The following is a 72,089-nucleotide window of genomic DNA, read 5'->3' as shown; positions in this document are numbered from 1 at the left end:
AAATACAGTCAATCATAAAGAGCCACCACTGAAATCCTGGGAACGCCGGAATATAACGATGATTCACCTATACACAAGACCTAAGTGTGTTTCTGGAAAAAGCCTTCTAGATTTTTCTTTCAGGTAATCCACACTAAACCCGAGATCTTGCATATTGGAATGGTAAGTCCTTAGGTTCAGGAAGTCCGAATGGAGGGCCGCTTCCTCCAGTTTGGTGATTAGGGCTTGAAGTTCGGTGTTCAGGTTCTGCAGAGCTTCATTTTCATTATGCAGAATGTTCTTCTCTTTGATGGCAAGGTCCCGTTCCCATCTCGCTAAAGTTATCTTCTCCTCAAGTTCGTGCAATCTGTAAATGCACAATTATATTGACAGCTATAATACATTGATATTAATGCAATTGCTGAAATGTTAGCTGAAGGGATTTTTTATGAAAGCATCATCTGATATGTCAATCAAACAGGTCATACGGTTCACATCAATGTCCTCCTCAGTTACTAGAAAGAACACCAGAACGTAGTTATAGGAACCCATAAAGTTTCCATACGTGTTGTCCAGGTTTGTGAGTAGCTACTTTGTCTGCTTTACAAAAAGAACCATTGATGATGATATATATATTTCCTTGGTTGTCCTTACAGGGCATAGTCATTTATAGAGCCTTGGGATCCTGACTCATACTGATGCATATCTGTGGGTCTGGAGGATGGTTGTCTCACCTGGAACACTGGTGGCATATACCTCTTGGACCCGCACTTATCTTTAGAATGAAGCTCCCAAATAGCCACTCAGCTATACCTGACATTCCCATAAACAGTCAGGTCCATAAATATTGGGACATCGACACAATTCTAACATTTTTGGCTCTATACACCACCACAATGGATTTGAAATGAAACGAACAAGATGTGCTTTAACTGCAGACTGTCAGCTTTAATTTGAGGGTATTTACATCCAAATCAGGTGAACGGTGTAGGAATTACAACAGTTTGCATATGTGCCTCCCACTTGTTAAGGGACCAAAAGTAATGGGACAGAATAATAATTAATATAAATCAAACTTTCATTTTTTAATACTTGGTTGCAAATCCTTTGCAGTCAATTACAGCCTGAAGTCTGGAACGCATAGACATCACCAGACGCTGGGTTTCATTCCTGGTGATGCTCTGCCAGGCCTCTACTGCAACTGTCTTCAGTTCCTGCTTGTTCTTGGGGCATTTTCCCTTCAGTTTTGTCTTCAGCAAGTGAAATGCATGCTCAATTGGATTCAGGTCAGGTGATTGACTTGGCCATTGCATAACATTCCACTTCTTTCCCTTAAAAAACTCTTTGGTTGCTATTGCAGTATGCTTTGGGTCATTGTCCATCTGCACTGTGAAGCGCCGTCCAATGAGTTCTGAAGCATTTGGCTGAATATGAGCAGATAATATTGCCCGAAACACTTCAGAATTCATCCTGCTGCTTTTGACAGCAGTCATATCATCAATAAATACAAGAGAACCAGTTCCATTGGCAGCCATACATGCCCACGTCATGACACTACCACCACCATGCTTCACTGATGAGGTGGTATGCTTAGGATCATGAGCAGTTCCTTTCCTTCTCCATACTTTTCTCTTCCCATCACTCTGCTACAAGTTGTTCTTGGTCTCATCTGTCCATAGGATGTTGTTCCAGAACTGTGAAGGCTTTTTTAGATGTCGTTTGGCAAACTCTAATCTGACCTTCCTGTTTTTGAGGCTCACCAATGGTTTACATCTTGTGGTGAACTCTCTGTATTCACTCTGGTGAAGTCTTCTCTTGATTGTTGACTTTGACACACATATACCTACCTCCTGGAGAGTGTTCTTGATCTGGCCAACTGTTGTGAAGGGTGTTTTCTTCACCAGGGAAAGAATTATTCGGTCATCCACCACAATTGTTTTCCGTGGTCTTCCGGGTCTTTTGGTGTTGCTGAGCTCACCGATGCGTTCCTTCTTTTTAAGAATGTTCCAAACAGTTGTTTTGGCCACGCCCAATGTTTTTGCTATCTCTCTGATGGGTTTGTTTTGTTTTTCAGCCTAATGATGGCTTTCTTCACTGATAGTGAACGCTCTTTGGATCTCATCTTGAGAGTTGACAGCAACAGATTCCAAATGCAAATATCACACTTGAAATGAACTCTGGACCTTTTATCTGCTCATTGTAATTGGGATAATGAGGGAATAAAACACACCTGGCCATGGAACAGCTGAGAAGCCAATTGTCCCATTACTTTTGGTTCCTTAATAAGTGGGAGGCACATATGCAAACTGTTGTAATTCATTTCAAATCCATTGTGGTGGTGTATAGAGCCAAAAATGTTACAATTGTGTCCATGTCTCAATATTTATGGACCTGACTGTAAATGAATGGAGGGCGTCCATGCCTGCGAGGTGCACTCTCTTAAACTTTGTGTAGTGTCCCACTTATATGTGTATGGGCCACTCCAAATTGTTATATGCCGTTTCATGTCATATTGCACTAATCATTGTATTTTTTGTTGTCAATGCTGCTAAATTCATACTACAGGCTCGTCAAATGCATTACACACTACCAACACTAGAGGTCACTATTACACCATTTATATAGGTAGGACACAGGAAGTTAGAGCAGTTAGATTAGGAATTAGGAGGAGAGGAGACAGACCTGTCTCTGTTCTCCTGGGCCTTGCCCAGGAGGTAAGCTACTTGAACTTTTGGAAACCAGAAGCAGGATTTAGTAATCCTACATTGGAGAGTCCAGGCCAAGCACTACTTGGACTATAATTCAGACAACCTTTTCAAAGAATGGAGTAGAGAGTTTGCCTGCCATGAGGGAGACCACCCTTGGCTTGTATACTATTAGTACCAGAGGATCCATATTATTGCAAGACTGAATAGCCAGAGCAAGGTCAGGAACCAACTAAAGCATCATCATCACTCCTACATAAGTTAACCTGGAACCTATATGCATCACCTCACAGAGCCTGCTAATTGGGATTTGCAGCTTTATCATCTTTACCAACTTCATGTAAGACAAAGTACTTCTATCGAATGCTACCTATTGAAAGACTACAACTAACCAGTAAAGTTCCTGTTTGGTTCAACTACTGCCTCTCTCATCATTCTACTCCATCTCCTTTTTGCACCTCACGGTGCTGGCGTCATGAACACAGTGGTCCAGCCACCAAAGCACCCTAAGCCTACCCATTACCATCAAGGGCACCTCAACATCCATCTGGCTGGTGTTCCCTGCAATAGACAGTGCCCCGGAGTATTTTGTGCTGTCTTCCCCTCTACTGCAGGCCGGCCCAGGGGAAAACTGAACTGTGAGTACTACTACCCTTACTCGGCACACCATCACTCTCACCATGCACTCACTACACCCCTGTGACCCGGTCGTCGCAAGAATTGGCGTCACGAACAGGATTAAAATCCTCTGCGATTTATGAGAACAGTATGCGAACAGGATTTCAAAACGCCTCTGTGCCTTTAAATGAACTGTACAACATGTATTGAAAATATCAATTGGAGAGAATCTTTAAAGTGCCTTTAATCAACTGAAAAGTAGCCGGTTTGAATCATAAAGTACATGAGGACATTCTACAAAACCTTCATTATTGATTCGCATGGTCAAAAGTGAGAAAACTGAAGATTTTTGTGTCAATAGAACTGATTGCTGTCACTGAATGGACTTTCTTGTGTACCTTAAATGGCCGCCTGAAGCTTCTTTATTAGTTGTACTGCGCCTTCACTTTGTAGAACTCCCTGTTTGGCAGGAAAATTGGGTGCCACCCCTTTTGAAAGTGCGGGAAAGGAATTACTGCTGCTCCACTATAGACATTGTATCATGCCTCCCGGTCTTGGTCCTGCCCCCTCTATGCCAGTGAACCTGGGGGGCAGACTGGAAGGAGGAGTCTGCGCCAGCCCAATTGAGAGGGAGGACATGCGCATCTGTGGAGAAGCCATCGACGACACTCAAGTCGATTCAAACATGGCACACCCTGAGCGGCCCCAATGAAGAATTGGACTGCCACCGGCAGCCTCCGAAAGAGTGTCACCAGTAAGCTCCGCACCGGCTGGTGCGGCAGAGGTGGCCGCAACCTATACTTCGCTGCCCAGCAGGAGAAACGGAATAGTCTTCCAACCAGTAGACCCGTGGCTGACGATACGCCTGCGCCTGATAAGGGAAGTGTGGCCCATCCAGCTCAGCGCAACCGCGCAGCTCGTCCCATGGGGTTCAACTACCCGACTGACTCAGTTGAGAGCCCGGTACCTGAATCCCTGGCTGAAGAGCCGACGGTGAACCAGAGCAAGGGAGAGGGCCTGGTTCGCAGCGCCCAAGTGAGACCGGGAAGTCTGACCCTGGCCCCTTGGATATACAGGAAGGATATCCACCAGGAGTACATGTCGCGTCATTATTCTTATTGGCCCCAGACTTCACCCACGATCCTGGAGGAGACTCTTGCCGACCGGAATCGCGTTGCGGAAGATCAAGTGGTGCCCATCCCAGCAGGAGCATCTGGAGAAGGTCCAATGGATCAGAACCCATCTCTGTAGGAAACTGGTCGTGGTCAAGCCCCGAATCACCTATGGGAGCGAGGAAGATTCCGGACCATCAGGAAGAAAAATCCCGGATCCCTACTCACATTCAGCGCGGGGTGGGGTGGTCACCGACAAGCAGACCCGTCTGTCCACAGACTCCGTGGATAGACTGACGTTCATCAAAATGAATGAGTCCTGGGTTGGCGGCGACTTCTTGGCCCCCGCCGTCGGTTCAGGGCGTTGAAGAGTCCCTTGTCAATCCCTCTCCTTGGCTCTCCCTCCCTCTCCGATGAATTTATTTATTTATCGATGAATTTATTTATATATTTCTCTATCGATTAAATTATTTATGTATTTATTTGGCGATTAATTTATTTATCTATTTCTCTATCAATGAATTTATTGATCTATTTCTCTATCGATGAATTTATTTGTGTATTTATTTATCGATAAATTAATTATTTTATTTATTTATCCATGAGTTTATCAATTTTTTCATTAATTTATTGAACTTCTTATTTATTCATTCAATTAACATATTATTGATATACAGTATATATATATATATATATATATATATATATATTTGTACAAATTTATTGTGAGCTTAAAAAATTATCAAAGGAAAATATAGCATTTTGTATGCATGGGAGCATATTCCTGCTATAGACAAAGAACCTGCTGCTGTCAGAGGTGTCATAGTCTGGCGGAGACCCATTCCTGGGAACACATTCCTGCTGCAAACAAAGAACCAGCTGCTGTCTGTTCTGGCTGAGCTATGTGTAGGCCCTATACTACACCGTGACCATTTACCTGCTGCTGTCTGTACTGATCCTGATGAGTTTGGCCAAGCTATGTGTAGGCCTTATACTTCTGCATTACCATTTATCTGCTGCTGCCTGTCCTGATCCTGCTAAGTTTGGCAAGTGCTATGTGCAGGCCTTATACTATCCCATTACCATTTACCTGCTGCTGTATGTCCTGATCCTACTGAGGAGAACCAGCATGGACCACTTTTTCACCCTTATACTTTGTCAACTATCGAGTACTTGATTTCTCTTAAACTGGTGTTCATGTTTCGCTATTGCGCATGTGCTCTCTTCATCATAGATTGTCAATATTGATATATATACCGGTATATAAAGAATCGTTTGAATAAAATACAATCATGGGGTGTTGCGCTTCATTCACAAAAAAAACGTTTTTTTTCTTTATATAATGTTATATGTTATAATTTTGCTTTTCTTGGGTTTTGGGCAGCCTTGGTGTGGTTCTTACTAAAGTCTTGTGCAGTTAACATTGTACAGGACTGATTGAGGAACCTAATTACATTTTATTATTATTTTTGTTTGTTTTATTCAGGATTTAGGTTCAAACATGGTGTTGTCTGTCGTCCTAAACAGGATGCTTGACTTCCATGTTGACCTCTCTACATGGTTGGGTGTGACTGGCGTTATGCTGATCCGTGTGGTAATCCGGTTTTGGAATGTAGCGTATTTGCCACATGTATATATCTATACATACACATTTATATCTTATATTACTTCTTGACAACTATGTAATGATAAGTTGCACATGCTATTTTTATATATAATCACATCTTTTCACTTTGCAATATAAACTGTTAAATATATAATGTTCTTGAAGCCAGGTCACCAGTTTGCGAGTTGGTCTATTCATTTCTATGGTTGCGATCATTTGACCGCATAGACATGAGGCGCTTGCGGCTCAGCGTGCGTTCCATTTCAGGTGCTAACACATGATCTGTTAACATGTGACCGCCCTGTCTATGGATGCTCGCGGCCTGTGTCCGTTCGTCCTTCGATGCGATCATGTGAGTGCATCACATGTTTCTTAATATAATGTGGAAGCTATGCTCCAACATGCGCAGTTAACCAAATGGGACGCTATATCGGATCCATGCTGGTTAGTTCTTGGCCCCCTCCATTATGTTTTTAATCGGTACACCAGATTTTTTTATGACACAATTGGTTTTGGACATATTTTTTTAATATGGAATTATGATAAATTAAGCACATATTATGAATTCACATAGTTTAATTGAAGTTATTAATCTCTTCACAGTATGGATACTTGTATATTATGTCTTTTTTTTTCTAAACAATATATATATATTTTTTTAGACACATTACTAAGGCTACTTTTACACTTGCGTTTGGGGTTCCGCTTGTGAGATCCGTTTGAGGGCTCTCACAAGCGGCCCCGAACGGATCCGTTCATCCCCAATGCATTCTGAATGGATAAGGATCCGTTCAGAATGCATCAGTTTGGCTCCGTTCCGCCTCCATTCCGCTCTGGAGGCGGAGACCAAACGGATCCGTCCTGACTTACAATGCAAGTCAATGGGGACGGATCCGTTTGACGTTGACACAATATGGTGCAATTGCAAACGGATCCGTCCCCCATTGACTTTCAATGTAAAGTCAGGAGTCCCTATTAATATACCATCAAATCGGAGTTTTCTCCAATCCGATGGTATATTTTAACTTGAAGCGTCCCCATCACCATGGGAACGCCTCTATGTTAGAATATACCATCGGATTTGAGTTAGATCGTGAAAACTCAGATCCGACAGTATATTCTAACACAGAGGTGTTCCCATAGTGATGGGGACGCTTCAAGTTAGAATATACTAAGAACTGTGTACATAACTGCCCCCTGCTGCCTGGCAGCACCCGATCTCTTACAGGGGGCTGTGATCCGCACAATTAACCACTCAGGTGCCGCACCTAACAACCCCCCCCCCTCCCATCTTTAGTGGCAGCGGAGCGGCATTTCCGATCGGAGTCCCAGTTTAATCGCTGGGGCTCTGATCGGTTACCATGGCAGCCAGGAAGCTACCGCAGTCCTGGCTACCATGGTTACTTAGATGTGCTGTCTGTGGCCGGCCGGCGCTCCTCCTACTGGTAAGTGACAGGTCTGTGCGGCGCAGCGGGTGTATCAGATACGATTATATACAGTGAGCGGGGCCCGTGTAGTAGAATACAGTCACTGCACGGGCCCCGCTGTCACTATAAAAGCAGATGCCGGCCCCCAGCCCCTCCTCCCTCTCAGCTGATACACCCGCCGCGCAGCGTATCATTGAAAATTCTGCAAAATGCAGCATTTGCCCCATAAGACGCACTGCTATTTTCCCCCAATTTTGGGGGGGGGAAGTGCATCTTATAGGGCGAAAAATACAGTAATAACACACAAAGAATTAAATGTTACCATGTTTTTATTGAACACACCATGTAAACATTCACAGTGCAGGTGGAAAAAGTATGTGAACCCTTGGATTTGATAATTGGTTGAACCTCCTTTGGCAGCAATAACTTCAACCAAACGTTTCTGTAGTTGCAAATCAGACGTGCACAACGGTCAGGAGTAATTCTTGACCATTCCTCTTTACAGAACTGTTTCAGTTCATCAATATTCTTGGGATGTCTGGTGTGAATCGCTTTCTTGAGGTCATGCCACAGCATCTCAATCGGGTTGAGGTCAGGACTTTGACGGGGCCACTCCAGAAGGAGTATTTTCTGTTGTCATTCTGTTGTTGATTTACTTCTATGCTTTGGGTCGTTGTCCTGTTGCAACACCCATCTTCTGCCAGTACTGCTGTGGAACATCCAGGTGCTCTTGTGCAAACTGTAAACATGCAGAAATGGTTTTTTTTGGACAGCAGTGGCTTCCTCTGTGGTATTCTCCCATGAAATCCATTCTTGTTTACGGTTTTTACGTATCGTAGATGTTAGCATATGCCAGAGACTTTTGTAAGTCTTTAGCTGACACTCTAGGATTCTTCTTCACCTCATTGAGCAGTCTGTGCTGTGCTCTTGCAGTCATCTTTACAGGACGGCCACTCCTAGGGAGAGTAGCAGCAGTGCTGAACTTTCTCCATTTATAGACAATTTGTCTTACCGTGGACTGATGAACAGCAAGGCTTTTGGAGATACTTTTATAACCCTTTCCAGCTTTATGCAAATCAACAATTCTTAATCATAGGTCTTCTGAGAGTTATTTTGTGCGAAGCATCATTCACATCAGGCAATGCTTCTTGTGAAAAGCAAACCCAGAACTGGTGTTTTTTTTTAAAGGGCAGGGCAGCTGTAACCAACACCTCCAATCTCATCTCATTGATTGGACTCCAGTTGGCTGACACATCACTCCATTTAGCTCTTGGAGATGTCATTAGTCTAGGGGTTCACTTACATTTTCCACCTGCACTGTGAATGTTTACATGGTGTGTTCAATAAAAACATGGTAACATTTAATTCTTTGTGTGTTATTATTTTTAAGGGAACCTGTCACCGGGATTTTGTGTATAGAGCTGAGGACATGGGTTGCTAGATGGCCGCTAGCACATCCGCAATACCCAGTCCCCATAGCTCTGTGTGCTTTTATTGTGTAAAAAAAAGATTTGATACATATGCAAATTAACCTGAGACGAGTCCTGTATGTGAGATGAGTCAGGGACAGGACTCATCTCAGGTTAATTTGCATATGCATCAAATCAGGTTTTTTTACACAATAAAAGCACACAGAGCTATGGGGACTGGATATTGTGGATATGCTAGCGGCCATCTAGCAACCCATGGCCTCAGCTCTATACACAAAATCCCGATGACAGGTTCCCTTTAAGCAGACTGTGACTGTGATTGTCTATTGTTGTGACTTAGATGAAGATCAGATCACATTTTATGACCAATTTGTGCAGAAATCCATATAATTCCAAAGGTTTCACATACTTTTTCTTGCAACTGTACTAGGGCACTATATATGTGGCATTTTATACTGGTACATTATAGGGGGCACTAGGAAGAAGGGGGTAGAGGAGCACTATGGTTGCATTTACTGGGGGCACTATATAGGTGTATTTTATGCTGGTACATTATGGGGGCACTAAGGGGACATTTGCTCAACTGGGGGTATTAAAAGGGGTTATTTTTTGCACTGGCACATTATAAGGAGAATTATTACTACTGGGGGGCAATATGATGGGCTTTATTACTACTGGGGGTCTATGGGGAACATGATTACTAGTATGGGCACTATGGGAGCATTATTACTTCTTGGGCACACTAGGGACATGTTGGGGGCACTGTAGGAGCACTATTACTACCATGTGTGCTCTAGCAGAGAGTTATTTTAGGGCACTGTGTGCCAATAATTATTGAAGGGCACTATCTGTATGGTACTACTATTATCAGGGGGTTTATCTGTTTCTGCATTATAGTATTGGGGAGCAGAGCGGCACAGTATTGGGGGTGGTAGGATGATTTGTTAGCGGAAAATGATGATTTATTTTTTTTCTTACAAAGTCTCATATTCCACTAACTTGTGACAAAAAATAAAAACTTCCATGAACTCACTATGCCCATCACAAAATACCTTGGGGTGTCTTCTTTCCAAAATGGGGTCACTTGTGGGGTAGTTATACTGCCCTGGCATTTTAGGGGCCCTAATGCGTGAGAAGTAGTTTGAAATCCAAATGTGTTAAAAATGCCCTGTGAAATCCTAAAGGTGCTCTTTAGAATTTGGGCACCTTTGCCCACCTAGGCTGCAAAAAAGTGTCACACATGTGGTATTGCCGTACTCAGGAGAAGTAGGGCAATGTGTTTTGGGGTGTATTTTTACATATACCCATGCTGGGTGAGATAAATATCTCTGTCAAATGACAACTTTGTATAAAAAAATGGAAAAAGTTGTCTTTTAGAGAGATATTTCTCTCACCCAGCATGGGTATATGTAAAAAGACACCCCAAAACACATTGCCCTACTTCTCCTGAGTACAGCGATACCACAGGTGTGACACTTTTTTGCGGCCTAGGTGGGCAAAGGGGCCCAAATTCTAAAGAGCACCTTTAGGATTTCACTGGGCATTTTTAACACATTTGGATTCCAGACTTCTTCTCACGCATTAGGGCCTCTAAAATGCCAGGGCAGTATAAATACCCCACAAGTGACCCCATTTTGGAAAGAAGACACCCCAAGGTATTCCGTGATGAGCATGGTGAGTTCATGGAAGTTTTTATTTTTTGTCACAAGTTAGTGGAATATGAGACTTTGTAAGAAAAAATAAATAAATAAATAAATCATCATTTTCCGCTAACTTCTGCCAAAAAATAAAAAATTCTAGGAACTTGCCATACCCCTCACGGAATACCTTGGGGTGTCTTCTTTCAAAAATGGGGTCACTTGTGGGGTATTTATACTGCCCTGGCATTTTAGGGGCCCTAATGCATGAGAAGTAGTTTGAAATCCAAATGTGTTAAAAATGCCCTGTGAAATCCTAAAGGTGCTCTTTAGAATTTGGGCCCCTTTGCCCACCTAGGCTGCAAAAAAGTGTCACACATGTGGTATCTCCATACTCAGAAGAAGTAGGGCAATGTGTTTTGGGGTGTATTTTTACATATACCCATGCTGGGTGAGAGAAATATCTCTCTAAAAGTCAACTTTTCCCATTTTTTTATACAAAGATGTCATTTTAGAGAGATATTTCTCTCACCCAGCATGGGTATATGTAAAAATACACCCCAAAACACATTGCCCTACTTCTACTGATTACGGCGATACCACATGTGACACTTTTTTGCAGCCTAAGTAGGCAAAGGGGCCCAAATTCCTTTTAGGAGGGCATTTTTAGACATTTGGATTCCAGACTTCTTCTCACGCTTTAGGGCCCCTAAAATGCCAGTATAAATACCCCACATGTGACCACATTTTGGAAAGAAGACACCCCAAGGTATTCAATGAGGGGCATGGCGAGTGTTTAGAAGCTTTTCTTTTTTTGCACAAGTTAGCGGAAATTGATATTTTTTGTTTTTTTCTCCCAAAGTCTCCCTTTCCGCTAACTTGGGACAAAAATTTCAATCTTTCATGGACTCAATATGCCCCTCAGCGAATACCTTGGGGTGTCTTCTTTCCAAAATGGGGTCATTTGTGGGGTGTTTGTACTGCCCTGGCATTTGAGGGTCTCCGCAATCATTACATCTATGGCCAGCATTAGGAGTTTCTGCTATTCTCCTTATATTGAGCATACGGGTATTGAGATTTTTTTTCCGTTCAGCCTCTGGGCTGAAAGAAAAAATGAACGGCACAGATTTCTTCATTCGCATCGATCAATGTGGATGAAAAAATCTCTGCCAAAAAAAAAAAAGGAGGGGAAAGGCGTCTGCCAGGACATAGGAGCTCCGCCCAACATCCAAACCCACTTAGCTCGTATGCCCTGGCAAACCCGATTTCTGCATTCACATCAATCGATGTGGATGAATAAATCATTGCCGGGATTTTTTATTTTTTTATATACAAAGTGTTTGCCAAAGCATATGAACACCGCCCCTCAGCTCATATGCCTCGGCAAATGTATCTTTTTTACTGCAGAGGAGAAATCTCGTCTTGCAGCGCCGCATACACCGACTTTTGTGTAATCTGACAGCAGCGCAATGCTTCTGTCAGAATGCACATCAGTGCTGCAGCTCGTTCATCGGTTGGTCCACCTAGAAGGTAAAAAAAACAAAAAACAGGCCGCAACGCAATAAATTTATTAACATTAAGTTTATATAACATTTGAACGGAACATTAACTTTTATAAACTTTATTTAACTTTTTGAACAGAACATTAACTTTTTTGCTTACCGGTGATTTTTTTTTATTTTTTAACCTTTATAGGACAAACCTCTCCTTCCCCATGGGACAATGTGTAAAGCGCAAATTGCCCAGAGATGTGGCGAAGTACATTATGCACTTTGTCCCAGGTGAAAGGAGAGGTTTGCAGCAGCTGTGAGTGAAAGGGCCCTAACAGCCCTGTGTGCCTGTCCTGTGTAATGCAATCCCTATGCTAAGTGTACCTGTGTGTGGTACTTCCGGAAACACTCTCCAAAGCATAGGGCAGGGTGGTCAGGACAGTCAGGACAGAAATAGCGGGTGTCACGCCTTATTCCACTCCTGCTACAGACACGACATTTTTTTCGGGGTGGCGCTTGGGTTGAGGTACCAGAAACAACACTGGGGAAATGTCGCTCGTGTAGACGGCTCACTACACTGGTGGTTGGGGCCACGGAACCTCCTGGATACAGGAGGTTCTCGATGATCTCTTCCTGAAATTTGAGGAAGGATCCTGTTCTCCCAGCCTTACTGTAGAAAACAAAACTATTGTACATCGCCAATTGAATAAAATATACAGACACCTTCTTATACCAGCGTCTGGTCCTGCGGGAAAGTAAATAAGGAGCCAACATCTGGTCATTGAAGTCCACCCCTCCCATGAGCAAATTATAGTCGTGGACCGAGAGGGGCTTTTCAATGACACGGGTTGCTCGTTCAATTTGGATTGTCATGTCTGCGTGAATGGAGGAGAGCATGTAAATGTCACGCTTGTCTCTCTATTTCACCGCGAGCAGTTCTTCGTTACACAAGGCAGCCCTCTCCCCCCTTGCAAGACGGGTGGTAACGAGCCATTGGGGGAAGCCCCGGCGACTAGGCCGCGCGGTGCCACAGCAGCCAATCTGTTCTAAAAACAAATGCCTGAAGAGGGGCACACTTGTGTAAAAATTGTCCACATAAAGATGGTACCCCTTGCCAAATAAGGGTGACACCAAGTCCCAGACTGTCTTCCCACTGCTCCCCAGGTAATCAGGGCAACCGAACGGCTCCAGGGTCTGATCTTTACCCTCATAGACACGAAATTTGTGCGTATAGCCTGTGGCCCTTTCACAGAGCTTATACAATTTGACCCCATACCGGGCGCGCTTGCTTGGGATGCATTGTTTGAAGCCAAGGCGCCCGGTAAAATGTATAAGGGACTCGTCTATGCAGATGTTTTGCTCAGGGGTATACAAATCTGCAAATTTGGTGTTAAGGTGGTCTATGAGGGGCCGAATTTTGTGGAGCCGGTCAAAAGCTGGGTGGCCTCTGGGACGAGAGGTGCTGTTGTCGCTAAAGTGCAGGAAATGCAGGATGGTCTCAAATCGTGTCCTGGACATGGCAGCAGAGAACATGGCATGTGATTAATTGGGTTCGTGGACCAATATGACCGCAATTCATGTTTTTTTGTCAGGCCCATGTTGAGGAGAAGGCCCAGAAAAGTTTTAAATTCGGAAACTTGGACGGGTTTCCACCGGAAAGACTGGGCATAAAAGCTTCTCGGGTTGGCGGCTATAAATTCAGTGGCATATCGGTTTGTTTCTGCCACGACTCCGCAGTCAAGAACAGCTCAAAAAACCCCAGTGCCGATCCGATCTGAGCTGTCTCAACCCGAACTCCAGGCTGGGCGGTGAAAGGGGGAACTACTGGTGCGGCTGAAGTTGGGGGCTGCCAATCAGGGTTTGCCAGCACTTCAGGGACTCTAGGGGCTCTACGGGCCTGTCTGTGCGGTGGCTGCGACGGGGGAACTAATGCACGTGCCACCGTACCAGCTTCAACTGCCCTTCTGGTGCTCGCTACTTCACCATGTTGTACGGCAGTGCTGGTACTAGGTCCAGGATGGGCTGGGCTGCGCTGCTGGTGTATGCCTCACCACATAATCCGACAGCGCCAGCCCCACTCTGCTGCCCTTGAAGCGGATCCTGCGCAACCTGTGGTCTAGCAACACGGGGCCGGGTACGCCTGGTGGCATCAGGGACCTCAACCTCCTCGTCCGAACTTTGGGTCAGACTGCCACTGTTTTCTACAGGTTCATATTCTGACCTGCTGGATTCGTCAGATGAGGGTTCCCATTCCTCATCCGACTGGGTCAGAATCCTATTGGCCTCTTCAGAAGAATACCCCTTATTTGCCAATTGGTCAACTAAATTTAGGGGGCATTCCCTGAGACTACCCAAGAAAAAAAGCAAGCCTGTCTTACAAATGGGAGGCTAGCGAAGTACCGGAAGCCGCTGCGATTGATAAAAAATATCAAAACTGATTTTTTTTATCGCCGCAGCACTTGTAAAGTGAATGTGCAGTGATCAAAAAAAATTCATATTTTTGTCACTGCGGCGGGGCGGGCGTGGGTGAACGCACGTGTGGGCGACCGATCAGGCCTGATCGGGCAAACACTGCATTTTGGGTGGAGGGCGAACTAAGGTGACACTAATACTATTATAGATCTGACTGTGATCAGTTCTGATCACTTACAGATACTATAAAAGTACCAATGCTGATTAGCGATACGCTAATCAGCGAATCAGTGACTGCGGTGCGGTGGCTGGGCTGGGCGCTAACTGACGCTAACTGCCTAACAAAGGGGCCTAAACTATCCTAAACCTAACCGACAATACTAGTGGGGAAAAAAAGTGACAGTTTACACTGATCACTTTTTTCCCTTTCACTAGTTGATTGACAGGGGTGATCAAGGGGTTAATTGGGGTGATGGGGGGTAATCTGGGGCTAAGTGTAGTGTTGGGTGTACTCACAGTGATGTGTGCTCCTCTGCTGGGACCAACCGACGAAAAGGACCAGCAGAGGAGCACAGAAGCCATTTAACACATTATATTTATAAATATAATGTGTTAACTGGCTTGTGATTCGATTTTTTGAAAATCACCAGCCTGCCAGCGACGATCATTGGCTGGCAGGCTGGTGACGAAATACTCCTTTAACTTTTGCCGGCCCGCAATGCGCATGCGCGGGCCAGCTCTGCCCGAAATCTCGTGTCTCGCGAGAGGACGCTCCAGCGCATCCAGGAGGAATAACAGGGCCGCCGCCAGGACGCAATCCTGCATACGGCGGTCCTGAGGTGGTTAAGCACAGGTAAAAGTAGGCAGTACAGGGAACAAAAATGTGGAATTAAGGGGTAATTGAATACACAGTGAAAAGTTGAAATAGGGCCACCAAGGTGATATTAATCACCACAATCCAATACTCCCAAAAAAGATATATACGACAGTTATACTTTAACTATAGATATGTTCGATACAGCACTGAGCAGCCTGTACTTACGATCATAGAAAGCTGGTGGCAGGAAGCAGGCAGCGTAACTTCCTACGTCACGTGCCTGCGCCGCCTGCTTCATTCATAAAGTGGGCGAAGCAGGCACGTGGCGTAGGAAGTTACGCTGCCAGTGCCCGCCCAGCCTCCTGTCTCCAGCCTCCTATGATCGTAAGTACAGGCTGCTCAGTGCTGGATCGAACATATCTATAGTTAACCATTGCCTGCCTGCAGTTACAGTAGATAGCATTAGTACAGTGAGCAGGGCCCGGTGCAATAGAATACAGTGACTGCACCGGGCCCCGCTGCCATTACAAAACTAAAGGCCGGCCCCCAGCCCCTCCTCCCTCCTCGCTGATACACACGCCGGCCGCGCTGTGCAGCTTGCGGTCAGCGGTGTATCAGTGTAAAAATGGCAGCCTTTGCCCCATAAGATGCACTGCCATTTTCCTCCCACTTTTTTGGGGGAAAAAGTGCGTCTTATAGGGCGAAAAATAGGGTACATCAAAGAGACGTCACTGGATATAAGAGGTATGTGGCGCTGTAGTACCCTGCATGTAGGGGTGGATGGAGGGGTTAGTAGTACAGTACTATCTGCACATTGTAAAAAAAAAAAAAAAAAAAAAGTAATCTGCAAAATACTGTATATTTGTAGCAGAAGTTGTTCTTTTTTAATTTTTAGAATAATGATACAGCCATTTTATTTGATACTTTTGTGCTGATTCTTTTTTTCCCTTTATATTAAGGGACACTATAGTCACCAGAACCACAACAGCTAAACGTAGTAGTTCTGGTGTCTATTGCATGTCTCTGCAAGCTTTTTAATGTGAACACTGCCTTTTCAGAAAAAAGGGCAGTATTTACATAACTGCCAAGGAACACCTCTAGTGGCCACTCATCATTGTTAAAGTTTACTACTCTACGAGGTGTGTGGATTTTTTTTGTTTTTGTGTGTGTGTGGTGGAGGCGTGATTGCATGCTAGGGTGTGGGAAGGCGGGATCCAGGGGGCCCAAGTAAGTTCTTGCCCAGGGTCCAATCAATATTAAAGATGGCCCTGGCTAGAGGATAAAGATGCAAGCATGTAATCCCAAATTTTTTAACTACAAGTATTGAAAATAATGTCCTCAACAACACAGCAAAAAGTATTTAAGTCTTTGAAGGGGAAATATTAGATTTAATGTTACCGTTATAAGATCGGATTGTATTGCGATTGTATGTGTGTGGGGTCTGAACAATCGGATATTGGCCAGCTGAGCAGAGATGTACCTGTCTAGTGAAGTGACGTTACGGTATGGGGTGTACAGCTGGTTTGCCTCCCCATGGTGCACCCTTCTCCTGACCAACAGGACACAAACACTAATCTACAGACTGTGTGTGTGTGTGGTATATAGTGTGTGGCAGGAAAATTGATGTGCAATGTGCATGTGAGAGATACACTGCCTGTCCAAAAAAAAAAAAAAGATTCTCAATGGGGTTAAGGTCTGGACTCTGTGGTGGCCAATCCATGTGTGAAAATGATGTCTCATGCTCCCTGAACCACTCTTTCACAATTTGAACCCGATGAATCCTTGCATTGTCATCTTGGAATATGCCCCTGCCATCAGGGAAGAAAAAATCCATTGATGGAATAACCTGGTCATTCAGTATGTTCAGGTAGTCAGCTAACCTCATTCTTGGAGCACATACTGTTGCTGAACCTAGACCTGACCAACTGCAGCAACCCCAGATCTTAGCACTGCCCCCACAGGCTGGTACAGTAGGCACTGGGCATGACGGGTGCATCACTTCATCTGCCTCTCTTCTTACCCTGATGCACCCATCACTCTGGAACAGGGTAAATCTGGACTCATAAGACCACATGACCTTCTTCCATTGCTCCAGAGTCCAATCTTCATGCTCCCTAGCTAATTGAAGCCTTTTTTTCTGGTTTGCCTCACTGATTAGTGGTTTTCTTACGGCTACACAGCTGTTCAGTCCCAATCCCTTAAGTTCCCTTCGCATTGTGCGTGTGGAAATGCTCTTACTTTCACTATTAAACATAGCCCTGAGTTCTACTATTGTTTTTCTTTGATTTGATTTCACCAAACGTGTAAAGGATAACTTTCACATTTAGACCCTAATTTTAATTTTCATATATGTAGTTACTAATGACATGATATTCCAGAATCAGTTACTATTAGACTGACTTACCCCATATTTAATAAGATTCAGCCCTTAGCAACCAGTCTGCATAAAACTGCAATTTCACTATTCAGTTAAGATGGCCGCCACTGCCCTCACTCTGAGGCTAATCCCGCCAGCCCTCACTAGCCAGTAACAATAGCCCCCCAAAAGTGTCAGTAACCAGAGCCCTCCCCCTAAAGGGTTAATCTCCTGCAGCACAAAGGGGTCCTCTCACCACATGTTGCTTTCATTTATACACTGAGCAGACGGCAGATCTCCCTTCCCAGTGCAGCACGCCAGACCTACAGGGTACAGCGACAGTGAGGTCACGGTATGGGCAATCGAGGGTTACTCACTTTTCTGAGGAGAACCCTGGGCAGGCATGCGACAGTGAATGAGAGGCAGACACTAGTTCCTCTGGGGCACACTCTGTAGATAGGGACCAGGCCTGATGGTATGTGAGGTGCCCTGGGTGTTGTAGGTGTTTTGAGTGCCTTAGGTAAGGTCCCTTTAAGATTCGTGACGCCAGTGCCTGTAACGGTGGCACACCGATTTATAGGAGTAGTAAATGAGTACACAGTTTTTGAACTAAACGTTGCTTTACTTGGTGGAAAAACAGTCCAACTTTGTACAGACAGTTACAGTAGATGGTAATGCAGTCCCTTGAACAATACTCCACAAGCAGGTTTTCTTTCAATAGTGGCAGGTATTAATCATGCAAGATACTTGGAGGGTAAACAGTTAATGCTTTGCAGTGCAATGCTGCTCTATCCCCTTCAGCCTTTCTAGCTGGCTGGATCCCAAGGCCCGTATGCCTAAATGCTGGCTTCAATCCTTGGTATATAAATCCTTACTCCAGTATTGACCCTTGCTCTTTACTTTATAGTACTTCTGCCCGTCAGGTTACTTATCTGAACTTGTATTATCCTTGCTTGGTAGGGAAGCTGCAGGTTTCTCCCAGGAGGTTCTGTCCTACTACTGGGGTATCTCCACTGAGCTATTCCTAGCCTCAGGAGCTTCAGGTTGACTAAGTGACTCCTCTAGTCCCCTGGAATACACTAACTCTCCCCTGTCTGGGCCTACCTATATATAACTAGGGCTCTCTAACTCCCTCTAACGCCTGGGAGGCTAAACTGCACCCTGACAGGCCTGACACCCAGATAACACAGGGAAATACAACACATGGAAGTAAATGCAATAAACACATTAACCCTTGTGTAGTGCCCACCTTTACCTAGTGGGACACTACATACCCCCACGCTATAACGTTGCCCGTCCTCGGCGCAACATGGAGGGTCCGCCCATCTGGAAGCGGCAACCTGAAAGACAAATGAGAACATGCATATACAGCAATCACCACAGTAACAATATAAAAATTGACAAACAGTGTCACTGAAAGGAGTGGTGAAAAGGGGCGTCGTTCTCTTCTCTCAGGATATGTAAGGGAACAGGGGCGCTGACCTGGTGCAGCGTATCAATAAACCAGGATAGTCCATAAAAATGTAAACAAATATAAGTCTTTGGAGGCTCAAAGGATCATGAGTCCGTACCCGGGCTTGCAAAGGATTAAACAGGGGTTTCCCGTGAGGGGCTACCTGGGCCCATAATGTAGTCTCCAAACCTCACAGGTGGGTGCCCCCTGGTAGAACGGGTGGACCTCCTTACTGGCAGGGGTTCTTCCTGCCTGGACTCGGGAAGGTCAGAGGAGTGCACCGCCTCTGGAACTACTTCAGGAGCTCTCTGGGGCAAGGTGTCCTGAGGCTGAGGGCTAACAGGAACGGGAGCCGGAACCATTAAGTTCAACCAGGGTGTGAGAAACCAGTGTAACGGCTCTTTGTCATGGATTAAGTTCTCCACAGCCTGCATAGGGTCCATAGGTGGAGCCGGCAACTCCGCTTCAGAAGGCTCAGGCTCCATATCCTCTGCCGCTGGTTCTCCTTCTATACAAGGCTTGAGACGGTTCCTATGAACGATTTGGGAACCTTTTCCTTCTCTGGAGACTTGATAAATATGTGTTTCAGCATTGGGGATGGCAGAAATAATATAGGGAATCCTTTCCCATTTGCTGTCCAACTTGCTGGTCCGGTGATTGTTTTTCAACCACACCTTGTCTCCAAGAGCCAGGGGTTCCGCATGGGCAGCCTGGTCATAGTCTTTTTGCTGCCTTTCTCGAACATTCTCCATGCGTTCCTGGACGATCTCCTTAGCATTGAGGAGACGTCTCTGGTGTTCCACTACCCAATCCGTCCTTGGCAGTGGGTTGATCACATCCGGTACTTGCACACCCAGAGAGTAATCCGCAGGCAATCTCCCTTGTCGGCCAAACATCAAATAGAACGGGGTGTAACCGGTGGAACAATGAATGGTGTTGTTGTAAGTGTACATGAGCTGCGGCAACAGAGTAGGCCAATCACCCCTCGTCTCAGGGGGTACTGCTCTCAGCATTTCAATGAGAGTCTTATTCATTTTTTCGCAGAGTCCGTTACCTTGCGGATGGTAGGCAGTGGTCTGGACTTTTTGGCAGTTATGCAGCAGGCACATCTCATGGAACAGCTGTGACTCAAACGCAGACCCTTGGTCGGTGAGGATCCTTTCTGGGCAGCCGTAGGGCAGTAGAAAATGCTTCCAGAACGCCTCCGCTGTAGTCTTGGCTGTCAGGTCTTTCACAGGCACTGCTACGACAAACTTGGTGAAGTGATCAATAATAGTCATGGCATAAGTATACCCTGAGCGACTCGGCTCCAACTTCACATGGTCAATAGCAACAAGTTCTAAAGAAGTTTTACTTACGATAGGATGGAGAGGCGCCCTCTGGTCATGGCGTTCAGTTCGCCCCACAGCACAGGCAGTGCATTCTCGGCACCATTTCTCGATATATTCTCTCATCCCAATCCAATAGAATCTTCTGCGAATGGTAGCCTCAGTCTTCTGCACACCGAAGTGTCCAGACTGGTTGTAATACATATCCAGCACCAGGCTGGCATCCCGACGTGGTAGAAGAATTTGGTACACTCTATCACAGGACACTGGATCCAGGCTCCTGAGCAACAGGCCTCTTTGAAGGAATAGTTGGTGGCGATGTCTCCACAGTCTCGCTAGTTCTGGGTCTGCACTCTTCCTGCGGATTCTCTCAGGGATTTTTCCACTGGTAAGGAAGTCGAGCAGTTCACCGAGGACTCTACTTTCGGACTGGAGCTTAATCCACCTTTCTTGATCGCCTCTGGACTCAGGACCATCTGATGAGGAAGGATCAACAGCAGGGAGATCCTCAGTACGGATATTATCCTGCTGGGCAAATTTATTATAGAACGCTGGCATTTCCACTTCTTCCCAGGCATCTTTTGGTTCATCTGGGGCCTCTGTAGTGGGAAGCTGCGACAGAGCATCAGCGTTATCGTTGGAGCGGCCTGCCCGGTATTTCACAGCAAAGTCATAGTTGGCAAGGCGGGAGGCCCATCTTTGCTCCAGTGCCCCTAATTTGGCTGTATTCAGATGCGCCAGGGGATTATTGTCCGTGAAGGCAACAAATGGTGTGGCAGCGAGATAGTCTTTGAACTTTTCGGTCACAGCCCACACCAAGGCAAGAAACTCCAGCTTGAAAGAACTGTAGTTCTGGTCGTTCTTTTCAGCTCCCTTCAGGGATCTGCTGGCGTAGGCAATTACCCTTTCTTTGTTATCTTGCACTTGAGCCAACACGGCCCCCAGGCCCCTTTTACTGGCATCTGTGTAGAGGTGGAATGGCTTCTGATAATCTGGGTAACCCAGAACAGGGGGTTCAGTCAACTTCTTTAGGAGTTGAAAGGCAATTTCCCGTTCTTCGTTCCATTCAACAGGAATAGGAGTTTTTGAGCTCTTCTTTGGATGCCCCCTCAGGAGTTCCTGGATGGGATCCGCAATTTGTGCGAAATGCGGGATGAAACGCCTGTAATACCCTGCAAAACTGAGAAAGCTTCTCACCTCTTTCACGGTTCGTAGGAGTAGGCCAGTTGCGGACAGCAGCAAGTTTATCAGGATCAGGCTGTACTTCTTCGGCACTGACAACGTGCCCGAGGTATTTGACCGCTGGTTTCAGCAGGTGGCACTTGGATGGCTTGATTTTGAGGCCATATTTAGTAAGAACTTGGAACACCTCACCCACGTGTTCTAGGTGGTCCTCATACGTCTTGGAGTATATAATAACGTCATCCAGGTATAATAGAACAGTCTCAAAATTCCTATGGCCTAAACAACGTTCCATCAGCCTCTGGAACGTTCCCGGAGCGTTACATAGTCCAAAAAGCATATAATTGAATTCAAACAGGCCCATAGGTGTAGTGAAAGCAGTCTTTTCTCGATCTTCTGGGGCCATGGGTACTTGCCAGTACCCACTGGTTAAGTCCAAGGTAGAGAAATAGGCTGATGACCCCAGGGCAGTCAAGGACTCTTCAATGCGTGGCAATGGATATGCATCTTTGTGGGTGATTTGATTGATTTTTCTGTAATCCACACAGAACCTTATGCTGCCATCTTTTTTTCGGACAAGGACTAGGGGCGCAGCCCAGGGACTATGACTGTCCCGGATTATATTAGAGTCTTTCATCTCTTGTATCATCTCTTTCACAGACTGATAGGTAGTAGGTGGTATGGGTCTGTATCTCTCCTTAATAGGAGGATGAGAGCCAGTGGGTATGGTGTGTTTGATTACACTGACCTCTCCGTAGTCCGTGGAGTGTTTGCTGAAAGCCTGGTGGTGCTCCTTCACCAGCTTCAGGACTCACTCTATTTGCTCTTTTGGGGTGGATTCATTCCCCACATGTAGTTCTTCCCACCAGGATGTCGTAGGGAGGCTGCTGCTCTGTGTGGTCTGGAACGCCTCCGTGGTTGGCAGACGGATCACATCCTGGAAAGACACCTGAAAAAGCTGAGCAACGGGGCAGTGTTTAAGGAGAGTCACGGGATGATCACCAAAGTTAATTAGACGGACAGGCACTTTACCTTGAGACACGGTCACCAGGCTCTTGGCTGTCCGTATGGAGGGATGATTTTCAATGGGAATAGGTTCCACTAAGGCCTGATAGGGATCCAGGGCCAGGACTAACACAGCACGGCACCACAGGATGATCTGGGAATTTGGAGGCAGAATTACCGGCCGGTTATCCCGGATCCGGACAGTACAAATTTCTCCTTTCTTGTTGGCGAACCTTTGTTGAGCACACAGCACACTAATAGTCTTTTGAATAACTCTTCTGGAAGCAGGTCAATTTTTTGTCCCTAAGATCACAGGGTGTCCTCCTTTATCTCCTGCTTGTACCACAATCACGCCTTGCTGTGGCAGGGTGGCTTCTCCCACCTGAAGGGTAGGTTCCCAATACCCATGCACTTTCACTGGCTTACCGTTGCTGGCAATGATATCTAGCCAGGACTCTGGTGGCTGGGTGAGGAGACTTGGATCCCAGAACTTGTCAAAGGCAGGCCGTTGAATGGTGGTGACCTGTGACCCAGTGTCCAAGAGGGCTTCAAAGGGTATCCCGTTGATACATATATTAATTTTTGGACGGGATCCTACATACTTAGGCATCCAGCTTGGATCCTTTGGACCTACTGTTCTACCTCCCGAGGGGCGGTCCTCTGCCTCAGGGGTTGCCCGTTTAACTGCCAGCACATTGATTCGGTATGTCCATATTTCTTACAATGGTGGCAGACAGGCTGTTTTCTACTTCTGGGCCGGTAACTCGGTCGCCCATCAGGTTCTTTTGGATATACATCCCTATAGGCAGGTGGGAGCCTTGGAGGGAAAAGGCCTTCATCTTCCAGTAACAATGGTCGCTCCCACTCCTCGATTTTCTTACACACCTTTTCTAAGCTTAGAGTAAGATGGTTCACTTGCTCCATTAGTGCTGCCACTACATCTGTGACTGGAGCCTGGGTGGCCTGACTGACTCCTGCAGGCCCCACATTAACAGTCTTTGGCTGACAAGCCTGAGGTTCAGGGAAGGCTGCTGGCCCTGGAGCAGGGTTCTGGCCTAGTATACTGATGGCCAATTCCTTAAAATCCAAAAATGTACAGTGGGGGTGTTGAGCTGACAACATCCATAGCTGGCCCTTTAAATGCTCAGTACTTATGCCCGCAATGAACTGCTCTCTAAGAGTCCGGTCCTGGTCCTCAGCTTCTTTGGGATCCACTTGGACTACAGCTCTCAGTGACTCTTGTAAGGACAGGGCAAAATCGCGGAGCGACTCTCCAGGCTGCTGCTTTCTGCTGAAGAAACGCATTTTAACTTTTGACACCGTTCTGGCCTCAAATGTGGTGCCCAAGCAATCAAAAATCTGTTCCAGGCTACTCTTCTCAGAGCGGGGCCATCACATGACTTCCCTGCGGGCGGCCCCTTCTAACTGAGCTAGGAGGAGCTCCATTTGTTGTTCGGCAGTTATGGGATAAAGCCAGAACAAGGCCAGTATCTGCTCCCTAAAGTCCTTTAACTTGTGGGCTTCCCCTGAATAACGGGGGAACCAGGGGGCCCCAAAATAATACGGCATGGTTAACGGCATCAGGCTTGGCGGTGCCGCGGCGGCAGGGGCCCTAGAGTCGGCTGTGGGTACTTCAGAAGGCACGACTGGGGCCGCCTGCCCGATTTCCTCAGGTGCGGACATGACGTTAATATGTGGGTATGGCCCTTTAAATGTAGAGGAGCGGACCGGAGCGGCAATGGTAATAACTTTTTCTAAGTAAAGTCTTTGGTCACTGAAGGGATCCTCTCCGGTGCCCTGGCAGGGGCCGGGAATGTTCCGGTAAGGTAATCGGAAGAGCCGGCAAAAGTTTAAAGTCTGTACTTACTCTGGTGATGCTCGCTCCAGATCTCGCGAGATGCGTGGCTACGGGCGCCGAGCGTTCTGCGTACAGCGTCAGCAGGTGGGCGCGGTCTCTCGTAGCTCCGGGACTCAGGTAGGCGGCACCTTTTCTTCCAGACAGGGCGGCGTTCTTCCTCCTTGTTCTTTTTCGCGCCAAAGTCCTCTTTTTCGCGCCAAACGGTTCCACAAGGCGCACTTGTAATCCAAATCAGGTGAAGTGGGCAAAATCGCTGTCGATTCACTGACAGCATGCGGTGGCTTACGCAAACGGCAAATAGTCCAGACAATAAAATCTTCACACCGCAAATTATTACAGTTCACTTTGGCCCAGCAATTTTCAATAAAGCAATTAGGGCTTGGTCACTTTAAGGCATATAATAGCACACAGTTTTTATATCCGCAATGGCGCAGGAATGATCGTATCCTGTTCGTGATGCCAATATATGCAGCACGCCAGACCTGCAGGGTACAGCGACAGTGAGGTCACGGTATGGGCAATCGAGGGTTACTCACTTTTCTGAGGAGAACCCTGGGCAGGCATGCGACAGTGAATGAGAGGCAGACACTAGTTCCTCTGGGGCACACTCTGTAGATAGGGACCAGGCCTGATGGTATGTGAGGTGCCCTGGGTGTTGTAGGTGTTTTGAGTGCCTTAGGTAAGGTCCCTTTAAGATCCGTGACGCCAGTGCCTGTAACGGTGGCACACCGATTTATTGGAGTAGTAAATGAGTACACAGTTGGTGAACTAAACGTTGCTTTACTTGGTGGAAAAACAGTCCAACTTTGTACAGACAGTTACAGTAGATGGTAATGCAGTCCTTTGAACAATACTCCACAAGCAGGTTTTCTTTCAATAGTGGCAGGTATTAATCATGCAAGATACTTGGAGGGTAAACAGTTAATGCTTTGCAGTGCAATGCTGCTCTATCCCCTTCAGCTATTCTAGCTGGCTGGATCCCAAGGCCCGGATGCCTAAATGCTGGCTTCAATCCTTGGTATATAAATCCTTACTCCAGTATTGACCCTTGCTCTTTACTTTATAGTACTTCTGCCCGTCAGGTTACTTATCTGAACTTGTATTATCCTTGCTTGGTAGGGAAGCTGCAGGTTTCTCCCAGGAGGTTCTGTCCTACTACTGGGGTATCTCCACTGAGCTATTCCTAGCCTCAGGAGCTTCAGGTTGACTAAGTGACTCCTCTAGTCCCCTGGAATACACTAACTCTCCCCTGTCTGGGCCTACCTATATATAACTAGGGCTCTCTAGCTCCCTCTAACGCCTGGGAGGCTAAACTGCACCCTGACAGGCCTGACACCCAGATAACACAGGGAAATACAACACATGGAAGTAAATGCAATAAACACATTAACCCTTGTGTAGTGCCCAACTTTACCTAGTGGGACACTACACCTGTTGTGCGCTGATTCAACTCTGCATTCTCCAGCTCTGCTGAGTGAGGAAGCGTCTGCCAAGCGCAGGGACAGGGAGAAGTGCACACAGCCCAGGCACTGTTATCAGCTGCTGGGGAGGACCTGGCTTTAATCATTTACTTACAGTCCCTGGCTGTCAGTAATGTGACCCTGCACGCTGCGTGCTCCGTCCTTCAACAGATAGACGGACCATGCCTAGCAACCCTATTTTAAGCACAGGTAAAAGTAGGCAGTACAGGGAACAAAAATGTGGAATTAAGGGGTAATTGAATACACAGTGAAAAGTTGAAATAGGGCCACCAAGGAGATATTAATCACCACAATCCAATACTCCCAAAAAAAATAAAAAATACGACAGTTATCCTTTAAGTGATCGCCGATCACGATCATTCAGGATTTTTTCCCGCCACATTTCTATACGATGGGTCCCCACTATCCTTCCAGTTTTTAATAATGCGTTGGACAGTTCTTAACCCAAATTTAGTAGTTTCTGCAATCTCCTTAGATGTTTTCTCTGCTTGATGCATGCCAATGATTTGACCCTTCTCAAACAGACTAACATCTTTTCCACGACCACGAGATGTGTCTTTCGACATGGTTGTTTAAGAAATGAGAAGCAACTTATTGCACCAGTTGGGGTTAAATAACTTGTTGCCAGCTGAAAGATAATCGCCCATGCAGTAATTATCCAATAGGAGGCTCATAACAATTTGCTTAGTTAAATCCAAGTAGTGACTTTTTTTTGGGACAGGCAGTGTATTTCTCTGCTGTCCATACATACATGCTACAGACATAGTGGTGTGATGTTACAGCAATACTTAGTGCACCAATCAGTAATAACTACTCAGACCTGATAAAATGTGAAGTTGTATGTATTGCGCAAAAAATATGCACATTATTCGCAATCACGAATATATTGAAACACTCTATAAAGCTACTGTTCTGCCATACATGCAAAATGTAATCATAAACAGTGCTGTAATGTACAATTACTTACCGTGATCAGGAGTTCTTCCTCACATTTGCGAAAGTTGCTGCCAACCATTTTCTCCAGTCTCAGGAAACTTCCAGCAGTTTGAAAACTGTAGCAAAACTAGGCCACGCCCATATTGCGCATGCGCAATACGCGCATATTACATTGCCGATTTTCGCAATTAAGAAAATAATAGCGAATTCTCAAATTCGCGAATTTATGATGAATATTCGCCCACAAATTTGTGAAAAATCACGAATTAGAATATTGCCCCTGCCGCTCATCACTACACTTTAACCCTTTGGATTACAAATGTTTTTACTTCAATATTGAGTTGGACTTTGCCCCAATGGACTTTGCTATGGACTGTATTACTTATTCTCAGATCATCGCCCAGTTTTGTCGCCGTCAAGCAAAGAAGAGAAAAATGCCCATTAATCCCTTTGCGCCAATGTATTAACGTGATATTTTGATAATGTTTATATGCAAAACTCTTTTATGCACTTGAATTTATTGGATTAAGTTGAAAAATATAAATATATGTGGAATTTTGAAATATATATGTGTGTGGCGCATGTTTTGGTGTTTTTCAGGTAACGGCGAGGAGATCCACAGCACCTAGCAAGTCTAAAGTCGAGGCCGACTTTCATTAAAGCAGTGGGGAATGTAGTGTCCCACTTATGTGTGTGATTGCATGGCCAGGTGCTTGGTGAGCACATAAGGCACAATCCATTGTAAGTTTCACATGTCAAAATTGTCATATGGTCTGACACGCGTTGACGAAACTATCCTGTATGAAGATTTTTAACCGCATCAATAAAAAGTGTTTCCTGTTTAGACGTGGAGCTGGATGATTTTTTTTCCACTTATGTGTGTATGGGCCACTCCAAATTGTTATATGCCCTTTCATGTCATATTGCACTAATCACTGTATTTTCTGTTGTCAATGCTGCTAAATTCCTATAACACACTACCAACACTAGAGGTCACTATAACACCATTTATATAGGTCTGACACAGGAAGTTAGAGCAGTTAGATTAGGAATTAGGAGGAGAGGAGACAGACTTGTCTCTGTTCTCCTGGGCCTTGCCCAGGAGGTAAGCTACTTGAACTTTTGAAAACCAGAAGCAGGATTTAGGAATCCTACATTGTAGAGTCAAGGCCAGGCACTACTTTTACTATAATTCAGACAACCGTTTCAAAGAATGGAGCAGAGAGTTTGCCTGCCATGAGGGAGACTGCCCTTGCGTTGTATACTTTTAGTACCAGAAGATCCATATTATTGCAAGACTGAATAGCCAGAGCAAGGTCAGGAACCAAGTAAAGCATCATCATCACTCCTGCATAAGTTAACCTGGAACCTATAAACATCACCCCACAGAGCCTGCTATTTCGGATTTGCAGCTTTACCAACTTCATGTAAGACAAAGTACTTCTATTGAATGCTACCTATTGAAAGACTACAACTAACCAGTAAAGTTCCTGTTTGCTTCAACTATTGCCTTTCTCATCAATCTATTCCATCTCCTAATTTGTACCTCACGGTACTGGCGTCACGAATACCGGGGCCCAGCCACCAAAGCACCCTAAGCCTACAATTACCATCAAGGGCACCTCAACTTCCATCTGGCTGGTGTTCCCTGCAACAGAGAGAGCCCTGGAGGATTTGGTGCTGTCTTCCCCTCCACTGCACGCTGGCCCAGGGAGCTACAGAAAAGTTAGTACAACCACTGCACCCACTCTGCACATTATCACCACTCTCACAGTGCGCTCACTACGCCCCTGTAGCCCGGTCGTCGCATTTGTGCTGGTCCAAAAGGTGGGACCCACACCTATCTGACATTGGTGGCATATCCTAGCAATATGCCACCAATGCTCTAGGTGAGACAAACCGTTTAAAGGGGTTGTGTAGCAACAGTGGTCATAATCTGTGCCCAATTAAAAAAAACAGTCACTTACTTTGTCATGTATTTGCTTTTCATCCTTTGAATTTTCCTCCTCAGCTGAATATTTTCTTCTGTTAGCATCCTGTCATATTCCCTGTGCAGCAAAATTGATTCTCTAAGAACTTGTTTATGTTGGGAACTGGTTGATACTTGGGAGGGGGAAAAAAAGTAGTTTAGCCAAAAAACATACAATCTAGAACTAAAGCTGACCATACACTTAAAATAGCTGTTGATCAAGCGCTTAAAGGGGTTTTGCAGGAGTCGAATATTAATGACCTATCCTTAGGGTAGGTCTTCAATATTTGATTGTGGGGATTCAATTCCCACTATCCCAGCCAAAGTACTCTGGTGGATGCTAAGGTCTCTTCTTAAGGCAGTTTCGGCATGTTCAGCGGTCACATGGCCTATGTGCAGCTTTATCCCATTCAAGTCACACTTCGGTGTGGGAGGGGAACCCACATGAAACGTAGGAGGGAAAGGGGTGAGGGGAAAAGGCCTGGAAACTAGGGAAAGGAGCAGGTCACCTCCTAGAGAAACCCTAATCAAAGTCCTGACTGACTGCAAGTATGAACTGATCCCAGAGGTAGGTGAGTTCATACACAGGAACCTAAAGTCCTAACTCACCCTGTAGGACTCTGGTCCAAATGTCAGGACAAGAGACAACCTGTTCCTCCAAACGGTAGGGCGAACAGGAGTCTCCCTCAGGACTAAACACAAATGGCAGGGAAAAGAGCAACACAAGAAAACCCCAACAATAAGCAACAGGGGAAGTAGACACTTAACTGCAAATGACTATGGAAGCACAGGAACTCCGCCGAGATCCAAACACCAGCAATCCAAAACCAGACTGAAGCTATAAACAGCACAGCATGGTGGGAGAAGCCACAATAAATAGGGAGGGATAAATGGCCACATAAGCAACACCTGAGGCAAGGGGTGTGGACATTACCAGAAACAACACAGACACGAATTGATCCACAAGGAACCTGTCAGATCAAACCCTGTGTTGCCAGTCTCACTGATCTCCTGGCACCTGTCACGGGAACGCCCGTGACAATGGGCCTGTTCTGCAATACCAAGCACAACCTCTATACAATGTACGGTGCTGTGCTTGGTATGCTGTGAGGAGACCAAAGTGGTCACCAGTGAGCCTCGACCTCTTCAAACAGCTACTGTAATCGTTGGGGGTGCCAGGTTTGAGACTCCCATTGTTTAAATATTGATGACATGTCCTGAGGATAGGTCATCAATATTATACTCTTGAGAGACCTTTTTAAGGTGACCATACACAGTCTAATGTTGATCAAAAAGGACAATTTCATCCAAAACAATCATTCATGGGGTGAAACTTAAAAATAACAGTCATTTTAATCCTCATCATTTTATGCTCCAAAGCTTTTTCTGGAGATCCGGTGATGTACCGGGCTCTCCATGGGTAGAGCTAGGCTGAGGCTTCCACCTAGCAGTGAGTCTGGTGATGTCACCGGCACTAAAATGGCTAGGGCAGCGTCCGCCCATTAGTGCCGGTGATGTTACCGGCAACACTGCTAGGCGGAAGCCTCTGTTTAGCAGTATAAAAAATATAAACAAACAGCCCTTGCCCTGCATGATACAGTGCAGGGCAATGGAGAGCATTGGAGCATGAAATGCTCTGATGCTCATATCAGGGGCTACCCGGACAACCCCTTTAAAAGAAGTTGGCTGTGTTTGAAATTTTCGTCTGATAGACAAAAGTTATTTGGTTCAAAGAGAGATCATTTGTGGACAAAAGACCTTTCCCAGAAAGATTTTTCGTCCATTGCCTGATTTCAATGAACGTTTTTGCGAAGTTTGAATGGCTGAAATGGGCTAAAGTTTGTCTGGCTGTGTCTGCGAAATTATCGTTTATCAGGTGGATGTTTGTTCAACTGCAGTTCAACATCAACCAACTTCTGTCTAATGTGTATCGACATCTCTACTCTGCCAGTAGCTATTTTTTCCAATTCTCCCATAAACTTGCATGCTTGAAGTGGCCAAGCATGAATGTTTTTTTAATTGGGGAGGGGATAAGCCACAATCAGAACTCTCTGACACCAGCTTATCTAATGCATGGACAAAGTATTGGGCATGTTAAAATTCCCTTATTTATCATCTTGAGATGGTCATGAGACCTTGGAGTTGACACTACACCCCTGGTGGCAGTATGACCTACTTTCACGTCAGATGTCGGGAAGGGGTTGAGCAAATGTGTTCTACATTTTACCAACACTAGAGTAGGCCTTAAAGAGTTGTCCAGCCCTTAAATAAGTAATGGTCTATCCTCAGGATAGGCCCTCATTAGCTGATTAGAGTGAGGATGACACGCCACACGCTTGCCAATCAACTGTTCAGGTGTAGCTCCATTTCTGGAAGTTGGTGCCAAAACTACACAGCTCCATGAACTGTGTAGTGGACAGAGCTCCTCACTGCAGCTGGACAACCCCTTTAAGGCCCTTTACACAGGCCAATTCACAGACAGTTATCAGAAATAAACTGTTAGTTTGCGATAATCGCCTGATCGGTGAGAAGGGCTGATAACTTCATTTTAGGCCCATGTAAAAGAGCCTTGAGGTTCAATGGCACCCTGTGCAAGATGTTTTTTGGTGTCTCTTCTCACCAACCCAATGTACTTCCAATGGACAAATTGTCAGAGGAAAGTTCTCATTTGTTACCACTTTTACACGTCAGTGAATGACAGACGTGTACTGCCCGTGGTCTCTACGGACCACTCACGTATCCATTGACATTAATGTGTGTATTCACACATCAGTAGTTTTCCCCAGACTGTGGGTCTGTGTTGACACCATAGAAGCATGTCCTATTTTTGTCTGCGATTGCAGATTCTTCACACTCATTATAGTCTATGGGTCGGTAAAAACCACAGACACAACATGGATGCCATTTGTGTTTGGTCTGTGGTTTTCAAGGACCAATGGTAGGAGATGCTCTGGAAATTTTTTTTTAGCCTAGCAATGTTCGTGGAATACCGAAGACACACACAGAGGGCAAAAAACTGACTCGCAGACACTTCCCGGACATCTTCATGGATGAACCACTGACCATCATTTCACGAATGTAATCATGGACGTGTGAATGAGGCCTTAGCCCTGACCAAAACATTTTTTCATTTTAGTTGTTAAGATGAGATTCTCCTTGTCAGATAATCTTACCTTCAGGTAACAAAGATGTTTTGTTACTTGCTGCCTTCTGTAACATTTGGGCAAGGTGATGGTGACCAGTCTCATGAAGGACAGCACAGAAGGTTGTAAACAAATAATGGTCTTTACTTTTCAGCACGTCAATAAGTTTGGCAACTTTTCGGTCTGAAGACTCTTCTAGCTTTATTTTATGAAATACATGAAAGAGACAGAGAAGGTAAAATAGCGGTTTACACCGAGCGTTCATGTAAAGTAGCTACAAGTGGTTAAGGCTATGTTCAGATCACGTTTATGGTCTCCCTTTAATGCATACACCATGGCATATATATTATGTGGATGATACCTCTAAATGATGTCATAAGGTGGCACCCGTCACCAATAGAATTCCTTTGTAAAAAAAAAAAAAATATATATATATATATAGTTTTTTTTTACTGGACACCGCTTTAAGGAATAGCATAGCCTACTATGCTTTTCCATACTGGATGTTTTCTGACATATAAAAGGTAAAAAAAAAGACCAAAATATATTCTTGTGTAGGTTAGACATATAACCCAGGAATTTTTCCTGAAGTATGGCTCAAATCCAGTGGGCACAGAACCTTAAGATGGCTGCAGACAGTGCAGATTCGTGTGCAGGAAAAATAAACACTGTTTTGGTGCATTGTTTACGCAGATTTTAGTGCAGATTTTCTGTTTATGTTAACAACCCCATTGAAGTTTATTGCGAAAATCACTCTACAGAAGGTGCGGATTTTAAAATACACACAACAGGTCAATATCCGCACCTAAGGAAAAAAGTGTACGTCAAATCTCATTCATTTTGCTGCATTACGCAGCGGGTTTTCCGCACAAAATCCATGCAGACAAACCGTGCGTAATCCTGATCATGTACAAAACCACCTTTATTGTACAAAAAAAAATTTTGCCTCTTTTTCTTCTTACCTCCAGCAGTCCTATCTGCTCAGTTGTCAGAATTCCATTTTCTTTCAGCCTTTTATACACAGGAGATGTGAGAGTGAGATGCTTCACAATGAGATAATGGTAATGCTCCAGAACTCCAGAATGGCCAATATCATTCCTTCCTGCGGAACCCACTAAATATCACAACATGCATAATAAGGTTATTAATGTCTGCAGTGCAAAATGGAAAGCTGTATATGGTTCATATATTTTTTGTGTGGTTAAGAAGTAATCAATGAATCAATAATCAATGAAATATGTAAATCTCCATGTGGGCAGTCCCAGTCAATGGATATCTAGGCTCGGATGATAGAAGACTATAAATCTTTCCGCTTTTGAAAGCAGTAAAAGAGACTGTTGAGTTTAAAAATGATTATGCTGATCAGAGAAAGCATCTTTATTATTTTACTGTAAATAAAGACAAGGGGGGTCATTTACTGTCCAGAAATATGCCTATATTAGGCATATTACTGGCACAGATTGCGGCACAAAGGTTATTTGCGCCGCAATATGCAACTTTTCCCTGCCCACACCAGGTCTCTATAAGGCTACTTTCACACTAGCGTTCAGAACGGATCCGTCTGCATTATAACTTAGAAAAATTTCTAAGTGTGAAAGTAGCCTGAACGGATCCGTTCAGACTTTACATTGAAAGTCAATGGGGGACGGATCCGCTTGAAGATTGAGCCATATGGTGTCATCTTCAAGCGGATCCGTCCCCATTGACTTCCATTATAAGTCTGGACGGATCCGCTCGTCATCTACAATAAATAAAAAATGATAATATAATCAAGAATAAATAGGAGGATGTCCCATAAAAATAATAATAAATAAGGATGTAGAGTTGATCTGGCCTATTATCATGCTTTTTTTTTATTTTATTTTTTTACATATACACTCACCTAAAGAATTATTAGGAACACCATACTAACACGGTGTTGGACCCCCTTTTGCCTTCAGAACTGCCTTAATTCTACGTGGCATTGATTCAACAAGGTGCTGATAGCATTCTTTAGAAATGTTGGCCCATATTGATAGGATAGCATCTTGCAGTTGATGAAAGATTTGAGGGATGCACATCCAGGGCACGAAGCTCCCGTTCCACCACATCCCAAAGATGCTCTATTGGGTTGAGATCTGGTGACTGTGGGGGCCATTTTAGTACAGTGAACTCATTGTCATGTTCAAGAAACCAATTTGAAATGATTCGAGCTTTGTGACATGGTGCACTATCCTGCTGGAAGTAGCCATCAGAGGATGGATACATGTTCTCATTCTGTTTACGCCAAATTCGGACTCTACCATTTGAATGTCTCAACAGAAATCGAGACTCATCAGACCAGGCAACATTTTTCCAGTCTTCAACAGTCCAATTTTGGTGAGCTCGTGCAAATTGTAGCCTCTTTTTCCTATTTGTAGTGGAGATAAGTGGTACCCGGTGGGGTCTTCTGCTGTTGTAGCCCATCCGCCTCAAGGTTGTGCGTGTTGTGGCTTCACAAATGCTTTGCTGCATACCTCGGTTGTAACGAGTGGTTATTTCAGTCAACGTTGCTCTTCTATCAGCTTGAATCAGTCGGCCCATTCTCCTCTGACCTCTAGCATCCATAAGGCATTTTTTCCCACAGGACTGCCGCATACTGGATGTTTTTCCCTTTTCACACCATTCTTTGTAAACCCTAGAAATGGTTGTGCGTGAAAATCCCAGTAACTGAGCAGATTGTGAAATACTCAGAGCGGCCCGTCTGGCACCAACAACCATGCCACGCTCAAAATTGCTTAAATCACCTTTCTTTCCCATTCTGACATTCAGTTTGGAGTTCAGGAGATTGTATTGACCAGGACCACACCCCTAAATGCATTGAAGCAACTGCCATGTGATTGGTTGACTAGATAATTGCAATAATGAGAAATAGAACAGGTGTTCCTAATAATTCTTTAGGTGAGTGTATATGTGTTTCCCTGTTTTAGAACTAAATAAAAACAATAAATTAAAATAAGAAATATAAACAAAAATAGGAGATTTATACACTGCACTTCATTCATTGGAGATACGGTATATTAATAACATATAAACGATGGTCAAAAGAAAAGGTGGATTGGAATCTGTGCTGTGTATGCCCCGTAAGAAGCCAATAGTGGGCGAAACCCTAGATCAGGCGTTTTAGCAGTGTTTGTTACATGCTTTTATACTTTGGACTTTTGTGAGTATGGATTAAACCTATGATTTTAACTGTGCCTGTCAGTCTCCTTGCTTATTCTGCCTGCTGGATAAGATCTAACACCACACAGTGTGACTACATATCAGGAAGTGAACATCTATTCTGAGCTCAGCTGCGAATAATTTCCTACCACTGGTGTGGCAAGCAGTGATTGCGAGACACCTGTGCCGAGCATGTACAGTTGCAAGAAAAAGTATGTGAACCCTTTGGAATGATATGGATTTCTGCACAAATTGGTCATAAAATGTGATCTACCGTAAGTCACAACAATAGACAATCACAGTCTGCTTAAACTAATAACACACAAAGAATTAAATGTTACCATGTTTTTATAGAACACACCATGTACACATTCACAGTGCAGGTGGAAAAAATATGTGAACCCTTGGAGTCAATAACTGGTTGAACCTCCTTTGGCAGCAATAACTTCAACCAAACGTTTCCTGTAGTTGCAGATCAGACGTGCACAACGGTCAGGAGTAATTCTTGACCATTCCTCTTTACAGAACTGTTTCAGTTCAGCAATATTCTGGGGATGTCTGGTGTGAATCGCTTTCTTGAGGTCATGCCACAGCATCTCAATCGGGTTGAGGTTGTAAGAGTACAGCCTGGATCACAGCGGCTCCCTTTGACGATACGCTGACTTGCGCTCCAGCGTAGAACGCAGCGACCGCCTGTGTTGTTACGCTGGCTTGCGCTCCAGCGTGGAACGCAGTGGCTGCTGGGCCCTCCTGTGACTCCGCCCACTTACCGTCCGGCCCTTAAATAGAAGACAGGTGCTAAGCAGGGTGTTCCACTAATGGAGTGCGCACCCTGCTAGCTCCACTGCATCTGAGGACTCTGTCCACATATCCAGACCTGGATCCCTAACGACAGCGTGAAGGACTGTCTACCTTCTTGCCACTGGCTTCCCCACTGCTGGCTTCCTAGCCAGGACCAACTAACCGCAAGTTACCTGCTCTGATTAATGTCCTGGAACTCTGAGTGGGGTGGTTCCTGACTGGTGTGAGACGATACTCCCAAACCAATTCTGAACCTACTGCATACTATATACTAAACTGTGGACATGCTCTGAACCTACTGCATACTATATACTAAACTGTGGACATGCTCTGAACCTACTGCATACTATATACTAAACTGTGGACATGCCATACTAACTCTGAACCTACTGCATACTATATACTAAACTGTGGACATGCTCTGAACCTACTGCATACTATATACTAAACTGTGGACATGCTATACTAACTCTGAACCTACTGCATACTATATACTAAACTGAGGACATGCTATATACTAACCCTGAACCTATGGCATACTATAGACTAAACTGAGGGCATACTATATACTAACTCTATACTGTGCACAAGCTTATACTAACTTGTAACTCCTGTAAGACTGGGAGACCTTCCTCTCCAGCAGTAATACTAAATAGATGGATAGCGGTAAATGATTTAGTTACCCCAAACTCTCCGCCCAAGACTGAGAGAGACGCCTGGGGTACATACTGAGTAACCGCGAATCCCACAGCCAAGAACAAGGGCAGTGGGATAATAGTGCATGTCCATTGCTTCCGCAGTTGAGATCCTAACTGATCAACTAGGTGCGTTCCAGAGGTCAGGACTCTGACTGGGCCACTCCAGAAAACGTATTTTCTTCTGTTTAAGCCATTCTGTTGTTGATTTACTTCTATGCTTTGGGTCGTTGTCCTGTTGCAACACCCATCTTCTGTTGAGCTTCAGCTGGTGGACAAATGGCCTTAAGTTCTCCTGCAAAATGTCTTGATAAACTTGGGAATTCATTTTTCCATTGATGATAGCAATCTGTCCAGGCCCTGATGCAGCAAAGCAGCCCCAAACCATGATGCCCCCACCACCATACTTCACAGTTGGGATGAGGTTTTGATGTTGGTGTGCTGTGCCTCTTTTTCTCCACACATAGTGTTGTGTGTTTCTTCCAAACAACTCAACTTGGGTTTCATCTGTACACAGAATATTTTGCCAGTACTGCTGTGGAACATCCAGGTGCTCTTGTGCAAAATGTAAACATGCAGCAATGTTTTTTTTGGACAGCAGTGGCTTCCTCTGCGGTATCCTTCCATGAAATCCATTCTTGTTTAGGGTTTTACGTATCGTAGATTCGCTAACAGGGATGTTATCATATGCCAGAGACTTTTGTAAGTCTTTAGCTGACACTCTAGGATTCTTCTTCACCTCATTGAGCAGTCTGTGCTGTGCTCTTGCAGTCATCTTTACAGGATGGCCACTCCAAGGGAGAATTTGTCTTACCGTGGACTGATGAACAGCAAGGCTTTTGGAGATACTTTTATAACCCTTTCCAGCTTCATGCAAGTCAACAATTCTTAATCATAGGTCTTCTGAGAGCTCTTTTGTGCGAGGCATCATTTACATCAGGCAATGCTTCTTGTGAAAAGCAAACCCAGAACTGGTGTGTTTTTTTTATAGTGCAGGGCAGCTGTAACCAACACCTCCAATCTCATCTCATTGATTGGACTCCAGTTGGTAGACACCTCACTCCAATTAGATCTTGGAGATGTCATTAGTCTAGGGGTTCACATACTTTTTCCACCTGCACTGTGAATGCTTACATGGTGTGTTCAATAAAAACATGGTAACATTTAATTCTTTGTGTGTTATTAGTTTAACCACTTCCCGCAACTGTAACGCCGAAAGGCGTCATTGCGGCGGCTCCCCCAGGCTACGCTAACGCCAATAGGCGTCATCTCGCGTGAGCCGAGATTTCCTGTGAACGCGCGCACACAGGCGCGCGCGCTCACAGGAACGGAAGGTAAGAGAGTTGATCTCCAGCCTGCCAGCGGCGATCGTTCGCTGGCAGGCTGGAGATGTGTTTTTTTTAACCCCTAACAGGTATATTAGACGCTGTTTTGATAACAGCGTCTAATATACCTGCTACCTGGTCCTCTGGTGGTCCCCTTTGTTTGGATCGACCACCAGAGGACACAGGTAGCTCAGTAAAGTAGCACCAAGCACCACTACACTACACTACACCCCCCCCCGTCACTTATTAACCCCTTATTAGCCCCTGATCATCCCTGATCACCCCATATAGACTCCCTGATCACCCCCCTGTCATTGATCACCCCCCTGTCATTGATCACCCCCCTGTAAAGCTCCATTCAGACGTCCGCATGATTTTTACGGATCCACTGATAGATGGATCGGATCCGCAAAACGCATCCGGACGTCTGAATGAAGCCTTACAGGGGCATGATCAATGATTGTGGTGATCACCCCATATAGACTCCCTGATCACCCCCCTGTCATTGATTACACCCCTGTCATTGATTACACCCCTGTCATTGATCACCCCCCTGTAAAGCTCCATTCAGATGTCCGCATGATTTTTACGGATGCACTGATAGATGGATCGGATCCGCAAAACGCATACGGACGTCTGAATGAAGCCTTACAGGGGCATGATCAATGACTGTGGTGATCACCCCCCTGTCATTGATTACCCCCCTGTAAAGCTCCATTCAGATGTCCGCATGATTTTTACGGATGCACTGATAGATGGATCGGATCCGCAAAACGCATCCGGACGTCTGAATGAAGCCTTACAGGGGCATGATCAATGACTGTGGTGATCACCCCCCTGTCATTGATTACCCCCCTGTAAAGCTCCATTCAGATGTCCGCATGATTTTTACGGATGCACTGATAGATGGATCGGATCCGCAAAACGCATCCGGACGTCTGAATGAAGCCTTACAGGGGCGTGATCAATGACTGTGGTGATCACCCCATATAGACTCCCTGATCACCCCCCTGTCATTGATTACCCTCCTGTCATTGATTACCCCCCTGTAAAGCTCCATTCAGACGTCCGCATGATTTTTACGGATCCACTGATAGATGGATCGGATCCGCAAAACGCATCCGGACGTCTGAATGAAGCCTTACAGGGGCATGATCAATGACTGTGGTGATCACCCCATATAGACTCCCTGATCACCCCCCTGTCATTGATTACCCCCCTGTAAAGCTCCATTCAGATGTCCGCATGATTTTTACGGATGCACTGATAGATGGATCGGATCCGCAAAACGCATACGGACGTCTGAATGAAGCCTTACACGGGCGTGATCAATGACTGTGGTTATCACCCCATATAGACTCCCTGATCACCCCCCTGTCATTGATTACCCTCCTGTCATTGATTACCCCCCTGTAAAGCTCCATTCAGACGTCCGCATGATTTTTACGGATCCACTGATAGATGGATCGGATCCGCAAAACGCATCCGGACGTCTAAATGAAGCCTTACAGGGGCATGATCAATGACTGTGGTGATCACCCCATATAGACTCCCTGATCACCCCCCTGTCATTGATTACCCCCCTGTAAAGCTCCATTCAGATGTCCGCATGATTTTTACGGATGCACTGATAGATGGATCGGATCCGCAAAACGCATACGGACGTCTGAATGAAGCCTTACAGGGGCGTGATCAATGACTGTGGTTATCACCCCATATAGACTCCCTGATCACCCCCCTGTCATTGATCACCCCCCCTGTCATTGATCACCCCCCCTGTCATTGATCACCCCTCTGTAAGGCTCCATTCAGACATTTTTTTGGCCCAAGTTAGCGGAATTATTATTTTTTTTTCTTACAAAGTCTCATATTCCACTAACTTGTGTCAAAAAATAAAATCTCACATGAACTCACCATACCCCTCACGGAAACCAAATGCGTAAAAATTTTTAGACATTTATATTCCAGACTTCTTCTCACGCTTTAGGGCCCCTAGAATGCCAGGGCAGTATAAATACCCCACATGTGACCCCATTTCGGAAAGAAGACACCCCCAGGTATTCCGTGAGGGGCATATTGAGTCCATGAAAGATTGAAATTTTTGTCCCAAGTTAGCGGAACGGGAGACTTTGTGAGAAAAAAATTAAAAATATCAATTTCCGCTAACTTGTGCCAAAAAAAAAAAATTTCTATGAACTCGCCATGCCCCTCATTGAATACCTTGGGGTGTCTTCTTTCCAAAATGGGGTCACATGTGGGGTATTTATACTGCCCTGGCATTCTAGGGGCCCCAAAGCGTGAGAAGAAGTCTGGTATCCAAATGTCTAAAAATGCCCTCCTAAAAGGAATTTGGGCACCTTTGCGCATCTAGGCTGCAATAAAGTGTCACACATCTGGTATCGCCGTACTCGGGAGAAGTTGGGGAATGTGTTTTGGGGTGTCATTTTACATATACCCATGCTGGGTGAGAGAAATATCTTGGTCAAATGCCAACTTTGTATAAAAAAATGGGAAAAGTTGTCTTTTGCCAAGATATTTCTCTCACCCAGCAAGGGTATATGTAAAATGACACCCCAAAACACATTCCCCAACTTCTCCTGAATACGGCGATACCACATGTGTGACACTTTTTTGCAGCCTAGGTGGGCAAAGGGGCCCATATTCCAAAGAGCACCTTTAGGATTTCACAGGTCATTTACCTACTTACCACACATTAGGGCCCCTGGAAAATGCCAGGGCAGTATAACTACCCCACAAGTGACCCCATTTTGGAAAGAAGACACCCCAAGGTATTCCGTGAGGGGCATGGCAAGTTCCTAGAATCTTTTATTTTTTGTCACAAGTTAGTGGAAAATGCAGATTTTTTTTTTTTTTTTTTTTTTTCATACAAAGTCTCATATTCCACTAACTTGTGACAAAAAATAAAAACTTCCATGAACTCACTATGCCCATCAGCGAATACCTTGGGGTCTCTTCTTTCCAAAATGGGGTCACTTGTGGGGTAGTTATACTGCCCTGGCATTCTAGGGGCCCAAATGTGTGGTAAGGAGTTTGAAATCAAATTCTGTAAAAAATGACGAGTGAAATCCGAAAGGTGCTCTTTGGAATATGGGCCCCTTTGCCCACCTAGGCTGCAAAAAAGTGTCACACATCTGGTATCCCCGTACTCAGGAGAAGGTGGGGAATTTCGTGATGGGCATAGTGAGTTCATAGAAGTTTTTATTTTTTGTCACAAGTTAGTGGAATATGAGACTTTGTAGGAAAAAAAAATAAATAAAAAAAAATCATCATTTTCCGCTAACTTGTGACAAAAAATAAAAAGTTCTATGAACTCACTATGCCCATCAGCGAATACCTTAGGGTGTGTACTTTCCGAAATGGGGTCATTTGTGGGGTGTTTGTACTGTCTGGGCATTGTAGAACCTCAGGAAACATGACAGGTGCTCAGAAAGTCAGAGCTGCTTCAAATAGCGGAAATTCACATTTTTGTACCATAGTTTGTAAACGCTATAACTTTTACCCAAACCATTTTTTTTTTACCCAAACATTTTTTTTTTATCAAAGACATGTAGAACTATAAATTTAGAGCAAAATTTCTATATGGATCTCGTTTTTTTTGCAAAATTTTACAACTGAAAGTGAAAAATGTCATTTTTTTGCAAAAAAAATCGTTAAATTTCGATTAATAACAAAAAAAGTAAAAATGTCAGCAGCAATGAAATACCACCAAATGAAAGCTCTATTAGTGAGAAGAAAAGGAGGTAAAATTCATTTGGGTGGTAAGTTGCATGACCGAGCAATAAACGGTGAAAGTAGTGTAGTGCCGATTTGTAAAAAAGGGCCTGGTCTTTAGGGGGGTATAAACCTGTGGTCCTTAAGTGGTTAAGCAGACTGTGATTGTCTATTGTTGTGACTTAGATGAAGATCAGATCACATTTTATGACCAATTTATGCAGAAATCCATATCATTCCAAAGGGTTCACATACTTTTTCTTGCAACTGTATGTAGAGTCAATGGAAGGAGATACAGGACTGAATAGGAGGCCTTCTTAGGCTACTTTCACACCAGCGGCACGGACTTCCGGCAGGCTGTTCCGTCGGGTGAACAGCCTGTCGGATTCGTCCTGCCGCTAGTGACCGCGTGCCTCCGGACTGCCGCTCCGTCCCCATTGACTATAATGGGGGTGGAGTTCCGGCGAGGCACGGCAGGCGCACGGCGAGAGGCTGCCGGAATAAATGTCGGACATGTCGTAGTTTTATTCCGGCAGCCTCTCGCCGTAGTCAAAGACATAGGATCTTTGACCCCTCCTCCTGTAGCAGGAAGATTATCAGAATTTCAGTCAGTGTGATTAACAACTTCCTCAGACAAATGTGTGAATTCTATAATTCAGACCGGATATTTGCTGGAACTAAGACTAATTCCCCAAAACAAGTTTTCTGTAAACACAAGCTTAAATCATAAATCCTCTAATACAGTAGTTCATTCAAAAAAGACCTCTGGAACTTGTTCCTCATCATCAAAGAAGTCAGGGAATATATTCTCCAGTACTTGCAGTACCCAAACCAGGAGGAAAATGGCACCAGGTCATAGACTTAACTTAGTTAAAAAAATATTTTGTCAAAAAGAAATTCAGGATGGAGTCTGTCAGGTCAGTGATCGATCTTCTTCAGGATTTAGAGCTGCCACAGGAAATATCTCTGGATAGTGGTGACAGGCTCTCCTCAGATTCTTCTACAATTCACTTGCCTTTCATGCCTAGCTTAAGCCCCAAGGGTCTTCACGAAGGTAGCTGCAGTCTTGGCAGAAAATCACAGATTGAAAGGTATCTATGTGGTACCACACCTGGACAAATGTTTAATTGAAGCTCAGTCACAGAGGCCCCTTCTATCTCACCTCAATCAGACTTTTGCTATTCCGAAACTGCATGGTTTTCTAGTCAATCTGGAAAAAATTCCAACCTCAAGACTTCTTACCTCATCCATAGAAGCTGTCATATGAGCAAAAGCCAGAATGAAATCACTATAACAAAATGTTTTGCAGTCTTGGAACAAAGATCCTCAATCGCCAAACAGTCCCATGAAGCTACGATACTCAGTCATGAAATACCTCAATTGCTGGCTCTTCCCAGATCATCTTATAAAAGGCAAATCATTTAATTGGATTTAATGGACTCTCCTCACAATGGATGCATCTGGTTTAGGGTGGGATGCGCATGTGGGTACTCACTGGGTACAGAAGAAATGGACACTTTTGCAAAGACTCCTCTCCGTAAACCTCAGGGAGCTCAGAACAGTCAGGCTGGCTTTTCTTCATTTTCATCCTTCGCTTCGTCACTAGGATCATCGGGCGCAGTTGGACAACTTAGGCTAGTTTCACATCTCTGTCATTGTGATCCGGCAGCCAGTTCTGGCAGAGAATGAGACACGCATGCAGCGGTTTCTTTACAGTAGATTCAAGCCACATTGGCCGGATTGCGGGTGAATCTCTGCTGGACCCCATTGTAGTTAATGGGGCCAGCGGGCATACCATTTGCATCCAGCAGTGCCATATCTGGAGAATTCCAGCAAGCTGTTCTCTGCCAGAACAGCCTGCCGTTATTGCTGCCGGAGATTTAAAACAAGCCTTAGTTTCAGTTTATTACCTGAATAAACAGGGAGGAAGGAGGAGCAGACTGCTAGCTCAAAAGTGCAGATTAGCAGAAGACAGTTAGGAGGAGTTAGCAGTTCACATCAAGGGTTCATCTAGCACCAGAGCAGACTGGCTCAGCCACAAATCTTTGAAACCAGGAGAATGGAGCCTGAATGTTTTAATTTTTCAGCAGATAACTCACAGGATAGATGTCATGGCACTGAGATAGATGTCATGGCATTACAAGAAAATGCCAAACCTCAGAGATTCTGCTCCCTCAGTCTCCAAGGACACCCAGTAGCAATAGATGGCCCGTCAGTCATTTGGGAGAACACGTTTGTGTATGTTTTTCCACCCTTTCAGTTAATCTCTCAATTTCTAAAGCAGATAAAACAGGAGAAGGTGCAGGCCATAGTAATTCTGCTGTTTTGGCAAGAAGGGCTTGGTTCTCAACTGCATTAGAGCTTTCAAGAGGACAATTTTGGAAACTCCCAAATCAGCAGGACATTCTTCTTCAGAATTTTTTTCCCCATCAAGATCCAAGCAGGTTACGTCTTACAGCATGGAGGGTGAGAGGCACAGAGTAAAATTTAGGGGATTATCCAATGAGGTAGTCAATACTCTTATGGCATCCAGAAAACCAGCATTAGTAAAGGTATATTCCAGAGTCTGGAGGATATTTCTATCCTGGTGCCACTTCAGGAAGGTAAAGATGTACTCTTTTACATCATTTTTTAAATAAAATTCAGGAAAGCTTCTAGAAGTACTGTATCTTAAGCCTAATACCCTAAAAGTATATTTTATTGTGAATTTTGTGATTAATGCTGAACTAGAAGGAAAGTTTACAGTCACTCCTTTAGTATCCACATTGTTCAAGGTCCTGTCGAAACTGAGGCCTATCTTCCATAGACCTCTACCTTCATTGGATCTCTCTCTCTAGTATTGTGTCGACTCTCAGAACCACCATTTACAGAAGCCTTTACAGAATGTGGACTTGAAATATCTTTCTTATAAAGTTTTGCTGCTTGTTGCAGTTACATATGCACAAGGAATAGGGGAACTGTAGGTCTTATCTTGGAAAGAACCATAGAGAATCCTGCCTAACTACTTAATACTTTGAATAATGCTGGGGTTTCCTCCAAAAGTCCCTTGTACTTCAAACATAAATTCAGATTTTTTTTCCCCAGTTATGGCCGTGGAATGTGCGTCCTCTTCCTCATCATCGCCTTATCCTCTAGAGATTTAAGAAGGGCCATCCAATTAGAGCTTCCAATTCCTACAGGTCATTGGAAGCTCTTTTTTTGCAGTTCTCAGTGAAATCCTTAGGAAATAAAGCTTCCAAGGCAACGCTTGCCCATTGGATCAGGTTTACAATAAAAGAGTGCTACTCTTTGGAAGGACTTGACTCGCCTTTGGAAGTAAGACCACATTCTACTTGCTCAGCAGCTGCATCATGGGCAACTCCCTCCAGATCAAATTTGCCAAGCAGCAACATGGGCCTCTCCATTCACATTTATTAGGCATTAGAGGCTGGATTTAATATCAGCTGAAGGTTCAGCCTTTGGCAAGAAAGTGCTCAATGCAGCTGCTAAAATTTAGACCTTCCCTTTTTTTTGTTCATTATTGCTTTTGTTGTCCCTTGGTGCTGCCGCAGGACAATCAAGACAAGGAAAATTTACCATATTTTTCGCTTTATAAGACACACTTTTTTTCCCCCAAAAGAGGGGGGGAAATGACAGTGCGTCTTATAAAACGATGGTTGACTTTTTTTTACAGGGCTGACACGGATGTATCGCCGGCCGCTATGCTGCACAGCGTGGCCGGCGATACATCAGTCACAGTGCGGGGAGGGAGGAGGGGCTGGAGGCAACTCACAGCGGGGCCCGGTGCAGTCACTGTTGTACACCGGGCCCCGCGCACAGAAGTCTCTTTGCATGTAAAATCTTTCATTAATCCTTTATACCGTAAATCGCTCTCCTTTTGATAAACTTTACTAGCCTAATCGCCTGCATCAGTACTCACTATGAATGTAGCGTGCGGTCCAGCCGGCGTGTGACTGACTTCACGCTCCTCCCACTTCACTAATGAAGCAGGAGCAGGATGAAGTCATGTGCCGGCTGGACCGCACGCTACATTCATAGTGAGTACTGATGCAGGCGATTAGGCTAGTAAAGTTTATCAAAAGGAGAGCGATTTTGCGGTATAAAGGATTAATGAAAGATTTTACATACAAAGACTTCTGTGCGCGGGGCCCGGTGTACTACAGTGACTGCACCGGGCCCCGCTGTGAGTTGCCTCCAGTCCCTCCTCCCTCCCTGCACTGTGACTGATGTATCGCCGGACACACTGTTTGCATAGCGGCCGGCGATATATCAGTGTCAGCTAGTTTATCAAAAGGAGAGCGATTGATTCAGGATTAAAGAAATATTTTACATACAAAGAATAAAGTACTGTAATGCTGTGAAACATAGGGCCATGAGGGGGACCAGCATAAGATGCTATATGTGTGTCACCCACACATATAGCATCTTATGCTAGCCCCCCTCATGGCCCTATGTTTCACAGCACACATCCCCCATAACAGTGCATCATCCATAGATCCCCCCCCCATAACAGTGCATCATCCACAGATTCCCCCCCATAACAGTGCATCATCCATAGATCCCCCCATAACAGTGCATCATCCACAGATTCCCCCCCCATAACAGTGCATCATCCATAGATCCCCCATAACAGTGCATCATCCATAGATCCCCCCCCCCATAACAGTGTGTCATCCACAGATCCTCCATAACAGTGCGTCATCCACAGAGCCCCATAACAGTGTCATCCCCAGACCATTAGTTCAAAATCCACCAAAAGCACACCTTTTGGTTCAAAATATTTTTTTCTTATTTTCCTCCTCAAAAACCTAGGTGCGTCTTATAATCAGGTGTGTCTTATAAAGCGAAAAATATGGTACTTACATGAAATTTAGATTTCCTGGTGTCCATAGGCAGCATATATTACCTCCCCCACCCCCCTCAGTAAATATTATTGATGCATACTATTAGTGATGAGCGAAGCGATTTTCAGATGTTACATCCGTAGTCGCTTTGTCCAAAATGTCAGATCAATACTGTACGGAGATCCGTCTCCGTACAGTATTAAAATGTATGGGCTCCAATGAGCCGAAGTTAGTTATTTGCGAAGTCGCGAGTGACTTTGTTGAATATCTTCGGTAATTGATTTTTAAAGTGGAAAACCACTTTAAACCAAACTCACTTCAGTTCCGACTGGTACCTTGGCTCATCAGAGCCCATACATTTTAATACTGTATGGAGACTTATCTCTGTACAGTTTTAATCCGAAGTTTTGAACGAAGCGACTTCGGATGTAACATCCAAAGCTTGCTTCGCTCATCTCTACATACTATACATGTGGTCTGTGGTTTCACGCCCTCTTAAGGGTAGAAGGATTAGCTAATGCTGTATTCGATTGTGTTATTGTTGCTTAATAACAGTGTCTCTTCTAGTTTTCCTAGATAGGGGAATTTAACCATTGGTGCTATCTACGGACTCCAGGAAATGAAAATGTCACATCAGTAAATATTCCACTCAAACTACCACAGAGGAAGGCAAGATAATATTTGGATAAAATTAAGGGTCCAGATTATCAATATATGATTTGTTGATCTAGACCAGGGGTCTCAAACACGAGAGCAGCATGCAGCCACAGAGGCACTTATCTGCGGCCCACGACCCTATCAGTTCACAGCGGGCCATAGGAGTCTATGGCTTCCGTCCCCACCGTTCAGCTTCATAGGCCTCAAGCCATTAGCCTTGAAGACTATGAGGCAGTAGAATGGCGCAGGAGGTCACAATGACATGATCAGGCTTTTGGATACCAACAAAGGAGGCTAACACAGAGGTAATTAATCTGGTCAAGCAGGATATCTCTCAAGGCCTTGAGTGAAAAGTTCAGGGCAGAACATTTCCTAAAGATTAGTTGTTGCCTAAACATAAAACAGTTCTCAGGCTTGTCTTGTAGTGAAGTAATTACAGGACAGGCATCTCAAGGCAATTAGGCGCTTCATACAAGGTACGTGTCCTGCAGCAAGTTATATAAAGATAAATGGAAACAGCACATACAATAAATAAGTTAAACGAAACAGTTATGACAAAAGGTCCATAGGGCTGAAATCAAGAATCCAGGTTGTGTTTGCTATCTGCATATTTTTATATTAAAATCAACAGATAAAAGGGATGTAAAACTTCAATACAGTACCAGATTTTCAGGAAAAAATAAAGCGGGATATGGGCATCACCTCACTGGGGATGTGTAGAATGAAATGGCCGGCACTGCTCAGTAGTTCGGCGGTGCATGTGTCAGGGGACAGGCATCCCGGTCCTTCCTTTACACCTCACTGGGGATGTGTGATTGTGAGATTGATGGAAATATCAACAAGCCAGGATCATTATCCATCAACGTAAGACATGTGTATGGTTGTGATCAACAGCAGTGCAGATATAGCAACAACCACCAAGACCCTATGATAGATAACACATTAAAAATGTACGTGTAGCCCCAAGTTACCATTAAATGTGAGGTGGGTCAGTTCTTTCCTTATGTCAAAATGTTAGACATTGTATCCATATATCTGTTTCTATTTGAGTTGTGTGACAACCAATATGTCAGCAATTACAGTTTTCATGAGTGTTTTGCAGAATTGAAAAACTTGTTTTGCAGACACAAGTATAGTACTTACAGAACATGGGCTCCTCGCTGAATGTGACCTTCTTCCTGCTGGTTCTCATTCTGTACATCTTCTCATATCAGGATATCCACAACTATGAGCTGCCGTCTGTAAACCTAGAATATTTCTAAATCATTCAGTCCACCATGCCTATGGCACAGAGCACCCATGGAGCTACGTGGTGTAGATACTCCACCCTGTGGTGCGCCCTGTGGATGTCCTTATGGCTAATTGTTTGAGCTCTCGTATTACATGTTGCTATGAGAGAGGGAGTTACTCCTCCACAGTAAAAGAAGTCATTAGAAAAGTTGCCTAGCAGTTTTATCTGAAGCAATATAATCCCTTTCATGTAGTTTGTTTGCTTTTTACTTTCTGGCATTTGCAAAGAGTTGTATTTGAGTTTACATTTCCATAAATCAATCACTGAAGGCAGCAGGGTACATAGACAGGTAAGGGCCCCATAGCAAGGATCAAACCAGGCCCCCCACACAGGACAGAAGGGTTTCCGCCTAAACCCCTCTCAATGACCCTTGGGTCATTTTTCCACTGCCTCATTTGCTAAATGTTGTTTCTTTAGAGGGTAGAGTTCTGACCAAGTTTTCACCCCCAGTAGAAAAGGGGACGATCCCAACTGGGCCCCCTTTTCCCCTGGGCTCCATAGCAGTAGCATGGTCTGCCACTATGGTAGTTACGCCCCTGACTGAAGGGCCTATGTGCAACCAGCTGCATAGAGAGTCCACAGACATCAGCGGTGACATGTCCCCAAGCAGCACATGACCCAGCAGTGATGTGACACTTGGATACATGACACCATTGAGGCAAATCATTGGCTGCAGAAGCACTTGTGACTCCATCTGGATGTTAACAGGGGTGGGTGGGTTTGGTTGAAAAAAATAATATATTAAATGGCTAGACAATCCCTTTAAAAAAATAAAAATTATAGCACTTCCTACTTGCATGTAAATCATATCTTTGTGTCACAATTACTAGTGGACTGACAAACGTGTGAGGAAAATTCAGTTAGGTTGTGTATGGCTAGAACCCCACACTAGCGCTAGAGATCCAGCAGGGAACAGCCGCGCTGGATCTCTCTGCTTTACGTCATTTCCAGACGCTTGAAAGTCTCCATCTGGGCCCATTAACCATAATGTGGACCAGCAGAGATACAGACACAACCCAGCAAATATGCCGAGTGTCGGCCGGAAGAAAACCACTGCAGAAACTAGCCTAAATGGGTTTCTGTCAGTTAAACTACAGGGTGGGCCATTTATATGGATACACCTTAATAAAATGGGAATGGTTGGTGATATTAACTTCCTGTTTGTGGCACATTAGTATATGTGAGGGGGGAAACTTTTCAAGATGGGTGGTGACCATGGCGGCCATTTTGAATCCAACTTTTGTTTTTTCAATAGGAAGAGGGTCATTTGACACATCACTTATTGGGAATTTCACAAGAAAAACAACGGTGTGCTTGGTTTTAACGTAACTTTATTCTTTCATGAGTTATTTACAAGTTTCTGACCACTTATAAAATGTGTTCAATGTGCTGCCCATTGTGTTGGATTGTCAATGCAACCCTCTTCTCCCACTCTTCACACACTGATAGCAACACCGCAGGAGAAATGCTAGCACAGGCTTCCAGTATCCGAAGTTTCAGGTGCTGCACATCTCGTATCATCTGAAGGCAATCGTCTATGCTGTGAAGATACGAGATGTGCAGCACCTGAAACTACGGATACTGGAAGCCTGTGCTAGCATTTCTCCTGCGGTGTTGCTATCAGTGTGTGAAGAGTGGGAGAAGAGGGTTGCATTGACAATCCAACACAATGGGCAGCACATTGAACACATTTTATAAGTGGTCAGAAACTTGTAAATAACTCATGAAAGAATAAAGTTACGTTAAAACCAAGCACACCATTGTTTTTCTTGTGAAATTCCCAATAAGTTTGATGTGTCACATGACCCTCTTCCTATTGAAAAAACAAAAGTTGGATTCAAAATGGCCGACTTCAAAATTGCCGACATGGTCACCACCTATCTTGAAAAGTTTCCCCCTCACATATACTAATGTGCCACAAACAGGAAGTTAATATCACCAACCATTCCCATTTTATTAAGGTGTATCCATATAAATGGCCCACCCTGTACTATGAAATCACAAATGTTTTTCAGTCAGTTAAGGTACTGTGACATCAGTCAGGGAGGCTATGATGTGCTTCAGTAAGCTAAGGTACTGTGACTTCACAAATGTGTGTGTCAGATAAGGTACACCACAGGTGGGCTTCAGTCAGGCTACTATGACATCAGAAGTGGGTGTTCAGGTAGGCTACTCTGTGTATGACATCACAAGTATGTTTCAGCCAGGTGAGCGGCTGTGACATCACAAGTGTTTCAATAAAGTAATCATGTGTCATCACAAGCAACTTTTCAAGTAAACTGCTGTGACATCGGTAGGTTTATGCCAGGTAAGCGGCTGTGATATCAGTAAGGTAAGTTAGTGCGACATGACAAGTTGGTTTTATCTGTGATATCATTAGTGCAGGGAACAGCAACCTTCGGCGCTCCAGCTGCTGTAAAACTACAACTCCCAGCATGCAAACATGCTCAGCTGTTCTTCTAACTCCCATAGAAGTGAATGAAGCATTCTGGGAGTTGTAGTTTCGGAACAGCTGAAGTGCCGGAGGTTGCTGATCCCTGTCATTAGTGTAAGCTTTTTGTGACATCACAAAGTAGTTTTCCTGGCATGTGAAATCACAAGTGTGTCTCAGTTAGGTATGCTCGAGGGAAGACACTGTATTCACCATCAAATTAGCATTTGGAAATCAAGGAACCCATATACTGTACTTGCATTGGAAGATGCCTCTTGTTCATTCTTGCTACTGTGCTAAACCAGTTGTTCATGGTGGTCTGTAAAGACTGACATTCTGGATGTCACCATGAATAAAAACTAATTATTTATTTGCCAAAAACTGCACCCGACGACGTGTACAAAGATATCTGACTGGCTTTGGAGGCTATAAGTGACCATTAAGAATGTGATAGATTACCAAAGACATCAGAAAATGGTCTAAACCAGCCTTCACCTCTGTCTAAAGTCAATATTATGGCCACACAGCGCTCACGAATGACATTTTACAACATCACAGCCTAGGTCTACATAAATTCTCACTTCATAAATATGTGGATTTTCTTGTACTGATTTATAATTATGTTCTATTTGCTTTTCAGACTGAAAAGCGTGAAGTTAGATCTTGTTTGATCCTTTTACCAGAACAGTGCATTGTGGGAGCTCAGATGGGTTACACAGATAGATCTATGTTCTCATATGACACTGCAAAACCAGCCATAAATATGAATGTTGAACACAAAAAAAAGTTTTTTAGTCTGGATTCACACGGGCATTGCGGGAAAAGATGCGGGTGCGTTGCAGGAACATGCACGATTTTTCCCCGCGAGTGCAAAGCGTTTTAATGCGTTTTGCACGCGCGTGAGAAAAATCGGCATGTTTGGTACCCAGACCTGAACTTCTTCAGAGAAGTTCGGGTTTGGGTTCAGTATTCTGTAAATTTTATTATTTTCCCTTATAACATGGTTATCAGGAAAAATAGCATTCTTTAATACAGAACGCTTAGTAGAAGGTCAATTGAGGGTTAAAAAATAAACTCACCTCCACCAATTGATCACATAGCTGCCAGTCTCCGGTTCTCTCTTCAGGACCTGTCAAAGCACCTGTGGTGACATCACTGAGCTCATCACATGGTCCATCACCATGGTGATGGATCATGTGATGAGCACAGTGATGTCACCACAGGTCCTTTGACCGGTCCTGAAGAAAGAACAGGAGACCGGCAGCTACGCTATCAATTGGAGGGGAGTTAATTATTTTTTTTAACCCTCAATTGACCTACTAAGCGTTCTGTATTAAAGAATGCTATTATTTTCCCTTATAACCATGTTATAAGGGAAAATAATACAGCAAATAGACTTTCATCCTAGCAACCATGCGTGAAAATCGCACCGTATCCGCACTTGCTTGTAATTTTCACACAGACCTATTCACTTCTATGGGGCCTGCGTTGCATGAAAAAACGCACAATATAGAGCATGCTGCAATTTTCACGCAACGCACAAGTCATGTGTGAAAATCACTGCTCATATGCACAGCCCCATAGAAATGAATGGGTCCGGATTCAGTGCGGGTGCAATGCGTTCGCATTGCACCCGCGTGGAAATCTCGCCCGTGTGAAAGAGGCCTTAGATCAGAGTTTCATCACATGTCTGTTTTAGTCAGTGATTGTAAGCCATAACCAGGTGCAGATCTTTCCTCCATACCTTATGTCTGTGGAGGCTCCACTCCTGGCTTTGGCTGGGGAGTAAATAATGTGTCTACAGGCAACAATGAAGCATGGGGGAGGTTTCATTGAAAGCTGTGTGCAAATGTACCTAGAAGAACTGATGCCGTTTTGAACGAAAAGGGTGGTTACACCAAGTATTGATTTAGATATTTCTGTTCACTCACTTTGCATTTTGTTAAAGGTTGTCTCACATCAGAAATCGATGGAATATTGCTAGGATATGCCACTAATGCCAGAGTTGCAGAACACACCTCTGGGACTAACTCCTTTCTCCAGAATAGGGCCCTGAAGTGAACAGAGGGTGGCCACACAGGTCCTTATGATAGTCCTAGTTTCCATCTTGAACCTTTTGTAAGCCAAGAATTTGTTCCAACTTCAGTTTAATTGTTCTAAAAAAAAAAAAAAAAAATCTCTCATATATATATATATATATATATATATATATATATATATATAAAATACTGTTCCTTCCAATTCTGGACATGAAATTAGTACTCTGAAGAAGACATTTATGAATGTTTTTATTAGAAAAGGCCTCCTGAGCCCTTCCGGTCACCTTTGTAATCATGAATCTTTCCGGAGGGACATTTTTGAATTCCAGCCTGAACCCTGCTATCAAGGAATCTAGAATCCATGAACTGTTGGACATTTGTCTCCAGGCTAGGAGGAAGTTTATCTTCCTACTACCCTGGCATCATTTGGATTTCCCTGTATCAGATCTGACACTTAGGCCTCATGCACACGACCATAGGTATTTTGCAGTCCTCAAAAAACAGATGACGTCAGTGTGCATTCTGCGGAACGGGCGGAACAGCTGGCCCCTGATAGAACAGTACTATCCTTGTCTGTAATGTGGACAATTATTTTTTTTGCAGAACGGAAACAGAACTTGTTGTAGGCAGGTCCACATTGAAAGATCATTTAGTGTAGCAAAAACCCAGCAGAACCAAATATATACTACAGTACAAAATACTGCTGCTCTTGCAACAGTATTCAACCACTGTCCTGAGGCTGGTGAAACAGATGAGTTCAGGAGGGCACCTGCAGCTGTTGGTCAGGTGCATAAGTACCTGATGCTCTAACATTAATGCCAAGAGCATCAGATTATGTACCTGGCCACCAGCTGTGAGGCTTAGGTGCCCCCTGGCCATTGGCTTACCAGGAAATTTCCCTGTAGAGTCTGGCCAGTCTGCCCCTGTAGATCTCCTATGAAAAGAGCTAGAAAGGGAAACTTTATATCCCCTGCTTTTTCCCCAAGATATCATCCAAAAATAAAGCTTCCCTTCACAAGGTATATTACAGAGCCTAACTTGAGGTGACATCCTCCAACCAATTCTTAACAGAGCCCTATGAGCAGAATCAGGGCTCATGCACATGTGCCGGCCCAAGCTACAGACTGCAAATTGCAGTCTGCAATACACGGGCACTGACCGTAGTGCTGCCATATGCAGGACCCATTCACTTGAATTGCAAAAAAGTAGTGCGTGCACGGACAGAGTGCTCTAGCGCTTCTGTTCTGCACCGCATCCCCCAGACCCATTCGAGTGAATGGGTCTGTATTCATACTACAGTGTGCACACTGCTGGTGTCTATATAATGCACAGCAGGGTAACATCCATGTTGCATGAGTGCTTAGTAAGCAGGAATGAGCAGAGCCTTACAGCAAAGGCTTTAAAAAAAGTTTGATGTAGCCCAAAAATTTTTTCTAGATGGCTTGCTTCTAATCTGCGATCCTAACCGATTAGCTGGAACCAGTCATCAAAATGCTCCATAAAACCTCCAGCATTATCTGATAGCTGATATCTTGGACAAACATTAGAAACATGACATCTAATGGACATAAGTGCTGTAAAAACTAATTCCCATGCAAGTTAGTCTTGAAGCTTGCTGCGCCCTCATTCCACCTGTTTGCATCAATTTCCTTCAGGCACAATTCAGTCTAATCTTGCAGTGCACACATACTGATCTCCGCTATAGTGTACATGACTTCAGTCTGGATTCTGCTTTTATAGAAGAGGTGATGCTCTGCCAGAAGGTAGCCTGCTCCTGCAATGCCCAAGTTGTCATCTGCTGAAGCCTGATTTATGAAGGTGTGGGGGGGGATTAATGCACATGTGCCAAACCATATCAAAGCTCATGTGCAAGATCTCATAATGGAATTGTGCCTGAGGGATACAAGGCCATCAAAACATGAAAGGCAAGCACAGCAAGCTTGAAGGGCTCCTGTGTCTGTGTACTGCAAAAAGATAGGCATGTCCCATCTTCAGCTGCATCTTGCAGATCACAGATGCATTGAAGTCAGTGAATCTGTACTGCAATGTGAAGTGCACACAGATGGTGCTCATGGTTTGTCAGTAAAACAGGTGCAGCCATCCCATGAGCACTTCAATGCAGTACAGATTCATTGACTTCAATATTAGTTACTAATACTCCCTCAGGTGTATGCAGGGGCGTAACTATAGGGGAAGTGGCTGCTTTGGGGCCCTAACCCAGAAAGGGCTCATCCAGGAGGAGGACTAAAAGAATTTGTCAAGGCCCCCCCCAACAGTATTACACATTATATACAGTGACAGTATATAAAACTGATGGAACAGCTGCCGGCCCTGGTCTGAGAGAGTGATCTTTACTAGCAACAGGAATGGGGGCGACATGAAAGGAAGGGGGTTGCGAAAGAAATTACTGGGGAAGCCCCATTCAAAAATTTGCTGTGGGGCCCAGTCATTTCTAGCTACGCCACTGGGTGTATGCCTTTGTCTCAATCCAAAAGCAACTCAGTTTGACATCTCTACGATCTGTGGTGGTCCAGTTGTCCATACAGTATAATGAACAAGATAGCAATTTTTTTTGCCGGAATCAGAACTACAACAACACTTCTAGTGTATGGGCCAAACTGCTTATTTATGAGTCTCCTGCTCAGCCAGAAAGGAACCCTACTTTAATTAAAACTTACATATGTAAGCCCAATGCAATTACAGCCACAAGACATTTTAAAATCATAAAAAAGTTTATTTAAAAAGTTAAATAAAAATGTTAAGAGCATTAATACAGTGAAGAGCATTACTTTATAGCAAAGGCCTTTTTACTATAGTTATGAGACATTCTTGGCCAAGTTCACCATGAGCGTTGAGTTAAGTTGTGGTAGACAGCTGGTCCTCATATGATGACTTCTGGCATATTTGTCTCTGACAGACTGCAAGATAAAATACATGTAAAGTCAATGGTGTAAAAGTTCAGTGGCATCTTTAATGACCTAATGAGGGTTGCAGAAACATGCCATGCTCAGATGTCCAAGGCTCCGATTTGATACAATATGCACAGAGCAACCATGTCTAGTCAGTATCCTTACCCTTTGGGAGCTAGTGCCCTTACCCTACAGGAATGAGGTTCAGTTTGAGAATAGTGCGCAACTCACTAAGGGCATCTCATCATTTGCCCTGTAGTATGAGAGTTTATAGCAGCAAGAATCTTAAACTTCACTGGACATTCAGTGGCAAGATGACCGACGGTCAGTCAATGCAACAGCATGAGCACATACATGCAGGCATTGCTTCTTACCATAAACTTTGTAAGTCCTCTGTTGACTTTCAGAACATTCTTTGCCAGATGTTCCATGACTGGGACCAGAGAACTTTCTGTATAGACCATGTAGTGTTGTAGAGTTGGAGTCTGTTGAGGAAGAACCACTAGTTACATGGACTATACCACAAGCAGCATAGACTGCCATTATGAAAAGATTTTTTAGCAGGAGCTACAAAAGTATGGAATACAAGACCATAATGTTGCAGTATTATATAGGTTGAGAGTGGCAATGCAAACAGCCTTCTGTTCATTTACCTCCAGATCTCCCCACCATAGAATAGAGCTAGCTCACTGACAGTCCTCAACCTAGAAGTCATTAGAGCATTCAGCTTACCCATTCACCACCATCTAGAACCTTCTGGGATAGATGGAAAGCTGCAGCTGCCACGTGTGATGGTGGATAGTGAACAATGTCGTAGTCCAGCATAGCCAATTCTATCAGATACTTAGCCAAATTGTGCAGTGGAGCTTCCACCTAGAGGGAAACATTAATTAGAAGCCATTTCTGAACACTAAAGACATTACATGAAGGGCTCCTTCATATACAGTCTAATCCGACTGCCAGTTGAGATGTTTTTGCCCATAGAGTTGGCACCAGGCTTTCTACATGCCTAGCTTTTTATAGGAAAAAAAAAAAAAAAAAGCTCAGGGTATGCCAAGATCTAGGGTAGAAGTCACCTGGCAGTGTTGGAAGTCAAACCCAGAGCATGCCAATTTTTAGCCCAATATGTTGTACGAGATGGCGCACCTAAACATTAGTAGTTAAACATTCACTTACCTCACCAATCTTTGATGCTCTCCTCAAGAAGTGCAGAGGTAAGGGTTTGCCAATGTCAAAATTCAGCACCCTTAGGATCTGCATCTCCATGTTTCTGATCTGTGCCTTAGTGTAGGTGTGATCAGTCACAAATGCAAAGTCACCGATTTCTGGCACATAAATTTCTTCATATTTACAGGCAATGAACATTGCAGTCACTCCAGCCAGCTGCAAAAGCTTCTTTGGCACAGGATTCTCCTACAGGAGAAGCATTGCTGATTACTGTACAGTTACATAAGAGTAATTCTGCAACAATGTATCACATCAGCCGGGATACAATATTGTGGCTGAAGGACTTATTACTTTTTTTAGATGGCATTTACAGGTTCTGTATAGTGCCTATTGTTGGCCTGGGCCTGCAGTTAAGCGAGAGTATAGCTATAGAGGTGTCAGTTGTGCTCAGGTGCTGGTGCCCGAGGGTACAAACACCAGTATTAAACATTTATAGTAGGTGGGATTTTACAGTTGACAATGGAGCTTTGGGTTACCCTGTGGACCATTTCATGACAGTGCTTACCTGCAGGAAGCGATCCAGAATAGAGACTGTCATAAACAGTGTCTCCTGCAGCAGTTTAAACCGCATGTGGACCTGCACCAGCCAGTCAATCAGGATGGTCCTCATGTTACCAGTGATCTCTTGTCCCTGAAGATAATTCGGCTTTATTGCTTGTTTAGCCTGGGGAGGGAAAAAACAAAAACTTACTGAGCTGATGGCAAGAAGTAAGATGCCAAGCACTAGTCTAACAGCAAGTACATGAAGACTGAAAAAATTTGGAGATGGTGCCACCACTGGGCATGTAATGTACAACTGAGGGGAAGACACAGTATATTGGGCAGACTAGATGGGCCAAATTGTTCTTATCTGCCGACACATTCTATGTTTGCATGTGGAAGTGTACCTTATATTTATGAATACATGGAGTTAAGGGTTTTTCCAAGTGTTATTTTTAATGACCTACCCACTAGGTCAGTGATTGTGAACCTTTTACAGACCAAACTGCAACCCAAAACCCACTTATTTATTGCAAAGTGCCAACACTGCAATTTAACCTGAATACATGGAAGATATACTATACTGAACTGTAGTACTTTGAATTTATAGGCAAGCTATTGTAGCTAAATGATAATGTGCTGCCTGTGCCAATGAATGGCAAGTCTAAGTCATACTGGTATGTCAGTCTTTTTTAGGGTGCAGGTGCCCACAGAGAGCTCCAAGTGCTGCCTTTGGCACCCATGCAATAGGTTTGCACCACTGCTCTAGGTCAGTGTCTGATCGGTGGAGGTCTGACACCTGGGAACCTGGCCAATCACCTGAGAAGGCACTGGTGCACAGTAGCCTTCTCCAGCTTCTCCTAGGTTGTGTGACATCACGCTCATTGGTCAGCCACTATACAATGTAGGTCACTGATCGGTGTCAGTGAGCAGACAGAAGGCCATGGTGTTACTTTGAGCACTGATGCCTTCTCAAACTGATAGATCAGTAAAAAAAATTTTTTAGTTCACCTACTCATACAGTAGCCTCATCTCCTCACTTGAAGAGGTTGTTACACTCCAGTGATGCCATTAGAGGGAAGAATGCAGATCATTTGCAGTGGGCCAGCATTAGCTTTCCACAAAAAGCAGAGCCAGTCCTCCACAATTACATCTATGTGGTCTGTACAGCATGCATCAGGCAAGCTTGTTACCCAGTCACTACTAGGACCTCCAGTAAAGCCCCCTTACTCTACTTATTCAGTTCTGAAGACATGACAGCCATCAGTTAGTGGCATAATGACCATGATGTACATTACAGTAAGGGTGCTGGTCCTGCTGTGATGTCAGAACTGAATAATTGGGTTACAAGCTTACCTGAAATGCACCAACATAATTGGAGAGCACTGGCTTTGTCTTGTATGGAGAGCCACTGCAAGGGAAGTATCTCCCTTGGCTGCAACTGTGAACCTCTTCAAGTGAAGAGCCAGCACTGAGGGAGTTCAGGGCCAGCGGTCACTGATGCTAGGTTGCGACTTCAGCAATTGAGACCAGCTTCCAGACTGTAGCGAGATGAAGTGGGTGAACAGGGGGCAGATAGGGTAAGAAAATCTAAGGGACATAAGGAATAAGTGAAATCTTTAGCTCCTGGATAAACCCCTTTAGTAACTTTCAAAACAGGACCAGGGTTTGGGTCTGAAAAGTTTGTTACACCAAGTTTTAGAGCAGCAATATTAGTTTCGATTATCCAGTTCCACTCAGCCCCCACCTCCAAGTCCATGAGATAGCAGTAGATGTCTTTCACGTAGTCAGCACAGAGCATGGGGTTTTCAAAGTCCTCTTCATCCACATCCTTCACTTCAAGAGGTGCCTCTGAGAAAGCCTGGTTCTGCTCCTCCATAGGAGAGGCCCCAGATATTTCCATGGGACTTGGAGAGCTCTGCTGATAACAGGAGCAAGTGTTTACAAGTCATAGGCAAACCACATTCAAACTGCCAAGTGAGAAGCTCCAATTCTCAAGACACTGGTATCATGGTCTGACATAGGATTCTGGAGTTATAGCAGTGGAATTACATGGCTTATCCAAGTCATCTTCTGTGCAAACATTTGTTACTTTTAATTTATATTTAATGTACTAACAGGCACTCAATCACCAGGGACTGTACTGAGGATAATTATATCCAAAATACATCCAATGTAAAATAGTTAAAACTATAGACAATACACCCAAGATTACGTTTTCCTGTCCAACTCAGCATAGGCAGCAGGTGTGTTGCTATGGCTGGGAAGGACAGGAACCCATCCTATCAAATATACACTGTTGGTAAAACCAGAAGGAAGTTGCATATACTCCTATTGCATCCATTTCATCCAGTAGGTATAATCACCCAATAAAATATTGAAGTCCTTTCTAAAGAGAAAGCGATGTTCAATAGTTATAACTACTGCACAATGTCAGTTTCATGATTCCATTTCACTTCCTAATTGATGACCATGATTATATTAAATAAATGTATCCAATTATGTGCAAGTAGATTGTTATATTCTTCATAATGTGAATAGTATGACCAATCTCATTTAGTTCATGAATCAATGCACACAATTGTTAGCAGAGGAAAGAATCCATGCACATAATTGCTAGAAGAAAAAAGTCCAATTTCATTCATGAAACAATGTACATAATGGTTAGTATTCAAATAGCTTGATCTGGATATAACTGATCAGTATTCATATTGTGTACACATTATGTTCCTTATTCAATATAAGTGATATAAATAGCGACTTGACCTGTCATTACCGATATACTTTGTATACTGTTCCTCATTAAAGATAAAATTTTACCACATTGCCGGTTTCTCCGGAGTGGGTCTTTCTCTTGAGCGGTATTCCACTCTTGACTACCCGTACCACTGCCGATTCGTACCCTTGTTCGGCATCCCACGTGGTTGGACTGTTTTGTTTGATCTCAAATACAGCGCTCTGTTCCCTATATGCGTTATATCTTTACAAGGTTTCAAAGGTTAGGTTCCTTCACAAATTTGCATCATACTAAAGGAACCTAGTAGTGAAACCTTGTAAAGATCCAAAGCATACTGTACCAAGTATAGCGGTAATGACAGCTCAAGTGGCTATTTAGATCATTTAGATTTAAGGAACATATTGTGTACACAATACGAATACTGATCCGTTATATCTGGATCAAGATATTATACTAATCATGTCCATTGTTTAATGAATTAAGTTGGACTTTTGTTCTACTAGCAATTATGTGCATTGATTCATGAACTAAATGAAATTGTTATATTTGTAATGCGAACAATCGTATGACCAGTCTACTGGCACATAATATTTGGATCAAATTATTTTTATTAAATCATGGTGATTAATTAGGAAGTGAAAAGGAACCATGAAAAAAAAATAAAAAAAATATATATTGGTGTTATTTATATTTAACATTGATTTTCCCTTTATAAAAAAGGACTATGTTGGGTGATCATACCTACTGGACAAAATAGATGCAATTTCCTTCTGGATTTACCAACAGTGTGTATATTTGATAGGATGGGCTCCTGTCCTCCCCAGCCACAGCAACACACCTGCAGCCTATGCTGAGCTGGACAGGAAAACGTAATATCTTAGGTCTATTGTCTATATAGTTTTTAAATACGCATTTCAATTTTTATTATATTTTATGCATGTTTATATGCATTTTGGATATAATAAATATCTGTCCTCTGTACAGTCCCTGATTGAGTGCCTGTTAGTACATTTGATATACTTTTCTTTACAAAAAGACTGTGGGGCAAGAGCCGCTTTACATTTATATGACTTTTCAATTTTATGCCACCATTCCAAAGAGAAGGTGGGATTAAGATAAAGTGGACAGGGCCTTCGGCAGCCCAGATTCACCATCATTCTACACCAGAAACAGATATCCAATATGGATTCCTCTTGTGTGGACTGCATTCTTGCCAGCATTTCTGACAACAAAAAGCTACGCTTTTGAGAGGCTTAAGAGATAAGTTATATACTCCTGCCATTTCCTGTGCTGTAAGACCTCCTTCTGTTTGTATACAAGGCTGTAGCAGTGAAGTGTGTCTACAGCATGCAACTGCTGAGGACAGCACTTGGCTCCAGCAGTCAAGTCACCGATTTATCCTCAGGAGCTCCTTCACGGCAACTGCAGTTTGACAGGGCCAGGCAATGACCACCTCACACTTGGCCCTGACATCTCCTAAAGTCTAAGTGGAGAGGGCAAGACCGTTGCAGAGACTAGGTGTAATGGCAACGCCCCTGTGGCTCATTTGCACACATTAAAATGCAATTTCTCTCAGCAATGCGGCCACATATGAACATTGGACCAACACAGATGTTGTCAGCAGCCAAGCGCACATGTATACCTATAGAACTGGCTGACCCGCTACATCTGCCCTTTAAATCTAGGCTTCTCTTAAGACATTCATGGAATTAGTCTGATCACACTGGAAGGTGACCATTGTAAAGATAGCTACCAGCTTTTCTTCCTTAGGAACCTCTTCAGTGCCTGGGGCAGGTTTGATGGCCTTCTCCACAACCTTGACTTCCTAGAATGAAGATATACCGTGCAGAGTTACCACAAAGACACAATATCATATTTGGATATTTTTGCCGTTCAGTGACTGCTGCTGGAGCAAATAGTCAAAGTCTTAGGTGCACAAGCTCCAAATATACTTTAAATAGAGCTGTATGTAAAGGGAGTCACCAAGGAGAGTGAAGCAATAGTCTGCAGATGCGCTCAGTCAAGTCTGTAGAGGAAAGAACTAAATGGAAGTTTTAAAGACCAAGTGAAAAAATGTTCAGCCTAAAAGAGTGAGTAGATCCCAAAAGTGTCCATAGCCTTTAAAGGAGTTACTGTATCCAGGAATTGCTAATGACCCTTCCTCAGGATAGGTCATCATTACCACTTCACCAGGGGGCTCGAGTCCCAGCCAGCACCCCCAATCAGCTGTTTCAGGGAGCCAGCTCCGGGCAGCTTTCCTAGCACAGGACCACATGTCGTATAGCAGCTGTGCTTAGTATTGAATGGGGCTGAGCGTCAACTAGGCCACGTGACGTGGCCTAGGAAGGGGCCACAGTGTGCTGGCCTCTAACAGGATTGGTGGGGGTCAAACCCCCAATCTGACATTACCCATCCCAAGGATCAATATAAACTCCCAGAGAACTCCTTTTAAAACAGCAGATTTAGCATGATCAGGTTCACTATACTTACCATCTTCTCAGCCATTTTAGTTCTCATGCGGTTTCCAATGTCTCCAAGTGCATTTCTTGGCCGTGGCCTGGGAATTGCCTTCTTCCCAGCAATATCCATATTGTCAGCATTGATACGCATGCTCTGAAAACATTAAGCCAGAAAGTAGTTAATTACAGCAGAGAAGTAGCTTTCACATGGCTGTGCAGTGGACACGTAAGGCAATACAGCTTTAATGCGGTGTTCCAGGCTCCCGATATGGTCCTCAGGACAGGTCATGGATACCTGATGCGTGAGGGTCCGACATCCAGCACTCCCACCAGTCTGCTGTTCCCTGCAGCCTCCACCACTGAATGGAGCAGGAAGCACAGCGCCGCTCAGAGTCTAGTGGTCGCACTGTGTTACTGCAGCTCATTGAAGGGAAGCTGAGCCATGGAAATCCTGCATGGCCACTACAGCTTGAAAGTAGCTGTGCCTCCTGCTCCAGTCACAGTGCAAGATAATAGTGAAGGTCCATGCAGGATCCTGCTTCTCCTGTGTAGAGATACTTTAAAGCAGTGATCGCCAACCTGGGGTTCTCCAGCTGTTGCAAAACTAACATCATGGAAGAAATAAAATAGGCCAAGGTTTGTTAGTGTCACACCTAGAATCTAAGAAGTGCCACACCTGGGGTAGCCACACTTCAACTTACCTAAAAAAAAAAAAAAGTGACAGGGGAGCTTTAAAAGAAAGGCAAGATTTGTACCAAAACAGCCACAATTCTGGCATAAAGTCCTCAGAGTAAGCCAAACAATAGTTGATAGTCAGAAAAAATAAAAAAAATATAAAAGTCTCTGAACCCGATATATCATCCAGCCTGAGCCCCTACCATAAGTCTGGTGCAGGTCTACACTTCCATCACCTCCAGGGTCAGCCTGGTCTTCAGCCCCGGAACTGGATCCACTGAAGTTACATACAGGCGCTGGGCTCTACATTACTTCAGTGGATCCACAGCAGCTCCTCAAACAGGCATAGAAAACACGGACTCGTCCCCTTCAGTACACCTGGTGTGAGCAGGGAACCCACCTACTGCAATATGCACCACAAACACATCCAATACTGACAGGTTAGTAAATAGCCCCCCCCCTTCATGTGCCATAAAAAAAATAAAACCCACACACACAATCATTCCAGGTTAATAAGCAGAATAGTATTATATAGTCTGCAGACATCATTCAATTGAAGAGGATAAGAAAGCCTCACACAACCATATCCGTTTTTTGCTGTCCACAAATTGAGGATCCCAGCCACCATTCCCCCCCCCAGACTCTAGAGATGTCATAGCCTAGACTGCAAAACAGACAATTTTTTATTTTTTTTTTGCTGGCCACATCTGAACCACAAAATAAAGAAGATCAGATACAGACCAAACATGCAGCCCTTAGTTACTGATGTACCACTAGAATTAGCACTGCCATGGATGTTCTGCCCCACGTGTTGATGGTTACAGAAAGCAGCTCAGGCCCATAGTAAAGAAATATAAGCAACCAAGTCACTTAGTGAACTTCTGAATAGTTTCAGTGGTGCAGCCTCATCTCTGTACTTCCTAATGCTATAGATGCCTACAGAGAAGCACAAGGCCATCACTGCATCACACGTGCATGCACCAAACCTTCACCCTCGTATTCAGCTGAAGTCAGGACCCACAGCAGCAATCCAAGGACCACAATTCAGGACTGTCCAACATGTTGGAGAACCCCTCCACTTACCCTTGTCATCACAAATGCCATGCTTGCTGTTTCTCACCAGACTCAGTGCACACAACCTGCTGACTGCACGGCTGCTGCTGGGGTTTAATCCTGGACACTGGCAGCTGATTGGCCGAGAGCTCAATAATTAGCAGCTGCAGCAATTTATAGCTGATTATTTTTTATTTTTTATTTAATTTAATTTAATTTAATTTTATTTTATTTTATATAATGGTCAGAGAAGCTGTATCTGGTCTCAGTAATTTTCTTATTCTATGATTAACTTTTGATTTTGGCTTCAAAAACTGTAAAAAACCTACACATGTGGCAGCACTTTAAAGTTTTAGTTCATATGGATTTTTATTAGGCCTCATGCACACCACCGTTTTTTTTTGCGGTCCGCAAAACAGATTTCCGTTGGTCCGTGATTCGTGAACGTTTTTTCTTCCGTGGGTCTTCCTTGATTTTTGGAGGATCCACGGACATGAAAAGTGAAAAAAAAAACTAAGTCAAGTTTGCATTGAAAATGATAGGAAAAACGGACACGGATCACGGACGCGGATGACTATCTTGTGTGCATCCGTGATTTTTCACGGACCCATTGACTTGAATAGGTCCGTGAACCGTTGTCCGTGAAAAAAAATAGGACAGGTCCTATTTTTTTCACGGACTGGAAAAACGGATCACGGACGCGAAAGCCAAACGGTGCATTTTCCGATTTTTCCACTGACCCATTGAAAGTCAATGGGTCCACGAAAAAAAGGGAAAACGGAACAACGGCCGCGGATGCACACAACGGTCGTGTGCATGAGGCCTTTTACTGAAACTGCTCCAAGGCCTCATGCACACAACTGTCAGTGATTTGGCTTCAGTGGTCCGTGTCTGATTTTGCTTCAGTTGTGTTTCCTTGTGTCTTCCTTTTTTTTTTGTCTGACAGGGGGAAAAAAAGGAAGGTTAATGAAAAGTGTAATTTTATTGCACCAAGGTCTTGTAGAAAAAAACGCGACGCGGACACGGATGACATACCAGTTGTGCATCCGTTAATTTTTTTTGACGGACCCATTGACTTGAATGGGTCCGTCCTCCGTTTTCAACTGACAAGAATAGGACAGGTTATATTTTTTTGACGGACTGGAATCACGGATCACGGACGCGGAGAAAAAACGGAGGACTATCATTTTTTTTTCACAGCTCCATAGAAATGAATGGGACCTCCGCTAAACTGTGAAAAATGACGGAACGGACACGGATGCACACAACGGTCGTGTGCATGAGGCCATAATCAGAGAAGAAAATGCCTAAAATCTGCCTCCTATTGTTTTCAGTGGGAGGCACTAGAAGCATCCTATCCACAGCAGGTGGCCACAGGTTTCCACAGGCTAAATTTTCTTTAGATTTTTCTTGCAAGAATTTTGCTTGTGTGAACATCCCCTTAGGCCCCCGACACACATGAAGTTGATCACTTTTTTTTATATGCTGCAAGCAGTTTTTATGGTATTTTTTAGTAACTATTTTTTCAAAACAACTGCATAAACTTTTTTTTCCTGCTGTTGTATTCCCTATAAAGAAGGCGATAAAAGGGCAAAAGCATCAACATCACGTATTTTTAAGCAAATGCCAGAGACCTAAAATCGTTGTATAATTAAAGAAATTCCGGTACCAAAAAAAGTGTCCTGCATTTGATATTTCTCATAGACTCAACTAACATCTGGAGCTGACATACTTTTTTCCGTCTAAAATAACGTCTCTCACACAGAAATGCCTCAAACATGCAAAATGTGCATAATGAATCCGTTTTTTACAGGTTTTTTTTTTATTCTTTATTTTTCTGTTCTTCTGACAGATATCAGAACAGAAAAATAACAGTGATGTTAACTCAGCCTAAGGGCTCATGCACACAAACGTATTTTTTTTGTTTGTTTTTTGCGGACCGTATGCAGAACCATTAATTTCAATGGGTCCACAAAAAAAAAAAGTTACTCAGTGTGCTTTTCATCTCCGTATGTCCGTTCTGCAAAAAAATATCCTAAAAATGTCCTATTATTGCCCGCGTAACGGACAAGGATAGGACTGTTCTATTAGAGGCCAGCTGTTCCGTCCCGCAAAATACGGAATGCACATTATTTTTTGCGGATTCGTGTTTTGCCGCTCAGTGTGCATTCCGTTTCCATATGTCCGTTCTGCAAAAAATATGGGGTGGAATTGGAAAAAAAACACAATTCTGCTACAGTTAACTTCATTCTCCAGGTCAGTACGATTACAACGATACCCCATTTGTATAGTTTTTCTTGTGTTTCAATGCTGAAAAAATAAAAACTTTGTAAAAAAATTATTTTTAATTATTATTCTAAGGCTTCTTTCACACGGGCGTTCCGGATTTGCTCCGGATGCGTCGCGTGTGCATTGCGGGAAAACCGCGCGAGTAGGCACGCAATTGCAGTCAGTTTTGACTGCGATTGCGTTCCGATGTTCAGTTTTTCCTGCGCGATTGCAATGCGTTTTGCACGCGCTTGAGAAAAAACTGAATGTGGTACCCAGACCCAAACCCGGACTTCTTCACTTAAGTTCGGGTTTGGGTTAGGTGTTCTATTCATTTATTATTTTCCCTTATAACATGGTTATAAGGGAAAATAATAGCATTCTTAATACAGAATGCATAGTAAAATGTGGCTTGAGGGGTTAAAAAAATAAAATAAATTAACTCACCCCATCCACTTGTTCGCGCAGCTAGCATTGTCTTCTTTCAGGACCTGCCAAATGACCTTTGATGACGTAATTGCGCTCACCACGTGGTGACGTCAGCGCAGGTCCTGCTGAATGCAGATAGACGTCATCAAAGGTCCTTTGGCAGGTCCTGAAAGAAGAAGAAAGAAGACGATGCAGGCTGCGCGAACAAGAGGATGAGGTGAGTTAATTTTTTATTTTTTAACCCCTCAAGCCACATTTTAGTAAGCATTCTGTATTAAGAATTCCATTATTTTCCTTTATAACCATGTTATAAGGGAAAATAATACAGTAAACTGACTTTTATCAATTTGCTAACATCATCTCGTAGCAACCATATGTGAGCATCGCATTGCATCCGCACTTACTTGCAGATGCTATGCGATTTTCACGCATCCCCATTCATTTCTATGGGGCCTGCTTTGCGTGAAAAACGCTGAATATAGAACATGCTGTGATTTTCATGCAACGCACAAGTGATGCGTGAAAATCACCGCTCATCTGCACAGCCCCATTGAAGTTAAATGGGTCCAGATTCAGTGCGTGTGAAAGGGGCCTAAACCCTATAACTTTTTTATGTCTATGGAGCTGTGTGAGGGCTAAGACTAGGTCTACACGACGACATTTGTCGCGCGACAGATAGGGCACAACTACACTGCAACATTCGTCGCGCGACATTTTGTTGCACCAATGTCGCGCGACAATTTTTATAATGGCAGTCTATGGTGTCGCACTGCAACATGCGACATGCTGCGACTGCGACACGACAGTCGCAGAAAAATCCATCTTGAATGGATTTTCTGCGACTGTCGTGTCGCAGTCGCAGCATGTCGCATGTTGCAGTGCGACACCATAGACTGCCATTATAAAAATTGTCGCGCGACATTGGTGCAACAAAATGTCGCGCGACGAATGTCGTCGTGTAGACCTAGCCTAATTTCTTTGCGGGGCAATCTGTACTTTTAATTGATACCATTTTGGGGTGTGTATTACCTTTTTACTCAACATTTTGGGGGAGGTGAATTGACAAAAAATGGTGAATTGGCCATTTTGATATTTTTTTCTGTAACACTGTTCGCCGTATGGATTACATTTTTTTATATTTTAATAGTACAGGCATTTTTTTTAACTTTAATACGCAATCATTAGATTGCAAATTGTATTAGGGCTCATGCACATGACCGTATGTATTACGGATCTGCAAAAAATTTGGATGACGTCCGTGTGCATTCCGTATTTTGTGGAACGGAACAGTTGGCCCCTAATAGAATAGTCCTAACCTTGTCCGTTATGCGGACAATAATAAGACATGTTCTATGTTTTGTGGAACGGGCATGTGGAAATACGGAAACGGAATGCATATGGAGTAACTTTAATTGAAATCAATGGTTCCGCACACAGTCCGCAAAAAACCCCGGAACGGACGCAGAAAGAAAATACGTTTGTGTGCATGAGCCCTTATGGATAAATATCCATCACAGAACCCAGCATTTAGTGTATTCCAATGCAGTGCTGCCACCTGCAGGCCTTTATTGGAATATACTAGTGATAGGCATCAGAGCCTCAAGAAAACTTTGGCCTATCACTAGCGTATAACAGCTTCCCCGATCTCACCTGGGGGAGGCTGCTGCAGGCACGGGAGCACGCAGCTTTTGGGTTTTCACCATTTAGATGACCATGGCATCTAAAGGGTTGTCTGCTATCGGCCTTATGGCCAATCGCAGACATTAGCTTTGGGCCTTTAAAGTGACAACATGTACAGTGGAGTTTTTCAATGGGTTAAAAGGAAGCCAGAAAGACAAAAAAAATACCACCTAATAAACAAAAACTCCAGAAGCAAAAAGCACTTCTGTGTCCAGTGTTTCACATTTCCCATAGACCTTCAAATAACATCTTGAGGTGGCAGTTTTACTGCCACTAAAAACACAAAATTGCAGACAGACTCTAGAAAAAAACCTATGTGTGAACCCACCTTGACCAGGGGAAATGGAGTCCAGCTGAGGTCAGTGATGGCTGCAATGGTCAATGTGATGTCATCGCTGTACTAAACAAAGCACTAGAGCACTGGGACGGCAGTGGGGTTTACCAGGTGACTACTGCGTCTTTTATTATTTCATTCCATTTCCCCTCCTTGGGTAAATTTTACCACGTCTTAGAAAACTGCAAGGAAAAAAACCTGTGTGTGAACCTAATCCTATGGTGCTTTGTTCGGACTCTTTTAGAGCTGTTTTCACACCTAAACGCCAGAATATTTCTGGATTATCAGGTCCAGAGACTTACTTTTCACACACATAGCCTTACCCCGGAGATGTTCCATGTCGGACTACAGAGAAAATTTTCCAGGTGCCTAGGCAAAAGACGGGAACTTTAGGCATGGCTCACTGTGATTTTGTGGGACATTTAGGCCTCATGCACACGGCCGTTGCTCGGCCGTTTCGAGCATTGGGGGCCGCGACTTGCTATCCCCAATGCACGGCTAACACCTGGGCGGCTGCCGCTGACGGATCCAGACATGTAGCTATCACCCCGGAGATGTTCCATGTTGGGTGCGTTCCCACTACAGAGGAAATGTTCCAGGTCCCTAGCCAAGGGGTGGGAACTTTAGGCATGGCCCACTGTGATTTTGTGGGACATTTACTGCTGTTCTATTTTTTTGCGGTGTGGAGGCCCCGAGAGAAACACCACGGAAGTGTTCCATAGTGCTTCCGTGGAGTTTAAGTGAATGGGTCCACAGGGCTGGCCTTAGGTGTTCAGGCGCCCTGTGCGAGATAATCTTGTGGCGCCCCCTCCCCCCCGGTTTACCTAAACATACACAAAGAGGAAAACAATCTTTGTAACAAACAGTTTTTTATTACAGATAATTTAAGTGCAAGTGCAAACAAGTACAATCATACCCAGTGTCACCCATAGCCAGTCTCCTGCCCCCCTTAATCATACCCTGTGACCTTTGCCCAGTCCCCTGCCCCCTTAATCATACCCAGTGTCACCCAGAGCCAGTCCCCTGCCCCCCTTAATCATACCCTGTCACCTTTACCCAGTCCCCTGCCCTTCTTAATCATACCCAGTGTCACCCTTACCCAGTCCCCTGCCCCCCTTAAATTAAGGGTGACAGACACTGGATATGATTAAGGGGGCAGGGGACTGGATAAGGGTGACACTTGGTATGATTAAGGGGCAGGGGACTGCTCTGGGTGACACTGGGTATGATTAAGGGCCTTATAATGTGCCAGTAAAAAGGGACCCCCATAATGCCCCCCAATAATGTGCCAGTAAGTGTCCCCATAGATGCCCCCCATCATGTGCCAGTATCAAGTGCCTCTCTCCTCCTCCCCACATGTCCCAGTATCATAGTGCCATCTTGCCCCCCCAAAGTGCCAGTATCATAGTGCCATCTCCCCCCCCCCAATGTGCCAGTATTAAGTGCCTCTCTCCTTCCCACCCCCCATGTGCCAGTATCATAGTGCCATCTCCCCCCCCCCAATGTGCCAGTATTAAGTGTCTCTCTCCCCCCCCATATGTGCCAGTATCATAGTGCCATCTCCCCCCTCTCAATGTGCCAGTATCAAGTGCCTCTCTCCTTCCCACCCACCCCCATGTGCCAGTATCATAGTGCCAACCCCCCCATGTGCTAGTATCAAGTGCCTCTCTCCTTCCCCCATGTGCCAGTATCATAGTGCCATCTCCCCCCTCCCAATGTGCCAGTATCAAGTGCCTCCCCCCCCCCCCCATGTGCCAGTATCATAGTGCCAACCCCCCCATGTGCCAGTATCAAGTGCCTCTCTCCTCCCCCCCATGTGCCAGTATCATAGTGCCATCTCTCCCCTCCCAATGTGCCAGTATCAAGTGCCTCTCTCCTTCCCCCCCATGTGCCAGTATCATAGTGCCAACCCCCCCCATGTGCCAGTATCAAGTGCCTCTCTCCTTCCCCCCCATGTGCCAGTATCATAGTGCCAACCCCCTCATGTGCCAGTATCAGGTGCCAACCCCCCTCCCCCCATGTGCCAGTATCCCTCCCCCCATGTGCCAGTATCAAGTGCCTCCCGCTCCCCCCATGTGGCAGTAACAGTCAGGTATTTAAAAAAAACACAAAAACACTTATACTTACCTCCATGTCAGCGATGCGAAGCAGGCCTCTTCCGGCCTGTGTCCCGCGCTGTATGTCCATATATGGAGTCAGTGCTTGTGTATTTCAGAAAAGTTTCTGCTGGGACTTGAACCCACGACCTTCTGTATCAGAGGCAAGGCACTTAACTACACAGCTATGTCCGGTGGCAGATTATAATAGAGACGTTTTGGTCCCAAATGCACACAATGCATTCAGCAGTGTTGAGTACTTCGGTGTCCCCCCTAAGCTGCGTGGCCTAGGGTGGCCACTGGCTTCACCACAGAAAGCCAAACCACACTGGCCACGCCCCCGCTCCGTGAAGCCACTCTCCCATCGCCGGCCTTAAAAATGGTGGGAAGCTGGGGGCAGCCGGGATGCTTCTCTCTCCCTCAGTCAGCCACAGGGAGCCATGTCTGCGGGCTCTAGTGACTGACTGGTGGTGAGAGAAGCCTCAGTCGCTATGTACAGTCAGGTCCATAAATATTGGGACATCGACACAATTCTAACATTTTTGGCTCTATACACCACCACAATGGATTTGAAATGAAACGAACAAGATGTGCTTTAACTGCAGACTGTCAGCTTTAATTTGAGGGTATTTACATCCAAATCAGGTGAATGGTGTAGGAATTAAAACAGTTTGCATATGTGCCTCCCACTTGTTAAGGGACCAAAAGTAATGGGACAATTGGCTTCTCAGCTGTTCCATGGCCAGGTGTGTGTTATTCCCTCATTATCCCAATTACAATGAGCAGATAAAAGGTCCAGAGTT

At 44.3% G+C, this 72,089-nt stretch overlaps 2 protein-coding genes across 2 annotated transcripts; both read right to left on the bottom strand.

Moving 5' to 3' along the window:
- Positions 1 to 31,960: 31,960 nt before the first annotated feature.
- On the bottom strand, positions 31,961 to 48,436 carry LOC120990720 (caspase-2-like). The gene is made up of 3 exons (XM_040419628.1): positions 48,322 to 48,436; positions 32,907 to 33,058; positions 31,961 to 32,143 (listed from the first exon to the last, which is right to left on the bottom strand). The coding sequence occupies exons 1-3, from the start codon at positions 48,377 to 48,379 to the stop codon at positions 31,961 to 31,963; spliced, it is 393 nt and encodes a 130-aa protein (XP_040275562.1). The 5' UTR covers positions 48,380 to 48,436.
- A 7,319-nt stretch (positions 48,437 to 55,755) lies between these two features.
- On the bottom strand, positions 55,756 to 64,530 carry CCNB1 (cyclin B1). Its single transcript, XM_040419627.1, has 9 exons — positions 64,510 to 64,530; positions 62,783 to 62,905; positions 62,046 to 62,117; positions 59,303 to 59,476; positions 57,581 to 57,739; positions 57,025 to 57,261; positions 56,581 to 56,721; positions 56,223 to 56,333; positions 55,756 to 55,857 (listed from the first exon to the last, which is right to left on the bottom strand). Exons 1-9 carry the CDS (start codon positions 64,528 to 64,530, stop codon positions 55,756 to 55,758), a joined length of 1,140 nt encoding a protein of 379 aa, XP_040275561.1.
- Between the last annotated feature and the right edge of the window lie 7,559 nt (positions 64,531 to 72,089).

This window comes from Bufo bufo, chromosome 2 (genome assembly GCF_905171765.1).
Source record: "Bufo bufo chromosome 2, aBufBuf1.1, whole genome shotgun sequence".
Taxonomy (NCBI): domain Eukaryota; kingdom Metazoa; phylum Chordata; class Amphibia; order Anura; family Bufonidae; genus Bufo; species Bufo bufo.
This window is presented reverse-complemented; position numbering and strand designations above follow the sequence as displayed.

What these genes read in the sequence shown, in the direction of transcription:
- CCNB1 (XM_040419627.1), bottom strand. Translation starts at nt 64,530, where the DNA reads ATGGCATTTGTGATGACAAGG. An exon ending in GCTATCTCATGGACTTGGAG is followed by an intron (nt 57,740 to 59,302) that starts GTGGGGGCTGAG and finishes TTCCCTCCCCAG; the next exon opens with GCTAAACAAGCAATAAAGCC. An exon ending in GAGCATCAAAGATTGGTGAG is followed by an intron (nt 56,722 to 57,024) that starts GTAAGTGAATGT and finishes GTTTCCCTCTAG; the next exon opens with GTGGAAGCTCCACTGCACAA.
- LOC120990720 (XM_040419628.1), bottom strand. Translation starts at nt 48,379, where the DNA reads ATGTACAGAATGAGAACCAGCAGGAAGAAGGTCACATTCAGCGAGGAG. An exon ending in CAGCGAGGAGCCCATGTTCT is followed by an intron (nt 33,059 to 48,321) that starts GTAAGTACTATA and finishes TGTGATATTTAG; the next exon opens with TGGGTTCCGCAGGAAGGAAT. An exon ending in AGCAGATAGGACTGCTGGAG is followed by an intron (nt 32,144 to 32,906) that starts GTAAGAAGAAAA and finishes CATAAAATAAAG; the next exon opens with CTAGAAGAGTCTTCAGACCG.